Source organism: Urocampus carinirostris, chromosome 1, assembly GCF_059441175.1.
Source record: "Urocampus carinirostris isolate Australia breed hairy pipefish chromosome 1, RoL_Ucar_1.0, whole genome shotgun sequence".
Taxonomy (NCBI): Eukaryota; Metazoa; Chordata; class Actinopteri; order Syngnathiformes; family Syngnathidae; genus Urocampus; species Urocampus carinirostris.
The window spans coordinates 25,562,388-25,634,476 of NC_142349.1; the positions used below are offsets into that span (position 1 = coordinate 25,562,388).

Sequence of the window (72,089 nt, forward strand, 5' to 3'; positions counted from 1 at the left end):
CGTTCACAAAAAACTGCAAACGAGAAGGAAACAGATGTATAAAGGGGAGTGCGTTTTTTTGTGCTGGGATCTGACCTCTTGTACCTCTCGCCCAATCAAGTTGCTTTGGGTGCTTGGCTGGCGTTTTCAGGTATTTACAGTTTGTTCTGTGGGTTTTCGTCATAAAGTGGCTCAACAGTAGCTACGCATTGTTTATTGAGCTTTTGTATACAGGAATTCCATAGAGATGTATAGCCAAAATGGGGACTGTTGGTGTAACACTGTGACTTTAAACTGTAGATAGATATATATATAGATAGATAGATAGATAGATAGATAGATAGATAGATGGATAGAGAGATACTTTATTCATCCCCGTAGGGAAATTCACACTTCCAGCAGTATCCTTTTGTTGTTTATTAATAGATTAATAGGATGGCCTCGGGTTGCTGTGTTGTAGTTTAGCAACAGCGCAGTGGATGACGTCACACGCTAGGCCAAAAATTCGACGTCCCTGCAGCAGATGGAAATCTTTGTGCCCAGGTTTAACCCACCTCGATTCACGTAGATAGCGAGTCCACCTCCTCTCCGCTTCCCGTAGGCTTTTGTGTCTCTGTCTGTCCTAGTAAACTAGGCCCCATCTATTCCGTGCTGAAACTGAAATCACTATGTCACTTTTGTCTATCCTTTCATTCAAAGAACTATACCTGTCTCGCTAGCCATACGTTCCCGACCCCTGGTCTACTGTGTGGTCCAAGTCTGCCTGTCTTGTTCTGGACCAATCTCATATCACTTCATTTTTTTTCTACTGCACACATAAAATACTTCATCAATATCCCAAGTGGAACAATGCGGGTCGATCATTTAAATGTGGCTAATTCCAGCTTCCTCAGAGAGTCAAAGTTATATTCTGCTGCCTGTTTTTAATCTGGATTGGAAAGAAAGGTAGGGCTTGTGTTTGACACATTACAAATCATTTGTCTCCAGATGTCATTTTCATTTTATTTTCTGTGACAAAGACAACTACAGTACGCGTTTCTCATGATTGTTAACTACCCTCTTTATTTATGTCACATGTGTCAAACATATAACCTGCGGGCCATAGGCGACCGGACACATCCTTTTATATGACCTGTGACCAATGCTGAGAGAAGCTCAAACAATGACTTCCAGTTTTAAGTAGGTCCACTACATATTGTCAAAGCTAAGTGCCACTCCAAAAACTGTATTTGCTGTCTACCATTAATCAACCAGAGAACATCGAGGAAACCAAATCCACAATTTTACTTAAAAGACTACATTTAGCACATGGGTGTCTTTCCAGACATAAAAAAAAAAACTTTAGCTCCTTTTTCCAATAGATGTGAAATCTAGCAGATACATTCAAATATTCAAGTCAAGTCAAGTCACATTTATTTGTAAAGCCCTTAATCACAAAAATGTCTCAAAGGACTGCACAGGATTACAATTACAACTATTTTCATTATAAAAAAACAAAAATACTCTAAAACATTAAATTAATTAATTCAATTAATGTTTTGTAAGCTATTTTTGCACTATCCTGTCTTTATGGGTTCGCCCTAGTTAAATCAACTGTAGTGGAAATAAAATAAATAGTTGTTTTGCATTTTTGTTTTACAATTGCAAAGATAATAATGGCTACAAGAGCTTAAATCCTAGTGAATGAAATAAAGTTTCGAGGAAAACACAAAGAACAACCAATCATTTTTATTAATAAAAAAAAGCTTAGATCCCAAAGTCATGGTTTAATTGTGAGCTTTCAAAAAGACCTGCAGGCTTCCAGCTAAGGCACACTTTAAATGCAATTATTTTACTAGTGGGCAGCACGGCGGCGCGGTGGTTAGCGCGTGTGTGGCACAGTTCTGAGGTCATGGATTTAAATCCAGCTACCAACCTTCCGGTGCGGCGTTTGCATGTTCTCCCCATGCTTGCGTGTGTTTCCTCCGGGCACTCCGGTTTCCTCCCACATTCCAAAAACATGCATGTCAGTTTAATTGGCCGGTCCAGATTTTGCCTAGGTGTGAATAAGCGAGCGAATTGTCTGTGCCTCTGTGCTCTGCGACCGGCTGGCAACCAGTTTAGGGTGTCCTCTGCCCACTGCCCGAAGATAGCTGGGATGGGATCCAGCACCCCCGCGACCCTACTGTGGATAAGCGGTGCAGATAATGGATAGATGGATATTTTACTAGTCTGGCACTGTGAATCTTTTTTTTTCTTTAACCATGTGTCCACTGAGCTAAAATGAGTTTGAAACCCCCTGATTTACAGTATGTGATCTAACAGTGGTGCTATGAAAACCGCGCTGCCTCTATGTCATAGAGTCTATGGCATAATTCACTGCTCACAGCCAAGATCAATGTTTTGATAAAATGGGCAAAAAAATAAACTGGAATTAACTGGAATCCAAAACAGATCCAGGATTCTTTTTCCCTTTACAAATGTGACCAGCGCATTTCAGCAGATGAGTCACCCAGGTAGACTATACATTAGGTTCCTGATACCCTGCAGATGAGATATGGATCAACATTTGGACTAAACCTGAATTTCTGCGTCTGGAAGTAATCCGTTCCTCCTATTCAACACGACAGGAAAACGCTATATGTATCTTTTATCCTGCTTTTCTATAACTCGACTTACGCATTATGTTGGAATAATTGGCATACCTGTGAACCTGTACGTTTTTGCCGTACAAATTACGTTTATTGTTCATTTTAAGACGTGTACGAATTACAAGAAAATCTGTACGGAAAAACGCAAGTGTATCAATTATGGGTACCATCCGGTATACACCGACTATCACGAAACGGCAAATCAATCAAGTCAAACGACTCGAGTTGTGTAGTGAAAGGAAGTCCGTCTCTTTTTAGAGAATCGGCTTTTTCGGCTCAACTCATTAAAGAGAGCTGGTTCTCAAACGGCTCACTCGCTTTGATGCATTATATTACGAATTATTATGTTGTACATAGAAGTTAAGAAAAAAAATGAAGAATAAAAGGAGAAAATGAAAAAAGACAGGTTTGTGGTTATCCCTTTAATCAGTATATTACCAACAATAATTCAGTGCAGAAAATGAACTAATAATTCAAATGGGAAAATGTATTATTCTACTTAATTATATTTGAATGTATTTTTACCTTCTACAGTGAACGTCCAAGCTACTTAATTTTTGAACTTTTTTAATAATAAACCTCACTCATGTCGAGCAACTCAGTATCTCACAACCAAATGTTAATTAACGATATATATGATACAACGAAACACATGTACAATATAACATGTTAAACTCCATGAATAAACACGTTTAAAAAAATTATGGTGTAAGATTATTTTGTATTTTGTAAGAGAAAATAAGACCGTTTCTAAGGGCATGGAGCCGTGGAGGTTGACAGGTATGAATAGGGCAAACAATAAGGAAATCTCTGTGACCATCAAAGTAGATTACAAAACCCCATGTTTAATGTTGAAGCTATCAACGTTGATGGCGTCAGGAATTATAGTACTGTAAAGCATTTTGCAATAACCATAAAAGTGTTTGACTTGGAAAGAGTGCGAGTCTCCCTGAGTTACAGCCCCCCCTTGTGGCTGCTATGACATCACACAGTTATCAACAACATGGAAATTACGTATTGGTTTTCAAATTCTTATTGGTGATTATATGTATTAATATACACCTATTAGCTGTAATATCAAAGTAATAATAGAAAATTTAATATTACTAATTACGATTGATTCAGTAAAGCTTTGTTGCCAAGCACCTACTTTAAAAAAGCACAAGAGTTTACCATTATTAACATTTATAGTGTATCACAGCTGTGTCTTGTGATTAATATAAAAATACAACACCTGTGTATCCTAGGTTTTCACTGAAAACTTCGTAATATTTTTATTTAATATCATTTTTACAATACCCACATGTCTTTAAATGGTGAATTTAACTTTGAATATAATATTAATAATGAAAAAGATGCAGCATCTCAAAATTATTCACTCTAGCCTCATCCAACTTTCTAGGTTTTGAACCACCGAATTTAAAGGATTTAAAAGAGCCTGTTTGGATAATGATGATGGTTCAGTAGTTGTATTACTGTTATTAAGAGTATAATTCATACCTAAGCTTTCAGTAGTGCTACGTCTCAATCAATCCCTTAATAATTATGTTATGGCCATAAAACATTTACTTCAGCTACAGCTGCAACACATCTAAAAATCATTCATAATAACCTAATAAAATGTATATACTATTCATGAATATAGTCATATTTCACTCAATGAAAATTCTTCTTATTTGTGCACAAAATCCATCCTCCTTTCTTTCCTGAAGAGGATTTGGATTACTCGGTCAAACAGATTATTCATGCAGTTCTGTTCCATCATGAAGTTCTTTGCTATTGCCATTGATGCTAATGCTGAAAATCAAGCTCGTCCTTTAGTATTTCTGGAATATGTTTTATCTTATTGAGGGCTTACATTTCCGTTTTACAGAAGCAATGAACACGGGGATACTGTATTGTTCTTCATGTTTTTGTTGTGATGGTTGTGTTACTGCTCTCTAGCCAATCATAGTTTGTTAGGCCACTGTCATTCCCTTAGGCCTTTTAAAATTCCCTGGCTCCGCCAACTCAAAATCTCATTGCCTACACCAGGGGTAGGGAGCCTATGGCTCGGGAGCCATATAAATGGCTCTTTTCACAAGTACGTATGGCTCCGAAATAAAATTTAACTATTGCACATCTCTCTGTGGCGTTCCAAAGTCAAGTGATTTCATCCTGATTTTGGCCCATATAAAGCTCAAGCAACTTAATGCAGAAGTTTGATAAGAAACCATTTCAACTGATAAATAAAAACGCTGGCAAATGACTTTGATTGGGTGAGCAGTACAGGTGGGCGGATCCCTGCACACAGCGCAAGGCACTTCCTACTCTCCCTCTCGCTCAGTGCAGTCTACACCGAAAGTGAATATGACAATATGCTTATCGTTTGCAGTAATTTGTGACATTTTTACGAACGAACTTTGCATGCACATTGTTTTGAAACCGTTTATTAAGGACAAATTTAATGGAAAAAAATGCCTTAACACTCTTAACTGAAGGTGGAAGACAAAAATCTAAATGGCAGATTTACATTGAGGCAGCACGGCTGCGCAGTGGTTAGCGCATGTGCGGCACAGTTCATGTCTTGGGAACCTCCTGCGTGGGTTCAAATCCAGCTCCAGACTTCCAGTGCGGAGTTTGTATGTTCTCCCCGTGCTTGCGTGGGTTTCCTCCGGGCACTACGGTTTCCTCCCACATTCCAAAAACATGCATGTCAGGTTACTTGGCCGGTCCAAATTGTCCCTGGGTGTGAATGAGAAAGTGAGTTGTCTGTCTCTGTGTGCCCTGCGACTGGCTGGGAACCAGTTCAAAGTGTCCCCGGCCCACTGCACGGAGATAGCCGGGATGGGCTCTAGCACCCCCGCGACCCTACTGAGGATAAGCGGTGTAGCTAATGAGATGAGATGAGTTATTTACATTGATTTGGGACACAGGATTTGGCATTATTATCATTTCATACATTTGATTAAATCATCAAATGACACACAGTGAAATAAAATCTGCTGAAGAATTACCTTTTGTCTAGAGAGCGTGTTTGGTAGTTTTTTTTTTTCAATTTTGTCTGAAAATATATGATGTGGCTCTCTCAATTTCTTTTTAAAACATTTTTTGCTTTTATTTATCTTTGGGTCAAAAGGTTCCTGACCCCTGGCCTACACTTACAGCTTAACCAACACTTATTTTTTTGCCTCTGGGGATGCAGAACTGATTGTAAAGGCCTCCATGTATATTTTTGAATATAGCAACAAATAAGGAATAAATTGTGGTTGGTTAAATGCTTCAAAATCAAAGCACACATCTTAAAGCAGCGAAATCATGGGGAGAGCAATTTGGAATACTTTTATAAGTATGCACTTAATAAGTATTGGACAGTACATAAGAACTTGCAGGCCCTGACGGCCCACCACTGTATAATTAGTACTAATAGTACCATTGTGGCTGCACAGTGGGTGAGTGGTTAGCACGCTAGCCTCAGGTTCATAAAGTTGTGGCACAGCAGCTGAATGATTTTATATCCAAGAACAATCTTTTTGAATCGATGCAATCAGGATTCAGGGCTTAGCACTCTACTGAGACAGCCCTGATTAAGGTAACAGATGATCTTCTACTGGCAATGGACCCCGGCGCTTCATCAATGTATGTCTGTAGTTAGTACCATCGTCATCATGTCGCATTCACAACAGCTTCTTATTGTAATGCTCATAATCGCCACAAGATGGCAGCCTTTGCGCACCATCAGCGAGCGCTGCCACATATTGTCGGGGCACAGCTTCCCATTCTGAAGAAAATGAGTGTGTCCAATTGCATTACGCGATTAACAACAGTCATTTAAATGAAGTTGACTACCTAAAAGAGGCCTTATTTCCACGTTTTCTATTGCACGGGACAAGTTTAAGCTCGTGGCGTCCACACCCACGCACTCGCAGCAAATGATCTGTTGCCAGCGAGAGAAAAGCAGGGGGCGCCCCAGGAGGCTGCACATGAGTGAGTTAGGACCCGGCAATTATGTGCCAAGTGCAAGTGCGTGGCGAGAACGTGAGGCGTTTTAGGATGGCTTTTATTGGGCTCGCTTTTGGCTGCGATGGTGGGCCGGGGAGCTCAATCTCCCTTTATGGGGCTCAATGTTTTCCTCTCTCAAATAGCTCCCCATTCCCCAGGCTGGAATTATTCCCACGCACGTTTATCCCCCACCAGGGAAACAAAGGAGAGGAAAATTGAGATGATTGGCATCTAGCGCCTGTGCTAGAAAGACTGGCTATCAGGGAGACAAATTTAAAGCCACTTCCGTCAAATTTAAGACATCTCATTCACTAAATGTAACCATTAGAAAATGTGGTAAGGGCGCACGAGGACAGCACAATACTCCCGGATTTCAACCAACGACCTCAGGAATCTTTACATCTTTTAGGCTATTAAAGACCCATTGGAATGATAAAACATCCCTGACATTATCATGACCCCAAGATTTCTGGACATGCAGAGAGTCTCTGCAGTTTTGCACGTACGTAAAACAGCTTGAAGAATCTCCATTATGTATGTACAAATCTATTTTAGTGTTTATGTTTCTCTAGAAGCTACCATGTCAACTAAATGCTATGGACAGACAAAGGCACAAAAAAAGACAGAGGAAGCTTTCTACTTCCAACAAAATTGGACTTCTCCACCCGCTAAACTTGCTTTGGAGCTACATGCGGCCCTTTGGCTCTCCCAAGTGGGGTCCTGGCTTTTTTTTCATAAATGTTTGTTTTTAGAAAATTTTACGGGTTTTTTTTTGTGTAGGAGAAACAGGACACATACAAAAAAAAAATCCAATCAATATAAATAGATACAGTTTGTGTTTACATCCTTCGGCTTAAATACAGATTTTATTGTGTTGCAACTCGTACGTCTCTTTTAACATTATGGGTTGCCCAACGGAAGGTAAATACAGTTTTGTCCACATGATGGAGACATGGTATTCTGTAGTATTGTCTTTTAATCATTTTCGCCCTTTTGTGCATACATGTCATGTCAAGTCAAGTCATGTTATTTGTATAGCCCTAAATCACAAAGAGTCTCAAAGGGCTGCACAGACCACAGATTAGTGCTGCTGAAAAGAAGGGGGGCTAGTACTGAACCCTGCAGAACATCACAGGTAACACTAAAGGGCTCAGATGTCATTTCAGCATATTTAACACAGTGTCCTATCTGAGAGGTAGGATCTGAACAATAAGAGGATGGTTTCTGTGAGACCTATCCATTTTTCCAACCGGTTTAGTAAGATATTATGGTCCACAGTGTCCAAGGCAGCACTAAGATCTAGCAGCAGCAAGAGTGATGAAGCGCCGGGGTCCATTGCCAGTAGAAGATCATCTGTTACCTTAATCAGGGCTGTCTCAGTAGAGTGCTAAGCCCTGAATCCTGATTGCATCGATTCAAAAAGATTGTTCTTGGATATAAAATCATTCAGCTGCTGTGCCACAACTTTTTTAAGTACTTTAGAAAGAAACGGTAGGTTTGACACAGGTATGCAGCAAGATTATTTTTTAAATCATAATTTGTCTGTACAGAAGTTATTTGTAAAGAAAAAACATTGATGAAGTATAAAATACTTGTATCTGTTTAACAAATGTTGAGCCTGTAAATGATAGTTGTTCTTTGTTTTCAATGTATAATAGTATTTAGTAGGTATAGATTTGTACTTTGCAGGTTTTGACTATCGCAGGATCTTTTTGTAACACAAAAAATGAGGGATTGCTCTATTAAATAGCTATGGTGAAATAGTTCTCTTTTTATAAATACATTTTTGACCACAGCTATCAACCACCTCCCTCTTAGCTTTGATCTTCAGAGGTAGCATCTCCTGGTGTTTGCTAGACCGAGCCAATTAACCCATGACCTGGCCTCAGTTAACCCCGCATAGCTGTTTCTGATCCATGTGTGTGAGAAGGTTATTCTGCTTGGTGAGGCAGGGATGGTTTCAAGGGGATGCCCACTCTGTTTCACTGTGTCACAGCCTCCTTTTCTTGCAGTCCAGGACAAAACAAAAGATGCTCTAATGTTACTAATTGATGCAGAATTTAGCATAAAGACCTGCTGGGTCATACTTCTATCTATTTTCATGCATACCTGCTGAGAATTTCCAGGAGAACCTTGGATCAAACACATACCTGTCGACCTCCACGGCTCCATGCCCTTACAAAATGTTGTATTTTCCTTACAAAATACAAAATAATCTTACACCATATTTTTTTTCAAACGTGTTTATTTATGTAGTTTAACATGTTATATTGTACATGTGTTTCCTTATATCATATATATTGTTCAATAACATTTGTTGTGAGATACTGAGTTGCTCGACATGAATGAGGTTTATTATAAAACAGTTCAAAAATTAAGTAGCTTGGCCGTTCACTGTAGAAGGAAAAAATACTTGCAAATATAACTAAGTAGAATAATACATTTTCTTATTCAAATTATGAATTCATTTTCCGGATTAAATTATTGTTGGTAATATACAGATTAAAGGGATAACCACAAACCTGTCGTTTTTCTTTTTCTCCTTTTATACTTCCTTTTTTTCTTAACTTCTTTATACAACATAATAATTCGTAATATAATGCATCAAAGCAAGTGAGCCATTTGAGAGCCGGCTCTCTTTAGTCAGTTGAGCCGAAAAAGATGGTTCTCTAAAAAGAGACGGACTTCCTTTCACTACACAACTCAAACTCGTTTGACTAATTAATTTGCTGTTTCGTGATACTCCGTGTATACCGGATGGTACCCATAATTGACAAATTTGTGTTTTTCCGTACAGATTTTCTTGTACGTCGTACACGTCTTAAAATGCATAATAAACGTACTTTGTACGGCAAAAACATACAGGTTGACAGGTATGCATACAGGTGCAGACACTTAATGTCCTGGATTGTAATTTGGGTCAGTGCAAATGGAAGAAAGGACAGAGGAAGCACCCCATAGGAGTGTCTTAATTTACAAAGATTTAAGTTTACAAGCTGTCAAATTTGGTATTTTTATTTTCAAAGTAATTCCTTCTCAATAGAAATTTCAAGGAACAAGAGAACCTTTGAAATCAGGGTGATGTGGCAAATGGCATGCGTGTTTGCATGTCAGTGAATGTGCCAAAGGAGCCAAAAGAAGTCAACAATTATCAGGTTGTGTCAAGCACTCAGTAGCCTAGATGGTAAGGCGCCCGCTTTGAGACTGGGAGGTCGGTGATTCGCGCCCCGGTCGAGTCATTCCTAATACTTAAAAAGTGGTCGGCGGCGCCCTCTGTTGGCTGCGGCTGCATCGGCTCGCTACAACGGGTCAGGTGCAATCAACATTTCGTTCTGTGTACATTGTTACACAGAATGACAATACAAGGAAATTATTATTATTATTATTATTATGAGGGGATGTAGTCATTCTTTAGTCAGCTGACACACGGAGAGCAAAAGCGGCGCTAACGCCAGGCAGCCGATCAAAATACATATGGTGAGTAGCAAGGCGGACCAGGAACCAACAGAAAGCAGCAAGATGATTTGGTGCCACTCTTGTCCGTGGTGTCCCTCAAACATCACACAAAGAAAGCCACAATTGCCTACGTTCAAGCAGAAATGAGCCGTTGGTACGTTTTTCTTTTCTTTAACTTTCCCAGAACCAGGTGCAATTGCACCTCCACTACACTAGGGGAGCGGTGGCGCTCTCAGTGGCAGAGCTTTTTGTTCATATGGACCCTCCATATAGCATATAACACGCCTGAATTTAGGACTGAGCGTTGAATATAAGCCGTGGACATGAAGCAGAGTGGACCCCCAAGTGACCCCATGAAAATAGATTTAACACAGACAAGAAGGCAGGCGGAGGGAGACGGGGTGAAAAGACTGAAGTTTTCTCCCGAACTCGCAATCTAAGATGAGGATTTATGGCCGAGCGCACGTAGGCTTTACTGTGGCCGGGGAAAGAAAGAGAAAGAAAAGAGATAGAGAGACATTGAGAAAATAAAGAGAGCAATGGGGAGAGATTGAGAGAGAGACAGAGAGTTGGGTAGGGATAAAAAACACAGAGAAGAAAGAGAGAGAGAGAAAGATAAGAAAGAGAGAGGGATATGGAGAAATAAATAAATTGAGGGAGAGTGAGAGATTTATGTAAAAAGAGAGAGAGAGTGTGTGAGAAAGAGACACATAAGAGACAGAGCGAGAAGAAAGAAAATAGAGTGGAGATTGAAAGAGAGAGTCAGTCAGGGAGAGAAAAAAAGAGAGAGAAACAGAGAGAAAGAAACAAACAAAGAGAGGGAGAGAGCGTGTGAGAGAGTGAGTCGGGGAGTCAGGCAGGGAGGGAAAGGGGGAGAGATAGAGACATAAAGAGAGAGAGATAGGAAACAGAGAGGGATTAAATAGCAAGAGAGAAAGAGGGAGTGGGTTTGGAATGGAGGGAGAGAAGAAAATGACATAGAGAAAAGAGAGAGAGAGAATGTAAGGGAGAAAGGGAAAGTTAGAAATAGAGAAAGAGTGAGAGAGAAAAGAAATAGAGCGATAGTAAGAGAAGAAAGGGAGAAAGAATGAGTGAGTGGGAGATCCGGGCCGGGAGAGAAACAGAGAGAGAGAGGGAGAGAGAGGGAGAGAGAGACATAGAAAGAGGGAGACAGAGAGAGAGAGAGGGAGAGAGAGACATAGAAAGAGGGACACAGAGAGAGAGGGAGAGAGAGGGAGAGAGAGACATAGAAAGAGGGAGACAGAGAGAGAGAGAGGGAGAGAGAGACATAGAAAGAGGGACACAGAGAGAGAGAGTGAGAGAGAGAGAGAGGGAGAGAGAGAGAGAGGGAGAGAGAGACATAGAAAGAGGGACAGAGAGAGAGAGAGAGAGAGAGAGAGAGAGATAGAAAGAGGGAGAGAGAGAGAAATAAGAAAGAGAGTGAGATCAAAGGAGAGAGAGAGAGAGAGAGAGAGTGAGAGAGTGGGGGCGGAATGGAGGGAGCGAAGACAGTGACAGAGCAGAAAAAGAGTGTAAGAGAGAGAAAGAAAGGGAAAGTTAGAAATAGAGAAAGAGTGAGAGAGAAAAGAAATAGAGCGATAGTAAGAGAAGAAAGGGAGAAAGAATGAGTGAGTGGGAGATCCGGGCCGGGAGAGAAACAGAGAGAGAGAGGTAGAGAGAGGGAGAGAGAGACATATAAAGAGGAGACAGAGAGAGAGAGGGAGAGAGACATAGAAAGAGGGACAGAGAGAGAGAGAGATAGAAAGTGGGAGAGAGAGACAGATAAGAAAGAGAGTGAGATCAAAGGAGAGCGAGAGAGAGAGAGAGAGAGAGAGTGAGAGAGTGGGGGTGGAATGGAGGGAGTGAAGACAGTGACAGAGCAGAAAGACTGTAAGAGAGAGAAAGAAAGGGAAAAAGAGAGGCAGAGTGAGAGAGAGAGGGGAAAGAAAGAAGAAAGGAAGAGACAGAAAGAGAAGAAAGAGAGAAAGAGAGTGAGTGGACGAGTGAGTGAGTGAGTGGTTAAGTAAGGCAGGGAAAGAAAGAGAGAGAGAGAGACATAGAGCGAAATGGAGAGAGAAGAAAGAGAGAAAGGGCAAAAGAAAGAGAGCGAGAGAGAGTGAGAAAGTGAGAGAGTGAAAGAGAGGTAGTGGGGGTGAAATGGAGGGAGAGAAGAAAGTGACAGAGAGAAAAGAGAGGGATAGAATGTGTCTGAGAGAGAGAAAGAAGGGAAACAGAGAAGAAAGATGGAGACAGAAAAAGAAAATAGTAAGTGAGAGAAACAGGCAGGGAGAGAAAGAGTGAGAGTTAGAGACAGAGAGAGACATAAGAAAGAGAAGAGAGAGCAAAAAAAGAGAGAGAGAGAGATGGGAGAGAGGGGGGGAGATAAAGATAGAGAGAGAGAGAGAGAGAGAGAGAGATGTTAAAAGGAGTGCACGCTCCTTTCTTTGAAGCTCAGCGCAGCTCAGTCGTAGTCGGAGTCTGCGTGTGGACCCTCCCTCAGAAGCGTCCTCTCATCCCGGGGACGCCCATCACGCAAACGGAAACTCTCGCCATGGATGAGAACGGCGTGGAATTCCTCAGCCGCAGGTAGTCTCACTTTGTCGCACAAGAAGACTTCAAAGGAACGAAAGCGTCGAAAAATAAAAGGACTCGCCATGACGGGTGGACAATCCAGTCGGGACGGACGCCGCGTCGAAGGCTCGTGAAGAACAAGAAGAGCAAGAAGTAGAAGAAGACGAGCGAGAGGAGGAAGCAGGAGCTGTCATTTGTTTCCCTTCATAGTTAGGAGGGAAGAGTTGTGGCTTTTCACGCGTGGCGGAACAATGCGCGGCTTCATCCTGCTGCTCCTCAACGGAACCGCTTGTTTGGTAAGCCAAAGTCACTCATAAGGGGTTCAGGTGTGATGGGGGGATCCTACAATACGAAATCATATTAAAAGTTGAAAAAAAAAACCCGAACGTGAGGACCGATTTTTTCGAATACTGCAAGAAGTCAGTTAACATAATAGATGTGAAGTAACTTTGAAAACATGTCGGTCTACTCATACCAGCGATGGGTGATACTGGAAGTTGTGGTATGGATTCGATCCAAGTAAATACACGGTAGGATTCATCAATATGTATCCGATATCGATACGTTTTGCTTGGAAATGACACAAACCCCTGCCCACTTAAGTTAGTTTCTTGGATAAACACAAACACAAATCTTTAAGGAATATTTTCATTATTTAATATACGTTAACGATGTCCGAGTTCAAAGAGCCTTTAAAATAATCCCCACCGCACCTATTTGCTTTTATCTTACAATGCTTGTCTGGGATTCGCAACACATTAGGTCAGAGGTAAGAGGGGGGACAGGTAGGCAGGGTTGAAGGGTTACTTTATGCTTGTCATTTTTTTTGTTAGTTTAGCTAGAACATGATTCAAAATAAGAACACGACTGTTCCAATGACATCCCAAACACCAACTCCCCCCAAAAAATAAACAGTGAAAAGTGTATGCGTGCGTCTAAGATATGCATAGACTCACGAATGATCAAACTGAGGCTTTAGGCCAGGAGATTATGACAGAGAGTAACGCATTTTTGACATTAGAGATACATTAATATAAATATTTCTATTACAACTTTCCCAGAATTAAAGAGAAAAAAAGAAAAAAAAGAAAGAGAGTGTGTCAGCAAGAAAGAAAGGGGGGACCAAGAGACAGAAACAGAGAGTGAGAGAGTCGGTCAGGGAGAGAAAGAGAGAGAGAAAGAGAAAGAGAGAGAGAGAGAGAGAGAGAGAGAGAGAGAGAGAGAGAGAGAGAGAGAGAGAGAAATGGTAAATGATCTGCATATATGTATAGCGCTTTTCAAGTCAATGAAGACCTCCCAAAGCGCTTTACAATGTGATTCACACTTTCCCATTCACACACAAGAAAGAAAGAAAGAAAGAAAGAAAGAAAGAAAGAAAGAAAGAAAGAAAGAATGAAAGAGATGCAGAGAGGAAGACAGGGAAAGATTGATAGATGGATAAATAGAGAGGGAGAGAGAGAAAGAAAAGAAAGAGATAGCAAAAGAGAGAAAGATACAGAGAGAGAGAGCTAAAGGGAGAAAGTGAGACAGAGATAGAGATACATTAATATACATATTTGTATTCCAACTTTCCCAGAATAAGGGAGTCAAACCAAAAAAACCCCACTAATGTTACAGAAATACAAATTTAACACAGTCAACATGAAAACTATACTTTCCACTGCACAATACTTTGAAAATCAAATCAAATTAAACGGTAGTGTAAAATCCTTTAGCAATATATGAAAAACTACTTGCACTACAACATCTTTTCCAGTACAAAATTCAAGAGAGCCAAACCAAAAAAGCTGCAACGTAACGAAAATAGAGATACTTTATAACCAACTTGTCAACAGGACAACTAAAATACCTTCCATTGCATTTTGAAAATAAAGTCAGTAGTGCAAATGAAGTGTGAATTGAATGGCATCTGAAATACATATGAGCTACTCACAACATTATCATTATAATAGCTTAAAGGGAAGACAGTATCATTCACCGGGGAATAGTATCGACTCGATCAAGTCATCGCCCACTATCGATTCTATCGACATTTGCATTGATCCGCCTACCCTTAACTCATCAGTCTCAATGCATGGACGGGTTCAGAATTATAATGACCCGCCAAAAATAACAGAAATCATGTATCCAGTGGGGGGGAGGGGGGTCCTCAGAGTTTTTAATATTAAAACTTGGTCCTTTTGACTCATTTATTTGGAAAGGAAAATTCCCAACTGGAGCTTGAATAGTTGTATGCAATGTGAAAGGCCCGAGTGTTTTGCGTTTGAGTGGCGGCCAGTTTAGGGTTTACTCCCACTCTTTCTTGAATAAGAGTACCATTACTGACATACACATATATTTGGGGCCGCCAAACCTTGTAATTCATATTTCTGAATGGGGGGTAATCATTTTCAGGTTGAGCAATATAAATGGAGTGTACAATCGAGACATTGAAAAGGTTGGAAATAATAATTTGTATTTAAAAAAATGCATCCTTTAAACTTTGCATGTTTTCCTTTGCATTTATGTGAATTCTATTCTTGTATTCCAATTTCTTCCAAAATTCTCTATAATGATACAATTTAGCTTGCCAGCTGCCAGGTTAAGGTCATCGACCAATCAAAAATGTTAAAGTAAACCTATATGACAGTAATCACTTAATTGAAAGGAATTGTATTTTTGGAAGGGTATCCGATTTTTTTTATTATTAAAACAAAATAAAAAAATCAAACTACTGATAATCCAAGGTTAAGAAAATTAAGTGCAAAGTAGGAGATGATCTTGTATTAATAATGGCTCTGAATATTCGGAAAAACTTTATAAAACATCGATTAATTTGCTACCACGCGACCCCACTGAGGACAAATTGCACAGAAAATACATGAAAGGATTAATCTGCTAATTGATTAGATATCTATTCATTCATTTATTTGACACTTTAGGTCCAAAATTAAAAATGCTTCTGGCTTCAAAATAGATTTGTCATGGATATCAATATAAGTTTTTTATTTCAAGAAAATTAACCAGAAACATAAAATGCTAAAGCCACAGGAAGAAGTGTGTGTGTGTGTGACGTTTTGCCCTGTCGCCTCCTTTTGTTCACGATCCACATTACTTATGAATGAGGTTCAATGTGACCCTATCAGACTTTTTCTCTTGAACTTCTTGCCTGAATATATCAACTTGAAGGCTAGGTGAATATGCCGGGCCACACTTTTAGCAGAAACGACATCAAACTCACATTCAAGGGCACTCAGGATGCTTGCATTTACCTCCAAGATTCAAGCACTCAAACTCACCGATTGGTTAAAGAACGATGCACTTGTGATCTCTATAAAGAATGATCTGTACATTGACGTGACCTCTGCTTAAAACCAACCACAGCAGCAATGAAATGCAACAATGAATGAGCAATTAACCCCATGATCTTGAATAAACGCGGCGCATAGAGAGAATCGGTTGCGCACAGCTGTCACTACCAGCAGGGAGCGCCAAATGACTCTCACCGAGAAACAACTTGGGAGTTGATGATTCATGTCTTGTGGCCACAGACTCTGGCCAATTCTCAAAATGTCTGCAATGATTTGCATCACCCATCCGAATGACATTTTCATTTTTGATTGTTATCAGTGAAAATCCTGGGACGGTGGGTGAAAGTTCACGTCTGACGGTCTCATAAAGTGGTACCATGCGGTCAGATTTAGAAGTCAAGACATATTTGGTTTTATAGCCCTTAATCACAAAAAGTCCCAGCTTCATTAGGGTCAGAGGAAAGGTGCTGGACCCCGTCCCAGCCATCTTCGGGCGGTGGGCAGGGGACACCCTGAACTGGTTGCCAGACAGTCGCAGGCCACACGTAGACATACAACTCACTCACTCATTCACACCTAGGTACAATTTGGACCGGCCAATTAACGTTCCATGCATGAGGCTCTTTAACTCCACCCGGGGGAGTAAAAGCCCACATTAAACCACACCCCCACATTGCATATTACCCTATTTTTATTGCAGTGTGTATTTTATGTAGCACTATTTAAATACTCTGTATCAACACGTTACATTGAGTATTTATGTACTATATTCCTTTTACTTTATTATTGTTTTATTTTCAACACAAGGATACTGCTGGAAGTGTGAAATTCTCTAAGGGGTTGAATAAAGTATCTATCTATCTATCTATCTATCTATCTATCTATCTATCTATCTATCTATCTATCTATCTATCTATCTATCTATCTATCTATCTATCTATCTATCTATCTATCTATCTATCTATCTATCTATCTATCTATCTATCTATCTATCTATCTATCTATCTATCTATCTATCTATCTATCTATCTATCTATCTATCTATCTATCTATCTATCTATCTATCTATCTATCTATCTATCTATCTATCTATCTATCTATCTATCTATCTATCTATCTATCTATCTATCTATCTATCTATCTATCTATCTATCTATCTATCTATCTATCTATCTATCTATCTATCTATCTATCAGTTTTCGGATTGTGGAAGGAAACCGGAGTGCCTGGAGGAAACCCACGCAAGCACGGGGGGAACATGCAAACTTTGCACAAGAAGGCTGGAAGCTGGATTTGATCCCATGACCTCATAACTGTACCGCGGACGCGCTAACCACTCAGCCGCTCGGTCACCCACATATTTACAAAGAAAGACGGTACACCGAGAGAGTTTTCAAAGCTTTAATAATAATATTATAACTTTCATCCCAAACTGTGCCGGTGAAGGGTAGCAAAACGCTACTAGCAACACGCTCGCAACACAGTGAACTGATCTGTTAAAAATACAATCCATCCTTGTAGAAACCACGGTAAACCGTCCTCATCTACCTCCTTATAATTGACGTCATCAAAGTCGCCTTCCCCAGTATGGGTAAGAGACTGTGTCATATAGACGACGTTCCACGCTCCTTTAATCAAAAACACGCTAGCAACACGCTTACCGGACTGCTCGATTGCGTTTAGCTTGTAAGCTGCGTCATGTGCCTTGAATTCCAGCGCTGCTGGTGGCTGTTAGAAAAATTACATAAATTGGCCGCATCACTGAATAAGCCTCAGGGTTGAAAGTTTGGGAAAAAAGTAGCGGCTTATAGTCCGGAATTTACTGTATGTGGCTATATGCTTGCCCACCCAAACTCTCTGGTTCTATTCCGGATAATGCTGCAACTAATATTTATTTCAAAAGTTCATCAGTCACTGACTATTGAAAGTCTAAAAATCGGATTATTATGAACTTTTACTCAAATTTAACATGGCGTTGAAAGGGATAATAATGAACCCCAGAAAAATCGGTACAATGAGAAATACACTTTTTTGAACAAACTGCAGATTTGTATTAAAATAAACAAAATATGAAATAAATTTGGCAATGTGCTCGGCCAGTAAAAACAATACAGTAATCCATAAATATAGCTCTGTCCATTTTTAGGGACATGCAAGTAAATAAGACATTAAAATCAAGTAAACATTTTTTAATCCCTGTAAATAAAGAACAGGCTCATTAGCAACACCAGAACCGCAAATAAAACAATTATGATGCAAATTTTGTCATGTACATTCAATGGTCAACTGCAAAGTCTGTAACAAAAAAAAAACTTCTCAATTCTCAACATTCTAATGGTTTAAACTTGATTTGTCGTTTTTAACTTTTTAACAAACTACGTTTTTTTCTTCGGACTGGATTTCATTTCAAATATGTTTGTCATTACACTCAAGCTCTCTTTTATAGCAAAACACACGCATATAAAATGTAAAATCATGTCATCAAAACTGTATTGCTTAAACTTGAATTTTAGCGAGGCGAGTCAGACTCCGTTTTGTCCAACTGTCCGACGTGTTCTTCACCGAGCTACCGCCATCCTACGCTAGGTCTGCTTTGCTAACTTTGCAAGTAGTCTTTTTATTTGCCGTATCCAGGCTAAAATGTCCCCAAATATTAAAAGTTTTGGTACGCATAAATGATGCTGACGGTGCCATTTATGTATGTTAATGCACCGCTTGAGAAAAAGACGCTATAGCGCATGTGCGACTCTCAGCAGATATTTTATTCATGTAGAGCAGGGATGTCAATTATATAGCCAGCAGGCCAGGTTTGGCTCATTGGATTATTTCGGAGTATGTAAGAAAGCAAGTCTCTAACTCATTTTTATGAAAAGTTATGATTTTTATTCTAATAAATACAAAGCAAATACTCCTTCCCGCCGCTGATGGGCAGCAAACGTGTTAAAGAGCTGATGTCCGGTCTGGTTTTATGTAAAAGGGACAGAGTGTAATATTTGATGTCTCCTATTGGTACAAAAAACTTTCAGTAAAAAAAACAATCTGATTTGAATATTAGGCACAACCACATGAACTATAATAACAGTTGATTTTTATATAAAAAAAAAGTCGAGAAATTTATATTTCTTTTACATAATGGAATCCTACTTTAGAAGTCACCATCATGCTTGTCTTGCATATTTCTGCTAAGCTGTGCTCATATGAACTGGTTTCGGTTCGCATTAGACAATACAGTGTCATCGAGTGGTTAGATATTCCACACTGGGGCTTTAATAACACTATTGTGCAAGTATTTTATAAGCCTCAGTAGACCCAGCCTAGTAGCAAGTTCACTGCTAAAATTCTTAATTTATTTTTCTTTATTTATTTCAAAGCAGTATGACAAATGAGGCAAGCATATTTTTATTCATAGCTCCCACTTGAATTTGTCTATGTTTGTGGTGAGTTGGTTCAGATGTAAAGCTGTTTTAATAAACAACTGGTTAACACATTCAATGCCAAACATTATATTATTTTTATTTCATGAATAGATTTGTTGGGCGACACGGCAGATGGGTGGTTCGCACGTCCACGTGGCACAGTTCCGAGGTCATGGATTCATACCCAGCGACCATCTTTCCTGTGCGGACTTTGCATGTTCTCCCCGTGCTTGCGTGGGTTTCCTCCGGGCACTCCCGTTTCCCCCCAGATTCTATAAACATGCATGTCAGGTTAATTAGCTGGTCCAAATCATGGTCGAGTGAGTTGTTTGTATATGTGTGCCCTGCGATTGGCTGGAAACCAGTTGAGGGTGTCCCCTGCCCACTGCCTGAAGATAACTGGGGTGGGCTCAAGCACCTGCGTGGCCCTACTGAGGATAAGCGTTGCAGATAATAGATGGATGGAATCGATTTGTAGTGCTTGGAAAATATTCATTATCATCCGTGATTATAATTCATAGGCTAGGCGGAATGGTGAAGCATAGTACTGAAAAATGAAGCTAAATATTTGACATGACATTTCTCACTGATCCGGCCCACCCGAGAACTTAACGTCTGAACCAGGCCCCTGAGTTTGACATGCCTGATGTAGAGATGCTTCAGTCTGTTGGAAAACGTATTTGGCGACAATAGCCGACCATGAATTCCTTTGTCAACAATTTCTATCATCCATTTTGTTGACAATAGCCCTAATTCCGAACATTATTCTTACTTGGTGGAACTGATTTTGAGGGCCGGAGTGCAGTGAAATTTTTGTGCTGCAACAAGATAGTACGAACCGTTTGAATCCGCTGTGCATGTGTGATACAACTATGAATATGTCCAAAATACTTTTATCAAAATTTCCCTTGAGACCTAAATTTGGTCCCCTTACCCTCTCGCCTTTCATGTGTGCTCGCGCACACAAAAGAATGAATTAAAAAATAAATAAATATGCTTTTAATGAGAAATCGGCTCTTTAGTCACACTAGGGAAGTTGAAAACATCCTTCTTGTCTTCTTGCACGGAAGCCCGCAAGCTTAGCTGCCTCATTACAGAAAATCAAGGGGAAGGAAGGCACGAATAGGAGAAGAAGGGGGCTACAAATGTTTAGGTAACAGTTAAAAAAAGAGAGTAAAAGTAGATCGTGACATCTTTGTGATAACGTAGAGTGAAAGTAAACCTTCAGTGTTTGTACCCCGATATGCAAGACGGAAAAAAAAAGAAAAAACACACGTCCGCATGGATTATGGGTAATTCATTAGCAACATGACATTGATGAATCATAGAGCCATTAATGAATTAAGCCAATTAAGAAAAAAAACGGAGTAATTAAAACAAGGGTGATTTAAAATGCAGTCGTTTCTGTCGCAATGGTGAGCAATTCTCCCGAAAAGAAGAGACAGTGAAACGCCGATTCACGGGGGACCTTCTGTAAATGTCCGCAAATTCCACACTTAATTCGGGACTTCTGTACTGAGATCTCATTGATGAACAACGACTGCAAAATCTTAAGTATCCTTTATAATTCTAATTAAAATCTATATATTGTCTAAAATTGCAATTTCATATTAACATCCGTGTTTATGTGCATTATAATTTAATTTTGATTGTTATTTTTTTTATTCTAAACCTTACATATTTTCATATTTGTTTATATGCTTTTTATACCTAGTTATTATTTGTTATTTGAATTGGTGTCTTATATGTTGCTTTTTTGCACTCGGAGTGAGAGGAAGTAATTTCATCTGTGCTGTATGTTGTGCATATGATGTATGAAAATAGAGTTGACAATGAATTGAATCATTTTTTATTTAGGGTTCCCATGGATCCTTGAAAAGTCCTAAATGGCATTGAATTCATCATTCTAAAAATAAGGCATTACAATGTCTTAAATGCATTTTTGAAAGTCTTAAAAATGTGCACGCACAATACAATTCATATTTTTTGGAACTTAGAAGATTTAGTAACTTTTGTCAATTGTCTTTTTTAATAATTCACTGATTTACTTTCTTGGCTTGACCACAATAACGGAACTAACAAAACATGGATTATGTTTCAGTCAGGCCTTTCAGAGCAGACACATGTCTTAATTCTACATACAGTACACATAGCAATTTTGGACTGAGACGTTTACTTTGAACCGTGCCCAGAAAGTAAATTAAATGAGAAGTGGCTGTCCGACAAACGATATTCTCCATGGCTAAAATCTGTGCCGGGTAAAGTGTACGAGGCACGATGTATCGTGTGCAAGAACTATTTGTGTTTTTTGCTTTTCCAATTGTGTATTTTTTTTTGTCAACTTAATCCCAAATTTGATCTCATAGGGCATTAAAAAAGTCTTGGAAAGTCTTGAATTTAAATTACCTTAAGCTGTAAGAAGCCTGTTATCGTCATTGATTACAACGTAGTAATCATCGTATGCAACAAGATGAGAAAGCACACTCCATGGTAAACATGTAATAAAGACCTTGAGAAGGAAAAAATAGGAATACCAGGATAAAAGTATCGTTATCAATCTTCTATATCGTGGTGTATCCTTCCAACTGCCAATGTGACGGTTTCAATCTCCTTAAAAAAGTGTAGGTCCTTCCAACATTTAAATTCAGCATGCAACAATTTAAAATGAAGTATACAGAGATACTTTGACGTAGATTTATTTTTATATCTTTACTTTCCATCCTTAATTAAAGCTGCACAGTGGGAGTATGCTGAACAGTTTATACCGAAACTAAAAAGGCAATTTCATAAGCTTGCTTGACTCTATCGCAAATTGCAGCTGGAGTTATATTTAATGAAACCATCAGTTTAAGCAAATTAATGACTTTGATACACAAACTCAGGCGCACGCTGATACAAACACACACACATTAGGACAGCTAATCAGTATTTGATAACAGAAACAGAAACTGTTGGAATTTGGCTTTTATTTTTCGGTCTCTATTGATTATCAAGCCGAAACCTCTACACTACAAAGCATGCATGTTCCAGTGATTTCAAACTTTTCTTCATAAATAAGGATTAATTATAAGGACGTATATGCTCTTAACTAACTGTTGGTTTTAATTTTATTTTTTTATGCATACTTTGTATCACAACTTCCACCTATGTACAAATCTGGAAGAATTCCAAAAGGGTCGATAAACGGGATGCCACTGCAAGTTATTCAGTTACTCATATTTTCGAAGTTCAGTAAAAACAGGAATAATCGCACACAGACACACACACACATTTAAATATGAAATTAAATTTAATGAAATTATCTGCATTTATACAGTGCTTTTCAAGTCAAGACTTCCCAAAGCGCTTTACAGTGTGCACCACACCGGCCGTGCAGCCATGTAGGGCGCTGACCTGCTTATTGGGGGCATCAGGGGTTCAGTGTCTTACCCAAGGACACTTGCACATGTAACACGGAAGAGCCGGGATTCGAACTGCGATCTCTTGATACCTCACACACACACACACATATATATATATATATATATATATATATATATATATATATATATATATATATATATATATATATATATATATATATATATATATATATATATATATATATATATATATATATATATATATATATATATATATATATATATATATATATATATATATATATATACTACTATTTAAAACTACTACTATTTAAAAAAAATGGCCTGACATAACATGCAAAAGAAAATATCTACTAGGACAATTTATATTTATTTTTCAAGTTTTAAAATCAGTCCACGGTGCATGAACGTTTTTGATGTGCTGTATTGCCCTATAAATGTGATGTACAGTATACAGAGAGTGAGTACTATACAGAAAGAGAGCCAATGAGCCCTTTGACACATGGACATTGGACAATGTATCCATTCCTCCCTTCCGTAAATATGTCCCGTTACGACCCGAAGTGGGCGCTGTAATGTGTACCACAGAAGGCTGCTCAAATGAGCTTTTTAAAATGATTGTTGTCACCGCTCCATATATCCTCAATTCCCCCTGCGGGAATCCCACAGCGCCTCTTAAAAGTCATCCATCCAACTGAGCTCCCCGGGTTTAATTGGAAAGGCTTGCTCTGAGGCGGACCTTATCAGCCCAGAAGATGAGGAGGTCGGTCTTGAAGCATTTAACGGCGCTGACAGCAGTCTACTTTCTGTCCAAACACCACTGAGGCAGTAACAGGTCGTCTGTGCAAAGTATTACCTTGGATGAAGAGTCCGCTGTGGATTTTTATACAATTCTCTAGATAATTAAAATTCCCTAGAGGAGGATAAGCCTGAGGAAATACATTGGGGCTCAGTATACATAAATGAGTTTTCAGGAAAAAAAAGCTGAAAACATCATTTTCCACACAGAGATGGGTGGACATGTCTTTCTGGCCTGGGACAAGACTCAAATCCCACGAGAAGCGTTTTCACTAGAAACTGAGTACATTGGTACCTCTTTATACGGGCACCTCTAAACACAAGCATTCCGGTATTTGAGTTTTTTTTGTTCAACAAAAATCTTGATCACCATAGGTAGGTTCACGAGGAGTCTTAGAGGCGACCACTAGAGACCGCTCATGATTGCTCACTGCAAGCATCAGCTCATCCAGTTTGCGCATATAAACTACTACAGGCAAAAAAAAAAGTGCTTTCTAATTTTTGGGCACATTCCTAACTGCCTCATATGGACAATACCTTTGTACATCACTTCCATCAATTACTGTTTTCCAGTGCAATTATTAAGTCATGAACAGTGATGTAAATACATTGTTGGAGTAGGCAATTCGACAGTTTACTCAAATCACATAACTTTTTGGTGTGGGGGCGGTATAGGAATGTTTCTTGTGTTTATTCTTACTGTTGCGGGCTTGCTGGTTCCTAAGGGACTTGTTTTAGCTGCCTTTTTTAAAAATTTCAAGCTCCGAATAAAAGAAAATATTTTCGATTAAGATTTTGGTCCCAAATTATTGTGATTACAAAAGCTTGTATGAAGAGGTACCACCATACTAGCTATACATACTATTAAGTTACAGTAAATCAAACTGATATCAACATGGCTTTGATTGTAGTTTTCCCATGCAAGTCGAGTCGGAATCGGGTATCCTCACCACACAGTTTGGATTTGGCCTTCTAAAGTACGTTGAACTCACTCTACAGGCCATTCGGGTATAGATGTGACTTTCAAAAACTATCCTGCTGTTGCTTTTACACAAGAGCTTGAGTGCCTGAGGGGCTGCAAGTGGTCGGCCTGTGTTTGAGCAGACTCTGGGGCGAGTGTTATCTGGTCAGCGTCAGGTTGGTTGTAGTGCATGAGTCAGAGAGTTTGAGCCCGAGGGCAGGACGTCTCTATTAACACAGCAGCAGTTGTGCTCACCTGCTGCGTGACTCACTGAGATTTCAAATGGGAATGTGCATATGAAGTGTCCACGGGGTTTCCAAAGTGGGAGCATACAGTTGAATAATTATTCGATATCAATTGGGGTATGAGAGAAAAAACTGAACCTATGACATGAGAATTGATCACTGCTATGCAGGTGCTGTATAATATCTACACTCTTTGATAAGGGATGGTTCGTTTCTTATGCCATATATGTTTTTGCAGATTTTCCAGCAGTAACACTTTACTTCTAACACATCCCCAGCTAGTGTGGTTTGGGCATCCCGTCGGAGGGGTTTATTGGCATAGCCATTACCGTTGAATCCAAGTTATTTTTCAAGTTATTTCATACACAAATTAGCGCTATCTCTTCCAGTCATCTGAAGTGACTGTAGCCTTCAACCAGGAGAAGATATCATCAGGTAGTGGCCAACTGTATAATGGATGTATAATCTTACAACCCACTAACATTGTTTTAGCAATATTAAAAATGTTAAGATTGTATTGATCTTCCCATCCAAGTACTTGCTCAGTATTGATAAAATCGATATTTGGATCGCTCCGCCCACTCTTACCAAAAAGCCATTTTTGTTTTGTGCCTTGAAATGTACTCACAAATTAAATGAGTAGAAAAAACAAAAACAGAAAATTATGAAGCCATGCTCAGAAGGACAGAGGAAGTCTGACTGCTTCTCATGCATGGTCGACAGTTTATCAGGATTGGGAAAATTAAATGAAAGAAGAGCTCACAAGAGCCATTTAAACATAAATTGTGTGGGGTATTTATGTCATTGCATGTTGTCAAATCATTACAACTTGAAATATGGAACTTCAGCAATTCCTTGCGCAAGTGATTATTTCAGACGTGAGCGTTATTCATGTTTAGTTGACACAAGACATAATGCTATCAGATCAGAGTTTTTGAAAATAGAATGAGAAAAGTCACTTCACGCTAAGGTTATCCAGATCTTATGTTGATATCTGTATGATATTAGCCCAAATCCGATTGTGGAGTTTTATCAAATTCCCTCCAAAATCTTGCTCTGATATTGGCACAACCAGACCTTTACAGTTTCTGGTCCATGTCTTTTATCCAGTAGTGTTTGTGTATAGCATCCGTCTAAAGCACTCATGACAAACTGAATCCCCAAAGGGCTACAGTTCTGATGTTTAGGAAAAGAGGTGGTCAACCTGGTCCTCGAAGGACACATGCCCTGCATGTTTTTGGAGGTTTCTTCAATTCAAGTGATACAAATAATCAGCTCGTAAGCAAGCTGGAAGGAGCTTGTCAATGATCCTTGTGATTAGAATAACGTTCGTTGAAGAGAAAAAACCTCCAACAACATGCAATACATGCGACCCTTGAGGACTGGGTTGCCCACCTCTCTTTTAGAGGTTTCTCCTTAGAGTCACTCCTAAGTACTTTGTAAGCAACAATCTTGTTGTTTTGATTCACCTTTGTTTGATAAGGGAAACCTCCAAAACACGAAAAGCTCTGGCCCTTGACAAGAAGTGTAAATCTACTGTGAAATCATGTGCAATATTAGTGTCCATGCATTAATTGATATGGACTCAACTCAAAGCTAATTATTTGAAACACACCATATTAATGTTTAACGCAACATCTCACGTCCAGCCGTGGGCCAAGTAAGCAAAATTACAAATTCACCAAATAAACCTTGTTTTTGTTGATGCTGTGTGGTCTTCCTGCGCTGCTTGTCATGTTCTCAACATAGGGATTCCGTTCATCCTCAAATTGCAAAAATCAATATTTTACTCCTTTGCCATTTGTTTGCTTACTTGTCATTTCAAAATCCTGTCTAGCATAATCATTGTAACATGACATAGTGGGTTGCAGTTAGCCAATCTCCATGCTGATTGGCTAATGGAGCATGAATTTGGCATGATCCATCCCACACTGCATCTTCCATTGGTGGGGATTCTGGATTGTAATGTGACGGTTGCACAGCCCAACAGGCAACTACGCCCACGCACGCAAACTACACTGAAATTTAATTAAAACGCACTGCCTCAAACACCCGGTTCACTCTCTGCGGGGGACTCTGTGATCATAGCAGAGTCAATAAAACAATAATAGTCAAAAAAATACTGGAACATATATTACTTTCCGTGCAGCCTACTAAAAGACCCATGGCTGAGTACCACTCGGTGGTTGGGAACCATGGTCTAAAGGGTTACCTTTTCGGGTGGGAAATAGACAATAATACTACAAAAAAACTTCACAAATAATTTATGCTAACTAAGACAATGTCAATATCATACAATACTTCGGGCCAGGGGTTAAAACTTTTTACTTCAAAAAGCAATGGAAGAACTATTTTGATTTTTTTTTTGAGAGAGCCAACTATATATTTTGAAACAAAATTAATCAAAACCACCCGCTCTCCAGACAAAAGCTAATTCATCAGCGCATATTACTTTTACATATTACTGTGTGACGTTTGAAGATTTTATAAATTGTATGATATAATATTAACACCAAAGCCCATGTCCCATATCGATGAACATACCACTTAAAATGTGTTTCCCTCCCGCAGTTACTTTTAACTGTCATTTTTGTCCTAAATAATGGTTTCAAAACAAGGAGAAAGCACTTTTTTGGGGGGTAAAAAGTCACAAATCAATACAAATGATACGATGGATGGATGTATTTCATTTCTGTGCAGTGGGCCCAATCAAATTTATTTGGATGCTTTGCTGGCATTTTTGGGTGTTTACATATTTTGGGGGGGGGTCTCATCATAAAGTGTCTTAATAGCGAAAATGACATTTTTAATGATATTCTACATAAAGGATTCCTTACTAATGTACAGCCAAGATGGGGTATTTTGTTGGGACAAATTGACTGTAAACTGTACAGTGGGACCTCAGTTCTCGCGGTTAATGGGGACCAAAACCACCCGCCATAAGTGAAAATCCACGAAGTAGCGGCGCACCTTAAAATAAATAAATAAATAAAATGAATATATATATATATATATATATATATATATATATATATATATATATATATATATATATATATATATATATATATATATATATATATATATATATATATATATATATATATATATATTATTTTTTTTCTTTTGGGTAATTTTTTAAATTTTATTTTTATTATTCTTTAGACCCGGTTAATGGGGACCAAAACCACCCGCGAAAGTTTTTTTTAATTATTTTATTCTATTATTATTATTTTTTAGACCTGCGAAGCTCTGAACCCGCGACGTGGAACCACGAAGACGCGACGCCCCTTCAAAAATGCTTTTAAAAAAAAATTGCATGTTCTCCCCATGCTTGCGTGGGTTTTCTCCGGGCACTGCGGTTTCCTCCCACATTCACAAAAACATGCATGTCAGGTGAATTGGTCGATCCAAATTGTCCCTAGGTGTGGATGAGCGAGCAAATTGTCTGTCTCTGTGTGCCCTGCGACTGGCTGGCAACCAGTTCAGGGTGTCCCCTGACCACTGCCTGAGGATAGCTGGCATGGGCTCCAGCACCCCCGAGACCCTACTGAGGATAAGCGATGCAGATGATAAATGAAAAGAAAAGAGTCATGTCTTGCTCGTGATCCATACGTTCCCGACCCCGCTTCAGGCTATAGTATTAAACCGGAAAAGAAAATCTGACACCCTACTTTGTTCCTAGATGGACTCTCTTGAAAACAAATTCCTGGTTTACTTTGGATGATGAAAATATGCTTGGAAGCATTATTTTGTATAAAGTCCTGAAAGATGTGCTTGTGAATGGGACAAAGGAAGAGGACAATCTGAAGAGATTATAGCAGTAAGACGTTAAACAGAACTCCGACATGGGCACTTAGCCAAGTCTTGAGTCGCACCTCATACATTAATTTTCCCTTTTTCAACACGACAAAAACTGATGGGGCAAAACGTGTTAAATTTTATCAGTCGGCGGGCAGCGGCGCATCATTCAAAGCCGCTGAGCGTCTGGGGATCGCTGCCGTCTTTTCCCGCCCTCTGCCGACTGGTCGATATCTTATCATGCAGAAACGTGATAGCCAATTCCGAGGCGCTCGCCCTGCTGAGCATACAAAATGAAGCGTCTACAGGGACCGCGCCATGGCGGAACAAGATAGGTGCGTGTTAACCTCTTGCCCCAGAAAAGAAGCGAATGATTAATAAAGAGTCAATACTTTTGTTGAAATTAGGTTTTTCTTTTCTTCTTGCACACAATAAAGGAGAATAATTGGTTCTATGGGCACAAACCTTTTTCAGACTTTCAATCGTGTAACACAGGAGCGCTCCCATGGTGAGCTTATTAGACGCTTGGGAGAAAAGTGCATTAAGCGGCTGGGCCGACACTTAAGACATCTGAGCTGTGCCGCTCTTTAATTAAAAATTGATGTTGTATTAGAGATGAAGATTTGAGCATGCGACAGAGACAAGTGAGCACTTACTCTATTCCCCGGCACCGGGACGAGCTCTTCAGCTCTGTTTAAGCGCACTGTCAGACTGCATTACTTCATCTGCTCTTTTGACAGATATACGGAAAAGGCCAAGCGTTTAAATCATTATAGCAACACCTTAGTGCAGAAAAGAAGAGTGGAACTTATTTTTAGCCCCAGAGATAACGGGATTTTCTAAAAAACAAGATTCTTTAAAAGTTGATTTGAGACACTCTAATGCAAATTACCTACATCAAGTACAAAATGGCGATGTTTTCATCCGTAAAATCTGATTGGTAATGAAATCCTAAAATGGCATTTTTAAATTTGATGCAATTGACTTCATTATTCAATACAATACAGGGATAATACACCTTTTTTATGGCCAAATTCAAGCACTATTTTAAGACTTTCAAAGTCTATTATCCAATTTATCCAGTACCATTAAAAGAAGAAAACTATATATGTATTTTCGAGGTAAATCTCTTCCAATATAAAAGTAAAAATTATAATATGAAGCTTACATTTTCAGTTGCAGGAAGTTCAATTTCAATCTACCACTTGGAAAAGCTTCCTCAGTATTTCTGCATGCTCCATAATAAATATCCATGTCCAATGTATTATTTTCACTAATACACATTCCATATTACCCTATTTAAGTGTAGCATGCACCTTCCCTCTTGGGAGAAACCCATAGGGGCAACGGCGCTTCATAGGATGATGCCATACAAACTAATGCCTGCTGCCGTTACCAACGAGGGAAGAATAAATGCAATGGCAAAGCAAAGCCACCACAAGCATTTTCAAGGATTTCAAGCACCGTATGAACGCTGAAAATACTACTAAAAAGTTATATTATTTTACCAATCACTTTAAAGAAGATGGACGAGAAATGTAACTTTTCTCGCTGTTGCCTTCTCTTGGCTTGTGTCATCATTTTAGCCTCTGTGGCACGATGCACATGCAAGTCTGTGCCTTTCTTAGAAAGGGTGGAATAAACTCTTCTGTTTCCATATTTCTTGGGGTTTAGGTTGGCGTTTGGACTCTTCTTACAGTTACTCAAGTATTCCGCCCCAAACAGCTTTGCTAAAAGTAAGATAAAAGCTGAAAGGCAGAGTGGAAAATAAGTCATAAGGGCTCTTTGAACTCAGTTAGGCATTGTTAACACAAACTTAATAGAGAAAATATTGAACTTACACCTCAAACAATGCACGCTACTTTCATGATAAAATACTTTTATATACTCGAACATATCGGAATACAAAGGATAGGATTTTAAGACATTTTGTACGAGGGGCCGCTTTACTCAAATACTAAAGAACTGACAAAAGTTTTTAACAATTAAATTAAATGTATTTCTCTTTAAAAAAGAACACTCTCATAACTTAACCTAATGGTTCAATGCAGCTGATAAAGCTTATTTTAAAATCGATGTTCTCTTGGAAAAATGAGCAATACTATGAGCCAGTAGTCATAGTACATATGTTTGCTTATTTTAACTTTTTTAAATTTTTTACTTCATCAAAAAATCAATTTAAAAACATGTTAAGAAGGACATTTACAATAGTTTAATGAATCGTTGAAAAACGTACCTTTACTTTACTTCAATACATTGGTCTCGCTGTAGTATGTTATTCCTCATTGTGTTTTTGATTACTACTTAATGAACTACCAGACCACTTCCTTTTTAACTATTTCATGTTTTGTAAAAGGCAACATAAATTTGTCTCTTGTCATTCGGGTCACTGTGTTGTGAATAGTAGGATTTTATCCTTTTTTCAGGTCTTGTAACAGATTTTTGAACTGCCAGGGTCGTCGTGTTACCAAAAGCAGCAAGTTACTCAGAAAGTAACTGCTTACAAATTACCATATATACTCACAATGAGGCTGACCGACCCCCTAAATCTGTTTTAAAATAGCCAGGTAATAAAATAAAAAGAAGAAAAGGTGTACACCAAGCTGTGGAAGCGGTGAACCATTCATATTTCTTGGCTTGGGCAACCTTTGGAGTTTGCAAACAAACACTTTGTCGAAATATTCCATATCCATTTTGTCTCTAGGCTTAAAAACATGGAAAATGTTAGTCACTCGAGTTGTTTTACCAATTACATTTGCTCCCTGTATTTCCAACACAATAGAACCCTTGCGTTACACTGGCGCTTTATTTTACAGACTAAAACAACAGCAAAGTAGATTCTAATTCTAAAGCTCTAGGGGTATCTATCTTTTGTCTTCCAAAACCAAATAACAGGTTCAAAATCATGGGGTGCTGAAAGACGAGACATTGCCAACAGAATTGGCGTCAGCCCAAGTTTGGTATAGTCTCATGAGGTGACTCTCACACAACTTCCATCTCATTGCTGTGAACATGACTGTCGTACTGGGTATTGTTTAACATTCCCTGTGACTAAAAATGTAAGGATGAATGGACATTGTCTCCTTCCGGCTCAGTGCTCTGTCCCAGCACAACATCACACTCCTCTTCTGCCCTTGGCTAACTGCCTGATACCAACTGCAGCTGGCATTGTCAGCAACCTTTTTGACTCAAAGAGCGATGAAAGCAAAATATTGATTTTTGTCATTATTTATTTGTTTTTAAGAAAGAGCCACGCCATAGTTTTTACCACAAAAATCAACAAAACAACCAAACCGGCTGTTCAGACAAAAGCTATTTCTTCAGCATTTTTTGTTTCACCGTGTGATGTTTGATGATTTGATCAAATCTATTGAATAATAATAATGCTAAAGCCTGTGTCCATATCTACAAATATACCAACTAAAATGTGTCTCTACCGCAGTTGCTTAAGATCGTTAAGGCTCATGTTGACATTTTTGTCCTAAATAACGTCAAAACAAGGTGCAGGGAGAGTTCTTTTTTAAAACTGTCAAAAAAAACTGCAAATAAATTAAGAGGAGTGAGCTATGTGTGCAGAGATCCGCCATCGCCTACCGCTCACGCAAACAAGTTGTTTGGGGTGCTTGGCTGACAGTTTTGGGTGTTTACAATTTGTTCTGTCGGTTCCCATCAGAAGTGGGTAGAGTAGCCCAAAGATTTACTTATGTAAAAGTACTGTAACTCCAGAATAACATGAGTCAAGTAGAAGTAAAAAGTAGTCATCCAGGTAATTACTTAAAACTAAAAAGTCAGTAAGTAAAACTAAAAAAGTACCCAGTGAACAAAACTACTCATGTGCTGAGTAACTGTAGCAACATCTTATTTATCAATTTTTTTTAATAAAAAACATTCACCCAGAACATCAAATCATCAAAGTCTATCCGATTAACAATAATACATTGTCTAATCATTTTGTTTAAAAATGGCTTAAAATAATCTAGGTGAATTACAATACTTTAATAAGCAATACAATAATAATAGTATTAATAGAAGAAATAAATTAAGCATATGTAGCAAATTTAAAGCCCCAGTACTTTTTTAACAGGCTCTGCAGGCAGAACAAAAAGCTCGCCAAGGGGTTGGCAACACAAAATGTTACAAGAGCCATATTGGACCAAACAAAAAACACATTTGTAGAGATCCGCAAACATATTTAAAAGCCTTATAATCAACGCAAGATATGCTTTATGTATCTATATCAACCTACTATGAATATCATTAAGTTGGATGCAGCACATCTTGTGGAGAGTGATGTGACTACTCTGTTGTATGATACCTCCTCAAGTTAAACTTTGTTATTTGACAACGAAAACCAGTGCCACAGCAAGCAACAACTCATAAATACGTATGGATTCCACCAACAAATACAACTTTCTTGACCTACGATTTTTTTTAATAACATTTTGGTACCACTCGAGGCACTAAACATTACACACTGACCCTTTAATTATTTTGATAGAATTAAAGAAATTCAATAAGGGAACTTAATTCTTATGTGATTTTTATTTCGAGGATTGGAAAAAACAACGACAAAGGTTCCTAATGCAGCAACATTTTGCAAAGATAAAGGAAATATAATTGGTACAGTTTAAGTTTGATTTCTGTGCAGTCTTTTTTCTCTTTTAACCTTTGGGCTCCATAGCCGATCACACACCCGCCTGCTTGGCTTGTGAAGCTGCCTCTTTGAACAGGGCGGGGCCAGATCAGCATTAATCGGCTCTCACACAGGGGACACAGAAGAAAACAAGCGAAGGAGGAACGCATGTTCTTACTTAAGTAACGGCTTCAATGTAGTCCAATGTAGCACAGTAAGAGTACCGTTCCTTCTTTACAAATCCATCCAGGTAGATGTAATACAATATAGTGATTTAAACATACTCCCAGTAGTTAAAAATGTCCAAAAACGTACTCAAGTAAATGTAACGGAGTACATGGAACTCGTTACTACACACCTCTGGTTTCCATTAAAGTCTATTAACAGTGAAAATTGATTGTTTAATGAATTCCGTATAAAGTGTTCCTTAGACATGTACAGCCAAAACGGGGTTTGTTGGTGTGACACCGTGTGTCATGAACCAGAATGAAATCTCGGACCCAATTGGGTTCGTTTTAAAGGAATCTTTATTGGATTGAGCTGACAGAGCTTGCTTTGGAAGCCGATGGTTGTCGGTCGCTGGCAGCGTTGGACGGAATGGCAGTTCCGTAACAGGTAGGCAGAATCAATACAGCTGAGCGGGCAGGTCGATGGCCAGGGCAGGGGAGCAGGTCGTAAACGTGGGACAGAAACAGGTCGAAACCGAAGGCAGGCAGGAATCAAACAGGAGAGGTCTTTGGGACTGGAATCTGGCAAAACACACAGAGAGACACAGGTACGGTCTGACACTCTCCTCTGGGCGCTGACAGCTTAAGAGGAGAGTGCCAGCCAATCAGAGAGCGCACTCCTGCGTGCCAAACGATTGCCCCAGGTGTCTTCATTTTAGCAATCCTGACACCGTGACTGTAAACTGTAGATGAAACTTTGCCGTATTCACATTGGACCAAACCGACTACATTCTGTGTTGCTTCAGCTTCATATATAAGTAAATTCAGAAATTCATATTGACGATTACCTATTTTAACTCTGAGCCAGATATACTCATGAAAAGATCCATTTATGACTTGTGAACCAATGTTCTTGAACCCCTGAACTAAAGCATAATCTAGAGTCTTGGCTCCAAGTCAATAGTCTAATCCATGCCCATATTTACAAAATATAAGAAATATATTGCGATTCAGAAGGACAGAACAAATAAATGAAAAAAAACCCTCCATTCTGGGTATTATTCATTACATTACAGTTATAATTTTTGCAGAATGTAATGTTATTCAAGCAGCATTTTTGAGTGGTTGAATCTGTCCTGTGAGCAGTTACCTGCTGGAGCTGAAACTGAGCTCAGATTTCACTTAAACGTTTCTCCTTCTGCCTCTACTATTTTATCGCGAACGTGACCCTGCACCGCCACGGGAAGCAGAGTTAAAGCTCTATCGCTGTCACGGTAGCGGACTGGTAATCGCTTGCCGGAACCGTTGGAGGGCCGGGGGAGATAGCGCTGCCCGCCAAGAGTAGAGGGGCCCCGGGGCCGGCGTCACTCTGGCTGAATGACTCGCAATTACCGGCAGCAATGGCACCGTGGTCGCATGCCTCCTGCAACATGCGGGTAAGCTAATATGAATACCGAAAAATTGCAAATGCAAAATAGAAAGCCCTCTCCGTGTTTGTAAACAAGTGTGACGTAGCCAAGCCACATATTTGTTAAAGCAAAATGGCAGAATTAATTTCAGTTTATAGCTGGCCATTAAAACAAAAAGTTTGTAGATCATGGATAGAAACAGCTCAAAATCGCACAAAGTATGTACTGGCAGCTGGATAGTTGGATGGCTGGATATTTATACTTATATTTATTTAGACTTTATTTTAGTCATTGAATCAATTAAAAAGAAAAAAAACATTCTTTTGATTGGCGCTCTATTGCTTCTTTTGAAGGTACTGGATTAATTGAAAGATTGGCCTAGTAATTAATCGAAAAGTGGTTGAATTTGGCCGATTCATAAATATTTAAAGTAATCGTTAGTTGCAGCCTTAAACTCAAGTAAGAGAAACATGAGATAGATAGATAGATAGATAGATAGAGAGAGAGAGAGAGAGAGAGAGAGAGAGAGAGAGAGAGAGAGAGAGGGAGGGAGGGAGGGAGGGAGGGAGGCTGGGAGGGAGGGATGGATAGATAGATAGATAGATAGATAGATAGATAGATAGATAGATAGATAGATAGATAGATAGATAGATAGATAGATAGATAGATAGATAGATAGATAGATAGACGGGCGGGCGGGCGGACGGACGGACGGGCAGGCGGACAGACAGACAGAGAAAAATAGAATAGAATAGAATATACTTTTATTATATTATCATTGTGACAAAATGGGTTGAACAACGAAATTGGACGTGGCACTTCAGTTTCACATTTTATAGTGAGGATAAAAGAAAACAAAAATGGAGAGAAATGGAGAGCGAGAGAGATAGAGATGGATCAAGAAGTCAAATAAGAAGTAAACATAGATAAAAAAGTAATGAATTTGATAGCCATTGCCTGCTGAGAGAACTTTTTCCAGTGTTCACATGTTTTTTTCGTCATAAAAGTTAAACTAAAATTCTAAAACCAATCAAGAACAGTGTAAAATGTTGTTTCGCTGTGGAAAAATGCCTCCTGTTCATTGTTTACATTCCAGGATATTCATTTCCCAAGCAACCCTCCCTGTCCCATTTCGCTTACGTAGCACAAAAAGTGTGATCGTGTGCCGCTAATGGTTAAATATTACACCTCATATACTCCCTGGCTTCGCTTAAATGCTCAGTGGCGACAAAGTTGTAGCCGTGTGCATTCTTTCCGGAAGGATATGAAGCATAAAAGTAATGCCCGTTGTAATATTCAACAATAATAAAAAAGGAGAAAAAAAAAGAGGAGCTGTCAGGCCACGTTGGCGACCTTTTAAAGATGATTCAGCGTTCCGCAGGGATGGAAACTCTTCAAACACATGCAAATGAAACATAAAAAGACAAAAGCACGGGAGGCAAATTAAATTCCACTTAAAGGAGAAACTCGGATGTCCTCTTCCAAAGCCTTTTATTCCTCTCCTTTGGATATGCTTTTGCTCACAAGCGAGCCCCCGAGGCAATGTTTACCCCGAGGAATGATGACACTGCATTCCAGAAATCGAGAACATCGAAAAAAAATTCCGGCAAGCTCTCTCCGAAAATGTTGCTTGGTATCAACCCGAGAATAGGCTAAATACATGACTTCGAATTCACAACAAGGGAATAAATTGTACACCCTGAAAACTAGTGGTGGGCAGATCGATCCAAATATCGATATTATAGATACTAAGCTGTAATTGGATCGGATCAATGCTATTGCTCTGGGATCGATACCTTTACCAATTTCCTCAAAGCGCTGCTTTTATATCTACTCGACGACTCATTAAGCCTATGCCTGTTTGCGTGACTGACAGGTTCACCTTCAGCATCTCTCCCTACCTGGCTTGCTGCTGTATCTTGCCTTCCAGGCAGGAGAAATGGCCAAATCTACAGTATGCATGCATTTTTATCAGAAGCTAAATATGAGAGAGGCAAACGGGAGGCTCAGCGTGGTGCAGACAATGCTAAGTTTCCCTTTTTTGGTAAAGTGATCCGCTACTTTGGAAAATCTACATGAAGTTTACCCTACAGAAAGCAACAAGCTGTTGTCCAAAATTTAAAGATGTTACTGTTCCTGAACAAAAACCTCTAAATCTGTTGTCACAATGGCAATAGAGCCAAAAGGGCTTGTTTGCCTCATTGCTGATTTTTGTTGTAGTAGAATCAATTTGATTTTAGGACTGTTATTGTTTTTTTAGATTGTATTCTTTGCACTATTTGCACTTCTGGACTATATTTTCACGATAATGTGCAATGGAAAGTATAGTTGACATTGTTATATTAGTTTTTTTGTTATTTTGCTGTTTTTTTATTTGACTCGCATTGCTTTGTTCTTTTACAGTTGTAGTAGAAATATTCCTTTTTTTACTTTTTATGTTTAGTTCAAGCGATCTCATGAAAAATAAAACATTTTGAGTGTCTAAAACTCTAAAATATTTGTGCTGTATTTATCATAAATATGAAATTACTCGGGGCAGCACGGCAGCGCAGTGGTTAGCGCGTGTGCGGCACAGTTCTGAGGTTGTGAGATCAAACCCCCTGCATTGAGTTTGCATGTTCTCCCTGTGCTTGCGTGGGTTTTCTCCGGGCACTCCGGTTTCCTCCCACATTCCAAAAACATGCTTGTCAGGTTAATTGGCCGGACCAAATTGTCCCTGGGTGTGAATGAGCGAGCGAATTGTCTAACCCCTGTGTGCCCTGCGATTGGCTGGCAACCAGTTCCCTGCCCACTGCCCAAAGATAGCTGATTACTGAGGGTAAGCGGTGCATATAATGGACGGATGAAATTACTCAAGGTTCAATTATTCAATAATCATGATATTTTCAAGCAAAAAGTGTTAGATCAGTGCCATGATCAAAATTGAAATTCACGGCCACCCTTACTGAAAACTATAATCTAAAAGACACATTTAAGGAAAATCAGTCAATAATCTCATCTCATCTCATTAGCCGTACCGCTTGTCCTCATTAGGGTCGCGGGGGGGGCTGGAGCCCATCCCAGCCATCTCCGGGCAGTGGGCAGGGGACACCCTGAACTGGTTGCCAGCCAATCGCAGGGCACACAGGGACAGACAACTCATTCGCTCATTCACACCTAGGGACAATTTGGACCGGCCAATTCACCTGAAATGCATGTTTTTTGGAACGTGGGAGGAAACCGGAGTGCCCGGGGGAAACCCACGCAAGCACGGGGAGAACATACAAACTCCGCACAGGAAGTCTGGAGCTGGATTTGAACCCACGACAGGTTCCCATGACATGAACTGTGCCGCACAAGCGCTAACCACTGCGCCGCCGTGCTGCATCAGTCGGTGATATTTTTCATTAATTTCAGTCGGTAGAGCATGAAATAATCGGAGTGATTTCATTTTGTAGTCAATTTGTCAAAAGGGGGTCAATTAATTCTATTTCCTTAAGATTTTCTGGAATCTGCTTCACTTATTCAACATATCCCTGAGAAAATAGATACTATCAATTTCAGACTACAGAGCACATCTGATTAAAAGCCGCATGTATAAGAACGGAATTCAATTTGGTCTTTGTACGAGCCACACCAGATTTGAAAAAGCGGGCTTATGCACACATAAAAATGAATAAATTTATGTCAATATCATATATTTGGAGCCAACGGTATGGGGAAGCTAGCGACTTTGGTTGCAGAACGCCAACGGCGTGGTGCCTTCTTACAAATGACGTCCTTTTCAGACGTGTTGTTTTTCAGTTCTGATTTGTTTTTTCGTATCATTTGACCATTCAAGATGGCCAATACAAAGACAACTACATTTTTACTACTGCGCTTAAAGAGAATGCAAATGACGGTTTCGTCGCATAAAAGGCGAGACTTATATTTCTAGACCACAATCATACTGTGGAGAATAGTGCCAGAATGGAACAGACCTGAATGCAAATTTTCTGTTGACATTGGTTGCTGCCGAGGTACCAGACCAAATTCCGTTTGCGTGTTATTGTTCCTCGAGAATTAAAGGAAAGTTCTGCGACCTGACATTGATGCCGATGATATGGAGGGAGATGTATAGAGCACTGGTTATCAACTGGTTTGACTTCTGGATCCACCGTTTTACCCTAACGACAAGCTGCAACCCAAATAAAGAAAGGATTGAGTAGTTTAAAGCAATAATAGTAGAATTTATTCATCTTTTGTCAAAAAGGAAAATCACCGGGAAAACAAAATGACTTCAAGTACTGCATTTGTCTACATCGCATATAAACGATCCCCTAAAACTGCTTTAACGTACTAAAACAAATTCAAAATATCAAATAAACCTAAACATCAACATTTATCTAAGAAATATTAAAATACCAGTAAAAACTAAAAAATAACATGTTCAAACCATTTACTATACCTTCCAGCACCGCTTCAATGGCAGGCACTTATACACCATTTTTGTATTTCACAATTTTTCCTTCTTCGTCTCAATCATTGTTGTCACTGTTTTCCACTTTTACCCCTTATCACTAACTTTCTTGGTACCAATTACATTTTACTACAATAAAATGATATATGGTACCTCATAAACACAAGAAGGATATAGCCGATTGACTCAACCGGAAGAAAAGACCGAGCTGGGCATTATCACTGTTAAGGAGTGTAAGTGACTCTTGGATTTTTGTTTTTTCTTAAAAGCATTATTCTACCAAGGCAAAGGCCTAAGACTCACTGAAAATTTCTCCACAACCCACAGTTGGGTTGAAAACCCCAGTGTAGATTTTTTGATTGATAACTTCCACTGCTGTCCAATTCGGATGTATAACAATAAGGACTTAATTTGTGGGTAAAAAAGTTGAAATATCCTGGGTACTTTGTCAATATTCAATAAGTTATTGTTAAACTGCCCGTTTTGCTCCTCTTATGTACTATACGAATAATGTTTGCAGAATCATCGACTAATATCTCCTCTGAAAGGTTGACATTAAATGTTTTGAGGCGTCATCGCGGTGTTTTGTATTTAGAGGATATGCGTTTTGGAAAAGAGCAGATCACTGTTTTCCTCAGTGCCATCACGGGGATTTCTTTTTCAAAGTCACACAGTGTCTAAAGCCGCAGTGTTTAAAATGTGGCAAAAAAGTAGCGGCTTCTAGTGCAGAATTTATAGTATCTTACATAAACACCCATCACGGTTCTTAGAATCACTCTCCATTAAATAATATGATTCTGTAGAATGCAGCTGACATGCCGAACAAGATTATGGTGGTTGTCTTTTAGGCATAACTACATACAATTGCAACCATTGTTTTTCTCTGGCCAGCCCTAGTTGGCTATTTCACAATAAGCCACAGCTCGCTTAACTTCAGGGGAGATCGATGTATTTCAGACTTCTACAGCAGTCTGGTGACAAGCTGTGAATGTTAAACAAAAATGGATTTACTTGTACAATTTGTTGCACTTGTTATTTTTGCATTTTATTCAACACATTACAGTTTTTGCTTTTAACTCCTCCACCTCTCTTGAATGATATAAAGTTCTTGATTTAACCCCGTAACATTCCTGTAAAATTTGCCTAAAATCCGAAGACGTACTCAAAGTCAATTGAATGCTGTTCTTGAACCATTTGAAGAATATTATTTCACTGACTGGTGACATCGTACAGACTCGGATCTGTTTATCAAAAGTCAGGCTGCCCGCCGATGGGACAGTGGAACGTTAAGGGGTTTTAATCATAAAGTATAGTTTGTAGTTTTGTCCTTGAAATTGAAAAATGTGGACCGGGCAAAAAAAAAAGCAGACAATATGATTAAAAGAAATTTGGGGTATAGTTACAGATCCCTTAACCACTTCGGTTGCATTTCCTGTGGTGTGTCTTTGTCAAGTACTGGAACCAAACGTGGGACTTCTGAACTGCATTTGACCACTCCCTGGATATTTTTACTTCTACTCTCGCTAGATAGCAGGGGGTCACTGTTTACAACAGGTGTCACCAACATTTTCAAGAAAAAAGGTACTTTTTGTGACTGATTGGCACAAAGGGATACCGTTTTGAAATACATTTTAAAAATAACAACTTATGTCATTGCTATGTTGTTACTATGTCATTACCAGGGTATAGTTATTAGAAGTCAACATCATGTCAGTAATAAATCTAATTTACTAGAAAATCACAATGACCCATTGCTAATTTGCGGATTTTCACGCTTCGTGTGGGTTCTGGTACCAGTTTCCTGTCATACATGAGGAATTAATGTATGAGCAAAAAATTAAGGCAACTTTTGGTTCTCTCTGTGCGGCCGTGTAACTTACAAAACACGGCCTGGTACCACTTAGATGTCCGGTGGTTGCAGACCACTGCCCCAAAAGTCAAAGGACCACAATGTCAGTTTTAGCCTTTTACTAGCGAGCAAGCTCACTTTGATTGACAGGTAATAATAAGACAGCTCGGGCTTCTCTCAGATCCAGATTTAAAAGGAGAAAAAAGCAGCAATCTTTTCATCTGTGACCAATGGGCAAAATGGCAGGAATTCCTCTCCGTTGTTGCGAGAGGAAATCCCGAGGTATTTTTTTTCCCCTTGAAAGACAAAAAATCGATAGCAGCCCGCTGTCAGCTGCGTGTCTGAACAAATCTGACCGTCCGTCTCGAATGGGAGGAATGAAAACGAGTCAAAGTTAATCATGTGGAGGAAGCCGGCGCTGTCAGGACAGTCTACACAAGAAGAGCGTAGACGGGGACGCATGCATAATGCATGGCGCCATCATCGTCTCGATGGATTTATGACGCATATTTGCTTTGCTTATCGTCCAAGCGACGATTGGCAAAATGTGTACGTTGTACGTCGTCCTCCTCCTGCAACATGGCCGATGGCGCGTTGGATAAAAACTACCTGCTAATTGGCAGAGGTGGGGAAAATATGGCCTGCAGATGACTGGCAGGTGATTACCGGATTCAAAGCCATAGTGTTCAGAAGCATCGTCCTTAAGTGATAAAATAAAACAAAAACAAAAAACCTTTTTTCTTGTTTTATTAAAAAGAAGTAGAATTAGAGGTAAGTTAGGGCCTAATAAATTCAGCTCAACCCTACCCGAGTCGGGGCTATATAAAACCGAACCCGCCCGAACCGGACGGATTAACTTGAAACAAGCTCGAAATAACCCCGAAGCTTTAATTTGTGGCCAAAATAAATACGAAGCTTTACTCCAGCCATGCGATTTTCAGCGCCGAATTGTGCGTTTCCGCTGAACTATGCAGCTTGGGGTTTACTCGGGAGCGAGTCCCTCAAATCAAGTGTAGCTCCTAAATGAACGGTTTGGTGCCCAAGTGCAGATCTCGGCAACGTGCAGCGGACGAAAGTCAAACCGAACAAAATAGCACCGAAAAGAAAATCATATTCTGCAGATTACAAGCTGTAAATAGTGAAATATTTGTCCAAAAAGCAGAAAAAAAGTTTGTAAAGCTTGTAAGCTACTGGCAAGAAGCAGAAATGACATCTGACGTGAGGGAGGTGGAAGGCGGAAGCTGCGTGTCTTTTACCCTAACACAGAGAATGAAAATGTCTTTGGATTAAGTGATTTTGAGCTTTAGCATTTTCTTTATGTAAATATTTTCTTGAGTAAAGGTAAGAGCATGCTGAGTAGATCATCCACGGAGGAAAACAAAAAACAAAAACGGAGAGAGAGAAGCTCTTGCACTTTTAGCACGCATACTTTAATATTAAACTGAAATAAACACTATAATTTTCATCTAAAATTGTGTGCTTGTTTTTAAAAATCATTCCAACATGAGTTTGCCTTCCATTTGAGTGTATGTGTCCCCCTCTTGGGCACATTTTGACATTGCATATCTGGGTAACTATTAATGATATGAAAATATGTCCTGTTTATTCAGACAGCTCGTAATCTCAATTTTCACCTGGAATGTTCAAAGATGTTCACACTTCAAGACACACGTCAAACGGACAGTCTAATTTTTGCCAAACGGCTCGCAGCATTGCAACGGTTGTAACAGTTTCTGTTATTCGTGCCTTTAGCTCATCCACGTCTCTTGAACTAGGAGGTACATAGACCAATATGTTCACAAATCCCAACAGAAAGAAATCGCATGATGCGAGACCTGGAAATCTGGCTGACCAGGACATGAGATTGTGATACATTTTCCCAGACTGTCCAATCCATCTGTCTGGCAGTGCTCAGAACCTGTCTAACCCTGAGGTCCCATTGTGGTGGCGCCCCATTCTGTATGAAAATGAAGTACCAGACATTTTCTCACGCAATTTATCCATTAACCGGTTTTCCAGTATGTCGAGGTACATCTCACCGTTAACTGCTTTTTCGTAGAAGACGGGTCCGTAGGCGGCTTTCTTCGACATACCACAAAACATGGTCACCTATGGGGTTCTTATTTTCTGTGAAATGCTTGTTGAAGAAAAGTTCATGATTCAGTTTTTCCAAATTAAAGCTTACAAAATGCCTTTTCTGTTCGAGTGAACACCAGAAATTGTTCTGAATTTCTTTTAGATAATCAATAGCCTCATTGAGTGGATGTGTTTAAATCTACGCTTAAAACAAATTAATTTTCAATGGCTTATGAATGGTGTTGACAGGAGGTTGTCAACCAGACATTCTGTTATTAGCTGTAGTTCATGTTGATGATGCCTTTGTGAAAAACATTGCAGTCAGGTCATTATGGTCTCAAGGTTTCTCTGTTTTCCTCATGCTGAGGTTTTTGAGTTTTTCCTTGCTCTCGTGTGGGTTTAAGATCAGGGGATGGTGTAATAGTGGTCTGTAGTCTGTACAGCCCTTTGAGACTTCCTGTGATTTAGGGTAATACAAATACATTTGACTTGACAAAAAAAGCTTTGAAATGGCACAACTTTGATCTTACTACCATTAATAGGATCGGAAATATCGAGATTTTGAATGGTCCAGAGACTTTTGGAACACCCTGTATTGAAGCGAGAATACGCACGTCACACTCTCAGAGGAACGACATTAGCACAACCTCTCAGGACACAAACTACCTGCTAATATGGATAATTATGACAGTATAATCTAACATTATTCTGCTGGGGCGTTTACGCCAGTTTCAAAAAGCCACCGCTGAGCCCAGCGTTCATGTCTCATTTCGCAGCCGAGACATTTGCGATTTTAATTAAAAGACTGCATGTGTTAATTGGGTATGAAGGTTTTATTCTTTTGTATGTATCCCCCATATGCCCAATGCTTATCTTCCAACACTTCGAATCTCAAAACCCAAATATTTCGAGGTCATAAAAAGCTTCCCGTGAACAGTCGTCTTGTGAAGCTGTGTGTTTGTTCTTTTAAGATTTAATTTGAAAGAACAAATGATGATCTTCAAATGACCTTATTTCACTTGCTGTGTAAAGATTTTGAGGTGTTTGAGCGCTAATTCCGTGCATGCATTTGGGATTTTGTGGCAGCTATCTGGAAAGAAACAGAAACAGTATCATGGAAATGGTGCTCTCTTATGTGTTGATTCATTTATTTATTTGTTTTGATATTTTGAGTAAGTTGATATTTGTGAAAAAAAAGAAATAGTTGATTTTTATGTTTATTTGGAAGTGCTGTTAAAAAAATTCATATACTGCTTATGGAAATGATTATACTGCACTTTTTTACATTTTCTTATATAAATGCTATTAACCGGGGTCATATCGGTACTTAAAATCCTTAAAAATGCCTGAATTCAAATGTTGTGTTTTCAAAGATTAAAAAGTACTCGAATTTTGAGTGAAATGCTTGTGAATTCTTATAATTGTTGCCATGTTTCCCAAAAAATCTGCATAAAAATAATGCAGACACTGCACTCTCGTGGCTTTGCGTTGCATTTCTTGCCTCATGATTAGCGGCCCCTACAAGTCGTGCCCAAGATTACAGGAGCTACACTTAAACAAGGCACTATGAAACTACATTAGTGCCAGGATACGTATCAACTATATAAATCTATATTGTGCCATGCAAAAAAAATAATGTAGCGTTTTCCAGTGATAAATTATAACTGGAAGAACTTCTGGCAATTGAAAATGTAAGCTACATATTATTTTTATTTTACCCAAAACCTAGATGGGGAGAGATTTGCCTCAAAAATCGTTCAGGTCCACAAAAACATTCAGGATAAAAGCACACACAAGATTAAAAATCACTAATATAGCAATTGTGGATCGACAGGACACAAGATTTACACGGGATTTCTTCTTTTGATAATAATGGGGAAATTTGAAAAACTTTAAAAAATTGCTTTAATTTGGCCATGAATAAGGTTCACCAACCCTAAAAGGAATACAAGAAATCTGTGGTTTGTTCTGACCAATTTCCATGAAATCCATGTATGTAAAACAGACATGCGCATTCTCATTGCACTCTAGTGGTTAAATTCATGTAAATAAACAGTTTAAATTTAGCTTGAGTTTTTTGCATGAACGTCAAATGAGACACATTAAAGCCAGACCACAAAACTGAGCTAACAGCTAGCTCGTAATTTCTGTGGCCAACAAAGATCCACTGCAGACGTGATAGGTCATCAGCACTCTGTAAGGGCCTCCTAAAAACAGCAAAATACGGGATTAAAAAAATCCTCAAAGATCAATTTTATGAGCATTTTACGGCAGTGCCTTGGATGGAGATTTGTAAATGTGCCTGAGGAGCGAGCCCATTGACGTGTGAGAAACACCTTTGGAGAGCGTTTCTTAATAGCACAACTTTATTGTTTAACAGGATTATGGCCTGCCCTGCCGTATATATCGACCCGCGATGCTAACGGACCTTGAATTTCGGGTTTTTTTGTCGGAATCTATTGCATGATCCCTCAGGGTGCCTTTTAACATTCCATTGCAGAGTGGCCAGGGAATTACTCACTCCAGTAATTTTGTCTTTTCTTCTTGCACTCGATCTAAACAAAAGAATGTAATATCGGAGTTTGTAACATTTATACACGTTATACAGTATCACATTGATCAAATGTCACCTACTCCACCACAGAGGTGTGACCGGTAAATTAAATATTGATTACGCCTTTAATTTGTTTTTGTGGCACGTTCCTTACCCACTTGCTAATAACCAAAGGTGGAGTAAGTCACACATTTTCACATTTGGGGCAGCTGAAGGGAGCTTCTGTGAGCACCACTGTGGAAAAACGAGTACATTCAAATGGTGTAAGCAAGATCAAAATCATGTCATGCCAAGTAGTGACCAAATAAAACACAAAATAAAAAATAATAAAACATGAACAGAATAACAGACAGCAATCCTAAGACGCCAAACACGATACACTAGTCTCTCGGTGTTCACGCTTCTTGGGGACCAGAAACGCCCTAAAGCCTGAAAAGCCGAGAGGTAGCGACACTCCTTCAGAGTATAAGACAGTAACAAAATAACAACTATAGATCTACAACTAAAGGCATGGAACACTTATTGCAGTTGAATGAATGGTGTTTCTTGTCGTACAAAAGAAAACAAATTTGGAGTGCTTCTACTTTCATTGTAAGAAAGCGAGCTGCACACTAGAACTGGGTATCCTTTCCAACTAGTTGTAGCTTCAGGTCATCCGTTTCATGGGAAATTAATCTGACATTAGTGCGATACAGACTAAGCAAGGGTCTCTTGTGAGAGTTGTTGCATAGCCTATTTGTAGCAGAAGGCCGGACCTGCTGAACTGCTTATGCTTGCTTTCCCGATGCTGCCTTAGTTGCTTGCCAAACCCGATAATAATTCACGGAGCACCTGCTGGTGATCACCCTTTCTTTGTGATCTTCTGACTTTCCTCAGAGTCTGTATTAATTGATGAATTTATTTTGAATGTAACAAGCTGCTAAAAACTGGCCGTTGCCATGTTTTGCAGTTTTTTTGTTGGCCACATAAACTTGTACGCTCGCGATGCAGTTTGTCCGACAGCATACACCAGCCTATCTCAGTAGCGAACACAGGTACTCATGGCCACCCAACACATATACAAGTACAATCTGACCCCATGATAGCATTTAGTGTCTGCTTAACACAATCCATGATACGTTGATATCAACTACAATAAAGACAATTCTATTCAAATTCCGCAAAGCAGTTACCTGTGATAACCGAAGCGCAGGTAGTGAGAGATTACTGTAATTAGCTATGAACCTTGGCTCTCTCAAAGAAGATGAATGATGCAATCCCCATGGCGTTATCTTTCAATCTAAAGCGAACTTTTACACATGGACGTAACCAGCCTCTTTTGGGGTTTGCTTAAGCACCTCCAAATTAACCCAACCACTCACATTAAAGGGACATTTGACGACTAGATGTTGCTGTATTGTGTAATGCAACCGGAAACAAATGCAAGGAAGAATACAAACTACGGAGACTCAAAGTGATCAAAATGCACTATTGTACCACCCATTTTCTTGCCCAGCCTTTGTTGAGGTTTTTAGTTACCCTTAACAGCAAGGTGGCTGACCATTAGCTATTGTTATGTTAAAAAATTGCCTTTTTATAGACCCCTTTTCTATACTGTCCACCCATGGGGTTCTCACAAAACTCTGTAGGTAACAAAAAATTGCACAGAAAATGCACTTTTTTAAACAATCGAAAATCGGTCCTAAATTTGGTGATTTTTTTCTGGCTAGACAATTTCTGCGACTCATGACCCTAACATCTTCTCTAACCAAGTTCCTCCCTCTACTGTGCCACTTTATTTCAGGTGGCCCTAAGTCAAGAAGACAACTCCTTGAGCACCAAAAGCTCTTCGGGTGATTCCTCCAAGACAGTGGGCCTCCTGAGCAGCCAGGCGACCCTCTCACCACTGAGCCGCTGGATGCTTCATGGTAGAGGACGGGCCGCAAATACCACCTCGCTAGAGCTGCCCTACCGCACGCCAGGCGCCTTTTCAAAGCAGGAGTTTTCCAAGCAGGAGTTCTGGGAGATGCTTGGCAGTGATCTCTTCAAACCCGATGCTTCGGGATCTCGGGTCAAGCGGAGGCCCATCGTCAAGACCGGCAAGTTCAAAAAGATGTTTGGCTGGGGAGATTTCTACTCCAACATCAAGACAGTACGGCTAAATCTGCTCATCACCGGCAAGATTGTAGACCACGGCAATGGTACATTTAGCGTCTACTTCCGCCACAACTCCACGGGTCAGGGCAACATCTCGGTGAGCTTGGTGCCGCCCGTCAAAGCTGTAGAGTTCGACTTGGAGCGGCAGAGTGTGGTCTACCCCAAGGACTCCAAGATTTTTAACTGCCGTGTGGACTATGAGAAGGTGGACCGGAGCAAGCGAACCTCGCTGTGTAACTACGACCCATCCAAGACCTGCTTCCAGGAGCAGATCCAGAGCCATGTATCTTGGATTTGCTCAAAGCCTTTTAAAGTCATCTGCATCTACATTTCATTTTACAGCACAGACTATCGCCTGGTTCAGAAAGTGTGTCCGGACTATAACTACCACAATGAAATGCCCTACTTGCCATCCGGCTAAGAGGACTGTTCTAAATTGGGAGGGGCACTAGGGTGGGGCTGGATCGCGAGTTATTTTTTTCGATGCCACTGTGTAGCCTGACCGGAGTAAAATATATATGCAAAACCAAACAATATACATATGCACATCAGGTGGCAGATGGGTGGAGGCATTCACAAAACGATACAGAGCGTCAGACCCAACACAAAAGTTCTTACCTCAACCCAAGTCAGTCTCCAGGTATTCATGTCAGTCTCTTTCAAAAAAAATTGCACCGGCCACTGCATAGTAAGTTTGGCTTTCCCACGAGCTTGTTCCGCAATATTGGTGTAGCACAGTAGATCCCGGATTTATCAGCCTGTGCCTTGGCCAAAGACGCGATAGACTGGATGCTTGAAGTCCGTAGTAAAAGTCATCGTGCCAGTCTTGGCTTTCCCCTTATCCTTTCCACACAGGCTCCCTTCTCCATCTGACATGAGAGTCTCCCATCCTCACAGCCTCCACCATTATTCACGTATCTTTCGAAGTGAATATACTGTATATGAAGTTGTATCAAGAATACAAAGTGATATGGTCACAGAACTACTTGAGCATTTACTTTCCACAGGTTGAATGTATTAGACAAAAATGAAGTTTCGAGTAGCACATTGGAGAGAGAAACTGCCAAGTTCTGGCGACTCAAACGCATGGCCCTGTCTTCAACAAGGACTCACCATCGGATCTCCACTCGGATGGAGGTACCGTTGCCTTATAATTACGAGTTGAAACCCCATGGCTGGCAACAAGAAATCCATTGAACCGATCCAGTACTGGTTCATCTTGAACTAGTGGAGGAGGTCTTTGGTTTAAAAAGCACTGCATTTCCTAAATTTAAACTTCATTTCCCATTTGTAGTTTACAACATGATGTAGAGAAGGTGTACGTCAGAGCACATATCATTTACCAACACAAACAACATTATATGTTTATCACACAGCAAAAAAATAAAATAAAACACAACACCATCGGTGGAAAATGTGATGACTTGTTTTCCTAATACAATGAGAACACTTCTACATAAAATGATCAAAATTGCCTTATCCGGAATATGACAGAGTGTCCTGCGTTTTCTACTTCAATTTTAATTTTTGACTTGTTTGTCATATATGCTATATGCACAATATGCAGGACAGATTAAATGACTTCCTATTCCCCTGTGCAACCATTCATTAAATAAAACACAAATAACAATAAAGTAGAAACAGGTCTCTATATAAAATATAAACATATATAAGATTTGGTATACAAAAAAGGCTGCAAAGTAAAAGCCAGAATCTAAATCCAGCAGTTTTGCATTGATTTGCCAGAAGGCAGGCGAGTCGGAAAGGATAGGACAGGAACAGTGTTCAGAGTCCTGACAGCTTGATGGAAGAAGCTGTCCTTGAGCCTGCTAGTTCAGGCTCTGAGTCTTTGCAATCTATGACGGCAGCAGGTTGAAAACTGTACTTCTGTATGTACTTCTGTCCAACTATGCTAGAAAACTGTTTCTACTACTTAAAATAGATTAGCCTTTTTGAAGAATGTATTTTCATTTATTGTTCGAGAAACACAATTACAGTACTTGTTTGAAAATAGGAGTAATTCACAAAATAAGAAAATATTTCTGCCAATGGCATGTACATTTCTGGTTTGGCCTGCGCAAAGTTTTTATCACATTTTTTTAAGCGGGCCCACCATGACAAACAATACATCCTTGAGAGTTCAGCAACATTTGATGAATCAATGACGCTATTTTTTTAAATATCTCTGTAAATATTTTGTTCAAATATTAATATTGGTATCTAAATAAATGTGTATTCATTTGATACGCTTAGTATGATCAAACCCAGACTACATATTCATAATACATCATGACTTCATTAGAAGACAAACTATATTTGACGGTATAAAAATTGGTTTTCAAATAAAAAAATCCCTAGCATTTCTGAAAAATATGCTCCGTCAATTTGAAAAAAATAATACATTCAAAAAAAAAAAAATCCAGCCCGCACGTGTTAAAGCCCGACCCAGCCCAAGCCTGAAAAATGAACTTGATTTGAGGGACTGAGACCTCGGCAAACCCGAATTCTCAAACTTTATTTGTGGGGACTCCGGAGGAGGAGGGCTTCTCTCTCACTGACTTTTGAAAAATGTATTTGTCCACCCATCATTGTTCTTTGTTTCATTTTATTTGTGAGGGTTCTGCGTAATGTCCCCGCAGCACAACCCAAGTGCACACAAGCTGCTGCTTGTTGGCTGGCTCTCAAGAGGGGGACGTAATTCAATGCACGTCTCTTCCACAAAGAAAAAATAAACAACTAACGACGACGGGTCAATAATTAAAAAAAAAAAAAAAAAGTTAGCAAGTGATAAGTCCTGACCCAACCAAATCTTACCTCTTCATTGATCTTAGGCTGTCTTTTTTGTGACATGTGAAATGTACAAAAACCAGAAATAAATATTGTGGCCGTGAACAGACAACCAGCTCTTATAATCAAAGTAGTATGTAACGGAAAATGCAGCTCGATCTTTTGTCCCTCCGCGTGTGCAGAAAAAAGATTACATTTTGTTGCCGTGAGAATTTTTGATTTTACGCTTCGATAACTTTGACTGTTACAGGCGAGATTGCTCTCTCCTGACGAACACGCTAGCTCCCCGTTATCTGCAAGAAAATGGAAATATTATCATAACAACTGCGCATAACTTAATCTCCCTTAGAACTAATTAAGCTTTCACCGAGGGGGCCTGAATGTATTCCTCGACCGCCGGCAGGACGTTAACGGCAGGGATGTTTTAGGTCCAAGTTCAACTGTGAATTATACACTCTCATTAAGATAAATGGCCATCGACTGACGTCTGTCATAAACAATTGTGGAGGGAAGCACACAGTGGAGCGATCAATTAATAGGGACCTTCGGCTGCAACCGACAACTTACCATCTGCTAAACGTTTGGGTTTTAATTTGAACATATAAAAATGCATCCTTTTCAGGTTTGCTACTGTTTGATGAGCTCCATTATATAAGTACGACTAAACCCATGATCATACAGGATTGAAAGAGTACCAATAATAATTTCACCTAATTCCCACAAACCCTGAGTAGATAAGATACCGCTGTGTTTGTTAGCGCAAAATTATTGACAATTACACATTTGTTTGTTTTGTGGCTGGGAGGGAAAAAATCAGCAGGAAAATAGCATGTCGAAGCAAAGTATACCACATTGGCTGAGGAAGAAGCTAATAAATTATACCGTATATCCGCTGACTGGAGCATTTTCTTTCCCAAAAGAAAATACCCTCAATAAATAAATAAAATAGGATTGTTCTTCACAGAGGCTTGGCCACCTAAAATACCTTGCTTGCTTTGCAATGTGAGATAAACGAGTTGCAGTAACAAAAATAAAATGGAAGTGCAGAAGAAAGGGAAAAAAGGGTTTCATTGTAATTGCAGTTATCAATTCACAAACGGTGAATTGCAAAATAGACATTGAAACAATATTCTAGATGATAAGTGTGTCTTGAAGGTTGGTTGAAGGTTAAAATGACGGTCTTTGACACCCAAAGTTAGAAAGGCAAATAAGGGCAGGCATGTCAAACATAAAGCCCGCAGCCTGAGTCCTTGCCCGTTAGATGATTTAAAAATGCCCGCCATAAATTTCTGTTTTTCAGCAAAAGAGGCAAGTCTCTGGGTAATTTCTATCAAAAACTATGATGTTTTAAAATTATCCCTCTAGCCGCTAGAGGACAGTGAAGAATATACTCTCAGATTTAGTAGGCCCAGCCTCGTAGTTTAATTTTATGTAATCAAATCTTTTTGCTCATGCACTGCTAAAACCTTTTTTTTTTCATTTTAATTTTTCGACAAATAAGGCACACATTATACTTTTTTCATCACTCTCATTTGAGTTTTTATAGCGTGGTGGGCCGATTTAGGCGTAAAACCCTATTTACTCAACTGTTAAAATATACCAGTTAACACATTCAATGCCAACCATTAAAATCTGTTTTCCCACTCTTTGTGAGTTTTGTGTTATGCTTAAAAAGATCCCTTGTCATATTTGATTGTAATATTTGGGGTGGGATACTAATGTATATTGAATGATACTGCATAATACTGATCAATATATGGTGAGTTAAATATTTTAAGCTGACATTCATTTACTGATCCAGCCCGCTTGAGAACGGAAAGTGTTGATCCGGCCCCAGAACCAAACTGAATTTGACATTCCTGTTCTTTAGTTGGGTCTACTGTGGTTTATGGTTGACAAGGAGAAAGCGTATGGCTCCATCACCAAATGAACACCCCATGCTCACAAACAGGACCTGTGTGGAGCCTCATTGTGAAATGCAACACCTCAGCTGAGCTAAAGATAGTCCAAAAACATTTTGAGAAAGAAGCAAAGCCTCGGGGAGCGCTGATGCACATTCGTTCACCTTCCATTTCCCTTACAGACGCCAAAACGTTCCTCATCCGTTACTCCCAGTGACCTTCAGGCGCCACCCATAACCCGCCTGTGAACCCCCAGCACTCGCCTCAACACAATCCGGCCCACCCGCCCGTGATCAGTGCTGACGATCCAGCTAATCCCCCTAGGCGAGCTTAGCCAGTCAGAGCTCATCCTTTTTCTGCTATCCAGCCCATCATTAAAGTGCATCCATCCTGTCCTGTGTTCAAAGTACCTTAGCTAATACTGGATCGCGAGGATGTGGTCCCCCCACCTCTGTAACCTGAAAGTTCCGTGACCCTTGGGGAAGCTGGCATGAACAGCAGGAACGCCGTGTAGTAGCACCTGCTTCGGTCGGGCCCTGTAGCCAGCTTCTGGGATGAGCAGCAATAGGCACCATGCTCACCTCTATTGGTGGGACTATAACACACCAGAAGCCTGGCAGATCTACTTGGCCTTAGAGACTGCGACACCTCAGAAACGGACAGCAAAAGAAAATAAGTAAAATAAGTTTACTATTTATATATATATATATATATATATATATATATATATATATATATATATATATATATATATACACAAAGAGTCAAATATGAATAAAGTGGTATTTAAATGTGGGCTTTTCTGTTTTGTTTGTCACGTGGATGATGAAGTATAATGTGCAGATGACATGGCATTATGTGTGCTTTTTAAGATAAAATAAATTCACATTAAAGTGTTGAAAACAGTTACTGTGACTCTTTTTGAGCTTGTTTTCGATTTAAAAGCACCGTGACGATGAAATAATACAAAATAATACTATTGTATTTGATTGGGTTCCCTCAGAATATGTGAGGTTTCCTTTGTGCAAAAACAGGACGAAGAGGAAATCTTAGAATTTTAACATAAAGAGACAGTACGCATTATTTGACCACCAGATGTAGCTGTTTGGTGCACTGCAACCATAAACAAGTGCTAAAAAGTTAAATGAATATAAACTACCGAGACTCAAAGTGACCGAAATACCCCATTTTACCTCTCACTGTTTCACCAGCCTTTTTGAGGTTTTTAAGTACCTTTAGCAGAAAGAAGGAAAATAATTTTCTCAGTTTCAAAATAAATACAAATTTTCGCGACGTATGAGTAATTTATAAAATGCACGTTCATATTGAATGGAATAGAATAGAATACATTACAATACAATAGAATAAAATACAATACAATATACCTTTATTGTCATTGTTACAAAATGGGTTGAACATTTTGTGACAACGAAATTGACGTGGCACTCCAGTTTCACATTTAACAGTGAGGATAAAATAAAACAAAGAAGATAAAGGAACAAAGAAGATAAAGGTTATAATTTACGCACTATTTACACAAGTGTTTGCATGTAGGATGTTAGATACAGTTTTGGGATCGTATTAGTGCAATATGCGGTAGTGCAAAAATGGGCAACATTGTGCAAAGTGAGCATAGGCATGAATACCATTTTACATCTGTATGAGGTAGTCTGTTTGCAAGAGTTTCAGTTTTTTTGTGCGGTGTGTGTTATGGGTGGTAATGGCTCTGGGGAAGAAACTGTCTCTGAGTCACCGGGGTTAATACCGGGGTTGGGAACCAGAGGCTCACGAGCCTTATATGGCTCTTTTGATGGGTTCATTGCATGCAAATTTTGATCTGATCATTACCACATTTTTTTTTTACTCCAGGACATTTTAATTTCTATTTCACTTCTCTAGATGTAAATGTCAGTGTTTTTTTTTATGGGTGGGGATTAGTGCCGCTCAGGTTGGGTATGGTTTGCTTGCAAATAGGAGGACAGCTTTTAAACTCCTGCGTCTGTCTGCTGCCATCCTGACAGTGTCGATTCAGGTCCCTTTTCAAGGCAAATGTTTTTATACACAATTGGTAAGTTGCAATGCAGAAACAGACAAACAAACAGTGAGACAGATGGACAGAGTCACAGATCGATAGGAAGATAGATGGAAGGACATACGGATGCGCGAGCGGACGAATAGACAGACGGACAGATAGATAATTTAGTTAATTGTATGAGGGAGGCTTGAGTTGCTGATTTTTCCACAGATGATGACGTTCCTTAAGGGCCTCAGGCAGATAAACATGAAGGGAACAGGTGTGTGAGAGCATATGTGTGTGTGTGGGAGTTGTGGGAGTGGCAGACAGGGAGTGCTTCAACTGGAGGAGCACAAGAACACAATTCCTAATTAGCTCCCCCACTTATCTCCTACTCTAGTTGCAGCTCTAATGAAAGGAGGGGCGAGGAATAAGGATATATTAAACATCTCTGGAAAGAGCAAGTTTGGTTTGAAGTGTACTCCTTTCAAAATATTGCCAGGCTTAAACTAGTCTGGAGGGACAAGAACAGCAGTGGAATCAAAGATCAGACAGTCCGAGCGCTGGTTACTTCCATCTTCCTCTACTCTTGCGAGACATGGGACCTTCATCAGTGGAGAAAGCGGTCCAGAGGTGCGTGCGGGCAACCTTGGCGATTTAGGGATCTGTGAACCTTAAACAGAGGTAATAGAATAATGGTCCTCAGTGTTTTTTTATGTTTTTTTAAATACATCCCTTGGGAAAATTTGTTGGGCCAAGTACCCCTAACCAGAGAAACAGATATGTTGATCACTTCATTTGTTTTCATTCCTAATATCAGCCATCCATTTTACACGCTGCTTATCCTCACAAGGCTCGCGGGGGTGCTGGAGCACATCCCAGGCTTTTCGGTAAGTGAGCCATTTAATTGTGTTCACGGAAAAAAAACGTTGAATAAAACTAAAATACAAACAGGACTTAATAAAATGGGTAAAATAATCATAATTCCAAGTCAAATATCTTGTTTTCGTGCATGAATTTGCTCATTTTAGATATCATTAATGAATGTTTTCATTTTGTCCAAATAAAGAATATAACACTCGAAATTGTCAGCTATTATTACATTAGTTTGCTGATTTAAACTATTATGTGTCCCAATTGTGTGAAGAAAAATTATGAGAAAATACAAAATTACATACGAAGAGAAAACATTTTGCTCCAAAAAGGTGTATTCATTAATGTATTACAATTTTCCCATATATTTTTTTTCTGTCAAAAAAATACATATTTGAAATAAAGTAAAATTATCATTAGTACATGTGTTTCTGAGGTTTATTAAGTCAATCACACACTTCCTTGACTGCCCTGACATACCTGCAGGGGTACACATAACCCTGTTTGGCAACCACTGCCCATGAGAGGCGAAAAGACTCAATTTCAATGGCCTGAAATAAGTTTTTATCAATAACATATCGTAAAATTCATGTCCATGTCTCCCTGGCGGCAATTACTGCTTGAAGGTTGCTTTTTCACACATTCCAGTTCTCCGGCAAAGCATCCCTCGCATCCCCCTCTGCGCTACGACTGGTTATTTTCTCAATTGACTGCGCGCTTGCTCGCCATCACTCACGGCCAAATGCCCTTTTCCCACAGAGAGAAACGACTAAAAAGCCTTCGACTCGGCTGCGCTCCTCTCCAATTAAGATGACTGCTCTGCATCTTTTCGCTCCCCTTTCATCATGAAGTTATCCCCGGATGAGTCTCCTGTTTAGAAACGAGGGGATGGGAACTAGAGGGAAAAGAAGGGGCTAGGGGTGGTGGGGGGGGTCGTTGGTACCGCCACCGCCAGCCACGCCTTAATCGATCTTGTTTAAAGCCAAGCTGAACTCCTGTCTGGGATTTAATTAAGAAGTAAATTGAATTCAATGTCAGTTAGGCTATAAAGTGAAAAGGGGATTTGCAACAAAAAAGAGAGGGAAAGAGAGGCTTGTTAGGAATTGTGTTCTCCGTATGTATGAGTTTGCTCTCGGCATTGACGAATGAACCCATGCAAGATGTGTGTGACCAATATAATCCCGTTTAGAACCTTTAGGGCAAGCGTAGTTCAAGGAATGGGGAAAAAAAGTCATTTTGCGTAATAAAGCATTGCATAAACAGTTCAATATTAAAACCATTTGACTAAAGCTGGGGAAAGTGTATATTTTATTTTTACCTGCTTGAATCAAGTCAAGTAACTTTTATTTGTATAATCACCAAAAATCTCAAAAAACTGAACAGACCACCATTACAACATGCCCTATCCGAAACACACACGAGAGCAAGGAAAAATAAAATGATAAAACAGCATGAGGTAGTCTTCCTTCCATGATGACAGGGCTGCAATTGATGTTGCAGGGACATTAACAGACGATACACAGTCAACATCGACAATAAACATAATAACTGAAATCATGCCAAAAGTCAGATTAACAGCAGTGAAAAGCTCTCTGTCTAAACATCTCGACCGATGTAGCAGATTCTGGCATGCATCAGGTCCAGATTCTGGTACGATGGTTGAGAACACATGTGTCGTGCAAAATCCAAGCTGGTTCTTCTTTCTCACTCAGCCATGACAACAAAACAATCAGTATGAGGCCAACATTACTCACAATCTTTATAATAAAAATATGTGTTAAATCTAGATTTGTACGCTTCCACTGAGGTTGCAAATCTTGCGTTCCTTACTCATAGGGCAGAGCATTCCACAGTACCGGGGGGCCAAATGGAGAACGCTCGCGATCCTTCAGAGTTCTTCTTGGCTCAGGGAATCACTGGTCAGAATCCGAGAAGATCCTCGAGCAGTAACATTGGGGACAATCAAATCAGAAAGATAAGAGTGGGAAAGTGCAAAGCAACTTTTATATGTTAGGAACAAAATCTTAATGTCACATATTAAACTGACAGGGAGCCAGTGCAAGTCAGTTAAAACTGGGGTAATATGAACACACCTTCTTGTCAAAAGTCTCGCTGCAACATTTTGCACCAGCAGCAAATTTGGATTCCAGACATTTGGAGAGTAATACTGAGTAATTGAAACGATCATGAACAAAAAATGAATTGTAATCTTAGCATCGGATTGGGTCAAAATCCATCATTTAATTGCTTTATTGTTTATTTGGTACTCGAAATGAAAGTAAAGTAAATCATGTTTATTGTATCGTTGGTGTATAATCTACCTGACTGTCTGAATGACTAAATGCTGTCAGTGGGTTCAATAAAGATAATTAAACCGACAACAAGAGTTGTAACACTGATTTTGCTTCCTTGGCACCCTTTTTGATGGGGAGCAACCAAAAAAACGATTACCATGTGTCAAATGAAAATGCAACAAAGGCGAGCCATGAGCTCGCGAAACTAATCGCCAAGCACTGCAAACCTCTCACGGTGATTAAAGACTGTCTCACACATTTTCAGCGTACTAAAGCTGCCCCGCTATCTTAAACGTTAGGACACCCCGCTTTAAGACTTCGGTGCGATCACTGCTGCGACTTGGTTGAAATCGAGTCACTATCAAAAATGTGTACGGAACCCAGACTTCTCATTCTTTCTTAGGTAAAAAAATGTGTTCATACGTGAAAGTGGGCCGTAGTTTGGGGACAACCTATCTATAGTGTAGCCATAAGCAGCAAAATGTAAGTAAATACAAGGCACAATACTGGCAGAGCCAGCCCAAGGCATAATTGAGCTAAGCGGCTGTTTAGGGCCCGGCAACCACTAGGGGGCCCCCAAGAGTGGTCAACTTTTTTGGTGCCAACATTGACCCCATTGTCGCCAAATACAACAAAAACACTACACAATAACTACAAAATAACAAATATAGTGCTTAAAAACAGGGACCGCATATATTACTTTGCTTTCGTTCTGGCAATAAAAAATATTCTGAATAATTACTAAAAAAAACTAATACAGTAATACTATATTAAAGAACACAGAATTATTTACTCCAAAAATGCTACAAAAAGACAACTACAGTAATATTACAAACATATTAAATGTAAATGTAAATGGTCTGCATTTATATAGCACTTTTCAAGTCAATAAAGACATCCCAAGGCGCTTTACAATCTGCTTCCCACACACACTCACACACCGATAGCGGCGACAGACATGCAAGGCTGCTAATACTAAAGAAATATGGAAAAAGTTCTACTGTGGAAATGCTACAACAATTCTATAAAAACACTATTAAAATACTGCTTTTGAAAGAAATGAATTATAATTCTACTGAAATACTAAAAAAATACCAATACATCATACTATTATATGAAAAAAAACCTACAAGAGAAGTATTACTACAAAAATACTACTACGAGAGGTTTTACAAGAGAACAGCAAATTACACCTATAGTGACACTACAAAAATTCTCCCATGAAAATATCCAAAAATACTACAAAACAAAACTACAGTGACACTGTATTACAAAAATACCACAGAAATCCAACAAACAGTTGTATATGGAAATACTACAAAATACAACAGAGATAGTACAAAAATACTAAAAAATAATAATACAGTAGTACTACAAAAATACTATAATCGTAAAAGTATTGTAATAATACAAAAATAATATGAAAATAATACATACATACAAGAAAAAAGTCTACTTTAAAAAAAAACAATAAACACCACAGAAATATTGAGAAAGTACTACTATGGAAATACAGCATGAACATTACTTCATAAATAATACAAAAGAAATACAAGAAAAAAATAGAATAACACTACAAAATAGTACAGAACCTCCATAAAAATCCGATTCAATCAGAAATATTAAAAAATACACACAAAAAAAACCACTCTTTAACCTACAGCAAAACTAACCAAGTGCTTTAAACAGGGACTTAGTATACTATTTTGCTCTAATTGTGGTTGTTTCAAAACCAAATTGATGAAAGGAATATATCTAAAAAGAAGTATAACTTGTCACATGCAGCCCAGGAATAGTTGCCCACCCCTGGAGTAGAACATGGAATGAGTTCGAGTAAGTATGCAATTTGTAATTAGGGGTCCCAAATCTAGTTCTGCTTAGGTCCTCATGAAGGCTTGGGCCGGTCCTGAGTACCGGTATTGATTTTGAGGTACAAAGAATGTCCTTCAGTTGAGTTTTGACAATTGTAGACCAGGCTGCTCGAGCTTTTTTTTAATCCAGTCCTTTTTCTAAAAACGTTGCTCAGCTAGGAATTTTCAAGTGGAGGCCATCGTTTGAGCAGCGAGTGGAAATACACGGATGCGGAGAGCAGAGGAGTAGAAGACAGAAGGGACGGCGCTGAGTCATTGTTCCCTCCGACGGCCTTCTGAATAACATCATGCACCCTCTTTTTGGTTCCCATGACAATAAAGAAGTTTTTAATCCACTTTCTTCAATTTTAGACTTCCACATTTCTAATATAACCAAGGTGTAAAGGGTTGCGTCATTCATTAGTCCGGCTTGCTCGTTTATTATAGCACGGAATCAACTCAGGGAGGCTTGTCTCACCTTTAATTTTTTTAAGCTCTCAAATTAAATTAATACTGCAGGGCATGAAAGCATATTGGATAGCAATTAATATGGTGTACATATCACCACTTCCATTACACATGTGGAGGTGGGCATATTCGTCTGAACAAATTGATCCCAAATCTGCCATCCTCTCAAATGTGGGACTTTTTGAGGAAGCCAAGAGCACCACATTGTTTGCAAAAAGCAGAGATGCAATGCTGAGGCCCCCCAAACTGGATCCCCTCCACTCCAAGGCTGTGCCTAGAAATTCTACCCATAAAAGTAGAGAACAGAATCAGAAGCTATTTTGTCTTACTGTTACCCTACATTGCTTTTAAAGAAAGTGATCATTTCAAACGTTTATCATGCCAGTTAGAAATCCAATTTCATTAAAAATCACAATGACTCATCACTGGTGATCTATTTTCAGAACCAGTCCTCAGGTGCTATTAGGGGGAGGGGGACACCAGGTTGGAGAGGCCTACTTTAAAGTAACGCAACAAGTCTGCTAGGAACTCATAGAAAAACTTCAATTAGGTCAATCTACTGTTCTTTCAGCTCATGTCCAACACACAATGATTGCAGTAGCACATAAGGCGCCAAGGGTCTTTTTGTTAGCGGGATAGCACTTCCATCCAGATACAATTTATTATCGTAACTCAGCTTTGCGGCCACTGCCGCAGCATCCCAATGCTGTTCTTCGATATTTCGGGGTTCAGAGTCGCCCATTTTACCACAGGCAACATATTTAAACGCAAAAAAATCTGTGGCCACGTATGGAATATACATTTTGACACACAAATAAAAGCGCCTATGGGTATTGTTAAGAAGTGTTTCTCAAGTGGTAGGTCGGGACCCAAAAGTGGGTTGCAGATCTGTTTTCAGTGGATCGTGGGCCTTTTCCCTAGCAGAATAATGTTAAGTTGATAAAAAAAAACAGTGGGACAATCAAACAGTAGACGGCGACAATGCGCTGCTTCATCTCTTTTTCCTGTTCAGTGGTTATGTTTATTAGGGACCACATCTCAATTTATATTGATTGTGGTTGTTTTATTTCCCTTTTTAAAGTCAGTTTGTGGTATGGGAAAGAAAAAGCGTGAAACAGTGACAACAATTGATTCAAAAAAGGAGAAGAATAAGAGCATAGAAATGATTGCGAAATACGAAAACATTGTATGAGTGACTGCTGTTAAAGCCCTGCTTGAAAGGAGAGTAAACGGTTGAAAACCATTATATTTTCTGATTTTTTTACCTGTATATTGATTTTTATTACTTACACAATTAAGTAATTATCTTTTTTCGAGAAGGAACTTCTTTTAGTAAGTGGCTATTTTAAAGCGGTTTTGGGGGTCACTTATATGTGACGCAGGCTTATATACAAAAACTTGTAGTGGTTTTGCTGGTCAATTTGTCAATTGTTATTTTTCTTTAAATATAATGTATTTTACTATGTCTGCTTTACACTGCACAATCCTTTCATCTCAAATTTAAGAAGTGGAACTTTTTTTATTTGGATAGCAGCCTGTCTTTGGTGTGGCATGGTGGGTCCTCAAGAAAGCGTTGTGGAGAACCTCTGACGTAAAGTGTAACATGTAGGTGTTTTTAGTGTGATCTTCAGGGATAAATGTTGTTAACACGTATGGCATTCATCTGTATCAGCTTTCACATGGGCATGTTAGAAAACTCTGTGGAGCTGACTAAGAGCCTTTGAGGTCCTGACAGAATGTGACTGCTAGTTCAAGCCAAGTGTGTGAGTGTAACATTTGCTTAAAATAACTTTAATACCCCACTATGAATTTACTAATGAATTAAGTTTTCTCTCAATTTTAATGACCGCATTCCTACTACTCTTAAAGGAACATGGTGGATTACTTACCAATTCCTAGTGGTTAAAAAATAAATCATTAATTAAAAAAAGAAACAAAATGGGATCACGACCCAAACCTAATGAACTATGATACAGAAGTGCATTTTAAGTACTTGTAGGTCAAGAAACTTTTATTTAATTTTCTTTTACAAAACACTAGGTTCACCCAGAGAGAGCTGACATAATCTTGCTGCTACTGCTACCCCCCAAAACCAAAAACCTTGTCAAAGGCTTTGCAAAATATGAAAAAAAAAAATTGGTGGGGTTTTGTCGATTTAAGTCAATTTAGTTTTTGTTCTCCCTTGTGCTTTGCAGCACTCAGTTTTGGGTACAGTAAACAATACAGTCACACTTAATGGTCAAATATTACAATGTGCCTTTAAGAGCAGGGCAGAAACCTTGTTGTTTTAGAGAGCCATAAAACCAAAATATTTAGAATTATTTTCAATAATAATAGTCTGTAGTTTGCAAAAATCTGTGGTCTGTCCAGCCCTTTGAAACTCCTTGTGATTAAGGGATATACAAATAAACATGAATTGACTTGACTTGATATATGTTTCTAGGCAAAATTGAACAAAATACCCTAAACCAACTCTTCAATAAAAAACCTGATATAATACTGGCACAGAGTACCAGTTTTTTTATCTTCTGCTCTAGGAAGGAAGTGGTCATTATTGTCCTCAATTCTGTTCTTAACATCTACAAAAATATGTCTGAAAAGCGCTTAAAACCATACCCAATTTATCAGAAATGCAAAATTTGAGGATATATAGGATGTATGTTGCATTACATGTAAATATATTCCACTTTCCGATATTATGTATTTTAATGACAGACTGTCTCGTCTTCGACTTCCTGAGCTGTGGCAAGCATCCAAGGCAATAACCATACTTATACGCGTTTATTTGTCCAAGAGGCTACCAGTGTTTCAGGCAAAGATTTTGTGGAGAATGCCCAGGCAACGTGTCACAGGTGGATACAGTAATAATTTGGCTCACTGTGTTATTTTTTTTTCAATTAATAATAGCCAAAAATGTGGTAACAGATTGGGCAAAATTCGTGAAAAAGAGTAGAATTGTTTCGAGGATCTTTGCAGTGTTGCAAGAGAGATCGATTACCGGTACAAGGAAAACTGAAGCCTTAGGCTATACATAAGGTAAAGAATATCTGCGATTTGCACAAATGAGTAAAAGAAAATTTGCCTCTTCTTTTGTCGTCGGTTCAGACAACCTAAATACCAAAGTCAGCTTTGCCTTCAGCCGTTCCAGGTTGCTTGCCCGCCCTGTACACAGACACTGCAAGGGAAACGGCCGCCTATGCTGTGCTCACGATAGCTGAGTTGTCGCTCCAGTACAACCACAGCTTCATCAAACTTAGAACAAACGACAATCTCTTGGCATAACCGCTCGCATCGACGGCAAAGTCCAAACCAATTCAAAGTGCAGTCGGAAAATTTCAAAGGATTATTAAAGACCATTTATTTTTATATCGGGCACATAACGTGTAGTGTTCCTGTCCACAACCATGCAGATATGTTGGAAAATATTCCACGCTTCCGGGGACTTGAGAAATGTTGTCTCAAAGTTGACGAATTTGCCTAAAATACTCTAGAGCTGTGACGTCAGCGGAGCAGGACAAAGACTAGGAACCTTCCCGTGGTGTCCTGCGAAGGGCTCTCTCCCGGGGGAGCCTTACGAATCCAACTCAATCCACTCAGACTCGCTCTCTCTTTCTTTCTTGGTCCTCTCTCCTTCTTTGTCTCTCCTTTTCTCTCTTCCCCCTTTACACTCTTGTCTCTCATTTTCTCAATCCCTCTCTTTCCTACTCTCTCCCCACCTCTCTCACTCTCTTTTCCCCCTTTTTGCATTTTACTCTGTCTGTCTTTCTCTCTTTCCCTCTCTTTCTCTCTCTTCTGCTCTCCTCTCTCTGTTCTTCTTAGGGCGGGCGACTTCGAGAGCAACCCTGGCCCCCAGTCCAAATGCCAGTGGTGCTTTCAAACCATTCGCTGCGACCACACCCCAATCACCTGTACTACCTGCCCACGGGGCTTCCATAAATCATGCACCGGCCTGTCCGAACGTACTAAGGACTTTAGAGGCTTTGTATGCTTGGTTTGCCTGGGTCGCACCCCGTCAGGCCTGGCGGCACAGGACAGTCGCAGCCCCCTCTCCTTCGGAGAACTACGGAGCCTCCCACGAGCGAGTCTGGCGCTACTATGGATTACCTTAGGCGCCTTGAGTGACTCAACGACGACGTCAGCGGATGAAAACGAAACTTTTTGCGGTGTTGTTGAAATGAAATATGACACACGTCCAAAACAGACGGGGATTGTAGTGAGCACCAATTGCATACAGCTAATTTCTGTAACTTTGCTTACCATATAGCTGAAGCACTTGTGACTTCTTTGTCCGAGTTGCGTGCTTTGATCTCCATAAGCTGCGTGAGGAAAGTTTTCCAGTCGTTGGTATAGTATATGTTCCTTTTTTCCTTTTGCCACGTTTAAGTAGATGATTGTGACTTTTCCTATGTGTTTTTCACTGCGTGTCTTGCAATTGGTGTTATATTGTTCGAATATCTCACCATTAGTGTCCGTGTGTAGGAGGCTTCCAGTTTTGTTTGGTCTAGGTTAGCCTTATAAACAGTCAGCTATGTGGTTAGCCTAACATGTCTGTTTTTTATATGCCCGGCTTCATTCGTCTTAGTTGAATGGCTGCCTACTGTATGTTTTCATCAGCCAGCCTACCGTTTTTTTGATAATCGATCATGGTTAGTCCTCTTGAGCAGCCAGCTAGCCTGCCGTGACCTGGCTGGGTTAACCCTTGTTAGCTCTCTGAGTGTTATTTTTCCAAGTGCTCCCCATTTTGGCTGCTCGCCATTTGTTGTACCATTGCAGCACCAGCATGCAACATGGCTTGCGGGGGTGCCGGTGTTACTCGGGTGATACCACAGCTCAGGAAGTCAAAGACAAGACAGACTGTCTTCATAATTCATGACCTCGGAAAATAATATTAATTTACCGATGAATTATATATAGATATTAAGCAAAAAATATTTACTCTTTTCTCACATTCAGCATGTTTTAGAAATTTGGTATCCTTTAAAGGTAGGAAAACTCTACAGCACTGTAAACACTGGAGATAGAAATGTGGTATTGCACTGTTTGAAACGTTTGAAATAGCGAATATTTAGTTTTATGCTAAGCCGGTTGTAATCGTCAACAGGGCCAAACCTGGTTTGTGTGCTATACATTCTTGACCTCTGATAAGGAGATTGAATGTTTATCTCATAATTTCTACAGCATCTCTTTTTCATGTACCAACAATGTGTTCCTTGCTCACACCTCCTCTGAAAGGGTAGAATGTGAAAAATGTCCAATAGAAGAGAAAAGTGAAGGTGTCCAAAAAAGAGATGCCATGTTTCTTCCATTTTAAAAGCCTTCAAAACTGAGTGTTGGTCCCATTGGGAGGGCAAGCATCCTCTGGGTCGACGGGATGAGACGGCCGCCGCAGGAAGATGTCCATCAAAATAGTCTGATGGATTCGGAGTACTACAACAAACCATTTTTTTCCCCACTGCAAATGTTCACGGGTTGCTTGTGCCACTGCTTCATAAGAGAATAAGGCTCGCATAAAGACCCCTTTTTGGAAAGAAAAACCCCAATTCGAAAGTGGTACAAGTTGTATTGAGGTTCAATAAGACCCGCGCACACCTAGCGCCAACCATGCTCAAACCTCCTCAAGTATTCTTGCAGGAATATAGTGTGGCGCCAATGGCATCGAGTATCAAACAGTTTTGAATTTTTGGGGGACTCGGTTGAAAAAAAATCCTAAAGTGCGCGGGGGACAGAGGAAAATAGCGAGCTGCTCTTTTACACAACGCGTGCGCTCTAAATAAAGAACACCGCGATGACATCTGAAAATATGTATGAACATGTAGAACATAAATCAGATAAATTAAAAGATTATTTGACCAACATTATTCATATATTACATACCGGGAGCAAACAGGGAGGTGACAGTTTTTCATTCAATATTTGATTCGGACTTACAACATTAATCTTTACACTCACAAATTAAGTCCTCAATGTTTACATCCAAATCAAACCGCAGAAGTTATCTATCTAATTATGCTGCTGTTTTCCTTCCATATCATTGTCGGACCGATGGAGTTTCATTTAATCCTCTAGGAACAATGACAGGTAAACGCAATCTGGTCAGTCACCATGGAAAACATACTGTCAACAATACCAACAGACGACTTTTCACATTTATGTTGCAATTTGCAATTATTCCCCACACTATGGTTGCCCTGGCATTGTTTTCTAAAAATATGAGGCTCGCATTTTATGCTCCACAGTTAACATTTCGAATTTTCTATCGGCGAGTAACGAATATGTGCTTATCTTCGTAATAGCTAAATGACTCTGTTGAATAATCCAATAACACATGACCTAGGCAAGTTAGAGGAGAGCTGAAGATGGCGCAGCTAGAACCTCTCCAGGTGTGCGGGGGCACAGCGCAGTTTGTATTCTGCAGCCAAAAGTGTTGAAATTCCCCACGCAGTTGGCACTTAAAACAAACAAGCTAACAACATGAGTGAAGTTGTTTTAAAAAAATCCACCATTTTGGGGAAAGGAAGCTATGATTTTAGTTTTTGGGTGTCTATTTCAAATGGCCCTGATAAAGTTCTTAAATGTTGGTACATTTTTAATCATCTTACTCAGGAACTAACAAGGTGAGTGAAAGGAAAATTGCACAGCTTTGCTCACTCGAGGTTAGCAGAGGTAATCATTTACAGGGCCAAATTACTGCTAAAAATGGCGTCAACTAAGCCTATGGAACAGTATTCCCTCCTGAGTTGGGAGCCTTTTGTTTGCCCATCATTATCAGGAGAACTTTTGCGGAGTCAGCTCCACACAAACGTATTAGTCTTCATTTGCTCCCAGGCTTCCTTGTCAAAATACATTGTTTGTTTCCTCTCGGTAGGAGAGCAGCAAACAAGGACATTGATGCCAGGGAGCGGAGCTCAGAAGAGTAATTTTTTGAAAAGAAGAGAAAAGAAATCCCACGTAATGGTTTGAGGAGGCACCTGAGAATCGAACCCTGCTGAGAGAAATCCTCATAACTAACCGATAGGAAATAGACGTGTGCTTCTGTTGCGTCTGAGAAGGTTGACAGTGTAAATGCATATGATTGTTTTCCTATTGGCGACAAATTCCATTTTGTCAAGTTCTTAATTGTATACAGTGGCTTGTGAAACTATTTGGCCCCCTTGAACTTTGTGATCTTTTGTCACATTTCAGACTTCAAACATCAAGATATAAAACTAATTTCTTGTGAAGAATCAACAATAAGTGGGACACAATCATGAAGTGGAGCACACTTTATTGGATATTTTAAACTTTTTTAACAAATACAAAACGAAAAAGTAGGTGTGCAAAATTATTCAGCCCCTTTACTATCAATGCAGCAAACTCCAGAAGTCCAGAAGTTAAGTGAGGATCACTGAAGGATTCAATGTTGATCTAAATGACTAACAATGATAAATTGAATCCACCTGTGTGTAATCAAGTCTCTGTATAAAAACACCTGCACTTTGATAATCTCAAAGGTCTGTTCAAAGCGCATAGAGCATCCTGAAGAATGAGGAACACACCAGGCAGGTTCGAGATACTGTTGTGGAGAAGTTTTAAGCTGGATTTGGATACAAAAAGATTTCACAAGCTTTAAACATCCCAAGGAGTACTGTGCAACCAATAATAGTGAAATGGAAGGAGTACCAGACCACTGCAAATCTACCAAGATCAGGCCACCCCCATAAACTTTCAACTCATACAAGGAGAAAACTGATCAGAGATGCAGCCAAGAGGCCCATGACCACTCTGGATGAACTGCAGAGGTTTACAGCTGAGGTGGGAGAATCTGTCCATAGGACAACAACCACTGCACAAATCTGGCCTTTATAGAAGAGTGGCAAGAAGGAAGGCATTTCTTAAACATATCCATAAAAAGTGTCTTTTAAAGTTTGCAACAAGCCACCTGGAAGACACACTGAACATGTGGAAGAAGGTGCTCTGGTCAGATGAGACCAAAATGGAACTTTTTGGCCACAATAAAAGACGTTATGTTTGGCATAAAAACAGCACAGCTCATCACCCTCAACACACCATCCCCACTGTCAAACATGGTGGTGGCAGCATCATGGTTTGGGCCTGCTTTTCTTCAGCAGGAACAGGGAAGATGGTTAAAATTGATGGGAAGATGAATGCAGCCAAATAGAGGACCATTCTGGAAGAAAACCTGATGGAGTACGCAAAAGACCTGAGTCTGGGACGGAGATTTGTCTTCCGACAAGACAATTATCCAAAACATAAAGCAAAAGCTACAATGGAATGGTTCACCAAAAAACATATAAAAGTGTTGGAATGGCCAAGTCAAAGTCCAGACCTCAATCCAATTGAGAAGCTGTGAAAATAACTGAAAGCTGCTGTTTACAAACGCTTTCCATCCAACCTTACTGAGCTCGAGCTGTTTTGCAAGGAGAAATGGGCAAATATATCAGTTTCTCGATGTGCAAAACTGATAGAGACATACCCCAAGCAACTTGCAGCTGTAATCGCAGCAAAAGGTGGCGCTACAAAGTGTTAACTCAATGGGGCTGAATAATTTTGCACACCCAGTTTTTCGTTTTTTATTCGTTAAAAAAGTTTAAAATATCCAATAAAGTTTGTTCCACTTCATGATTGTGTCCCACTTCTTGTTGATTCCTCACAAGAAATTACAGTTTTATATCTTTATGTTTGAAGTCTGAAATGTGGCAAAGTTCAAGGGGGCCAAATAGTTTCACAAGCCACTGTACCTCGTCTTTGATGAGGAATCATTTAAATCCCTTTTTAACAATAATAAGTGTTGGGCTAACGTTACACAGGAATTCTGTACTGGAACACAATTACTTTTTTTAGAAACGAGTATTGTCACTATTACTAATACTTAGTAATTCAATTATCAATATCACAAAAATACATGAAGCATTCATTCATTCATTATCTGCACCGCTTATCCTCAGTAGGGTCGCGGGGGTGCTGAAGCCCATCATAGCTATCTTCAGGCAGTGGACACCCAGAACTGGTTGCAGGCACATCGCAAGGCACATAGAGACAGACAACTCACTCGCTCTTTCAAACCTAGGGGAAATTTGGACCGGCATATTAACCTAACACGCATGTTTTTGGGAATGTGGGAGGAAACCGGAGTGCCCAAAGGAAACCCACGCAGGCACGGGTAGAACATGCAAACTCCACACCACACTGTGGTGCTGCGCGTTAACCACCCAGCCGCCGTGTATATATACAGCGGTGGGATTGCATGCACATATTTAGATGTGCCTCACCAGAAGCGAATGGTAGACATGGGATGGGGGTGTGGCTTATCAGGGAACATAAAACCAACGCAATCAGGTAGGCAAACGCAAGGACACGATTTATGGTAAGTGTGGCAAATTTTGGTCTTTCTATTTGTACAATTATTTTTACAATACATTGGAGAAAAGGTAAAAACGTCAGGAGTACCCGGGTATATAGGTCTTCAAGTGGTTTGAAGTCCAAAGACAAAATTTAAGATGGAGTGGCTTGGGAAAGTGTGTGCAAACTCTCAAGATTGCACAAAAAATATGAAGGTTTCTGTCGTGATTACCTAACTGGAGCCACCTGAGGTAATCAGCTGGCGTGCTGGAACGCGCTTTCCTGATTGGTGGAAGCTTTCTACTTAAGCTGTCAGCGTCCAGAGATGGACGTTCGAGTGTACTCCTCGTTTCCATGAGTGAGCCTCCAACATTCAAGGTACCCACGTTCCCTTTGTGTATTCCAAGCCTGCTTCTCGTTGCCTGACCCTTTTCTGTTACAAGTTTACGACCTACTCTCCCGCCCCGGCCACCGACTTACCTGCTACGTTACTCGTCACTCGTTTCACCACGGAGCTGCCATTTCGTCCAAAGAGACTTTCTGCCACCAAGAGACGACGTCCCAAGCCTGCTCCACCGACCCTTGTCCAAATAAATTATAAAACTGACGCGATTGGATCCGAGTGCTTGTTCTGGTCTCTGACAGTTTCACTGCCTCCAGAGGTTGGTGTATACATTTTGTTCTATTTATTTCATCATCTGCCTATTGTAAAGTATTTTAGGGGGTGGCTTTTATGTGATCATATGTGGTAAAGTGTAACTAGATGGTTTCGGAGTATAGCTCTAGTTTTTTGTGTCAGTAACCTGGGTTATGAAGTTACTAGTAACGGTGACTAATAATTTTATCATTTGGCTTTTAAGTTATCACTGTCACCATCAAACGGAAAAAAACCAACCTGTAAAATAATAATAATGAATAAAGGGATAAAAACTACAGTCGAGTGAATTCATAATAACTGAGCAGCAAGGTAGAAAAGGACTGATATCATGTCTCTTTTTTTTAATTTAAAAACCGTTTTTGGTTGTTGGTGGCCAGTTTTTAAGTAACGACCAAGCTTTTTGAGTTGTTCCTTGCCCTCATGTAAGGTTTTGATCATGGGATTTTCTAATGCTGGTCTGTTTAGCCCTTTGAGACATTTTGTAATTGATGGCTAAATTGTGTCAGTAATGCAATGTTTAAAAACTCCTTATAAATAAATAAGTAACTTTATGTTGCCAGGGGATTCCGGTGTCCTGAAGTTTTTTTATGTTTTTTTATTTAATGGTGTGATACAATGTCAGGTAAATATCAGAAATCCATTAATTTACCCCAGACAGATTTTTTTTCAAGTGTCCATGTTGAAATGCATTCTCATCGAAAGGTCACAGTGAAGTGTGGTGTTGCAATTACCTTCCCTGTAGTCATGGCTCTGCCCAGCGGCGCAATCTTTTTACAGAGCTGTAAAGTCGCACAAAGCCTGGTCGATGCTTCTGCTTGACACAAAAGAAAGAATTTTCTGAGAACTAAAGAGAAAAAAAATTAACGTATGCTTTTGGAAAAAAAAAAAAAAAAAAAAAAAAAAGCTCCGTAACCTGCTGAGCCCAAAAAGCTTTTGCATGGATGCTTTAAATCCCTAAAAATGCTTCCATATTACCGTTGTGTTTTTAAGGAGTCGAAACTACTTGAATTTTGGGTAAAGTGCTTGTGAATTGTTGCCATGTTTCTCAACAAGTCTGCTTAAAAATGACACCAACACTGCTCTCTGGGGGCTATGCTTGGTTATTATATTTCTTCTTCTGTTGTGGATAACGGCAGCGGGCATTCGTAAAAAACTAAGGCAGCATTTCTTTGTGGTAAATCATATTGGGAATAACTTGCTGCAACTGAAAATGTAAGCTATGTATTACTGTCAGTTTACACAACACCACGATGGGGAGATATTTGTCTCAAACATATTTACACACGTATTGTTCGGATCCACATATACGTTCCCAATTCACTCAAGATCTAAAAATGTTGTCTTAACAAATAAGTCGCAAGATTAAAAATCACATTTCTTCTATTACTGTTACTAGAGAAATTAAAAAAATGGCCATTGAAAATGGATGTGTTACCACCAATATCGAACGATCATTGTTTTTTTCACAAACAATATAAAGTGATCCAAAAAAAGAGATTGATTAATCAATGTTTCGTTCAGCGCAGTAAGGGTTAATTTGGCCATTAAAAGGTTTACGGACAATGTCAAAGGCAGGTGTTACTCTTCGAAACACAGAGCTGAGAGACAGTTTTCCAGATTTAAACAAAGGAAGGTATAGTGAATACTACAAAACGGTTTGCGAAACGGGGGATGAGGTCCAAAAACCAAAGAACGAAGGTAGGCTTCATGTGGTAGGTGGAGCCTAGGGGTTCAAAAGGTCGCTTTGTCTCCTCCTCCAAGGACACCCTAGGCCAGGGGTGTCAAACTCATTTGAACTCGGGGGCCACACGATAGAACAAACATTCTGTCGAGGGCCGGACTAGTAGATTAAAGAAAAAGAAAAAGAGACATAAAGAAATAAGAGAAAGAGTGAGAGAAAAGGAGAGAGGGCGGGAGAAAGAAAGAAAAAAAGGAGAGAGGGAGAGCGCGTGAGAAACAAAAGAGATAAAAAGTCGTGAGAGAGGGGGAAAAGAAAGGGAGAGGAAGAAAGAAATCCAAAAAGAAATAGAAAGACAGAAGGAGAGAAAAGAGAAAAGAAAGCGCGAAGGGTAGGAAGAGAGAAAGAGAAAAGAGAGAAAAGGAAAAAAAAGAAGTTAGAGCAAAATAAGTTA

General features: G+C 39.5%; 1 protein-coding gene across 1 annotated transcript; it reads left to right on the plus strand.

Moving 5' to 3' along the window:
- The first annotated feature begins 12,511 nt into the window (after window positions 1-12,511).
- LOC148374070 (neurexophilin-1) lies at window positions 12,512-52,439 on the plus strand. Its single transcript, XM_088331990.1, has 2 exons — window positions 12,512-12,913; window positions 47,421-52,439. The coding sequence occupies exons 1-2, from the start codon at window positions 12,869-12,871 to the stop codon at window positions 48,192-48,194; spliced, it is 819 nt and encodes a 272-aa protein (XP_088188116.1). The 5' UTR covers window positions 12,512-12,868; the 3' UTR covers window positions 48,195-52,439.
- The last annotated feature ends 19,650 nt before the right edge of the window (window positions 52,440-72,089 follow it).

Coding starts and splice junctions, on each gene's coding strand:
- LOC148374070 (XM_088331990.1), top strand. CDS start 12,869: ATGCGCGGCTTCATCCTGCTGCTCCTCAACGGAACCGCTTGTTTG. Junction 12,914..47,420: donor TCAACGGAACCGCTTGTTTG/GTAAGCCAAAGT, acceptor ACTTTATTTCAG/GTGGCCCTAAGTCAAGAAGA.